The sequence below is a fragment of the Euphorbia lathyris genome, chromosome 3 (genome assembly GCF_963576675.1).
Source record: "Euphorbia lathyris chromosome 3, ddEupLath1.1, whole genome shotgun sequence".
Lineage (NCBI taxonomy): Eukaryota > Viridiplantae > Streptophyta > Magnoliopsida > Malpighiales > Euphorbiaceae > Euphorbia > Euphorbia lathyris.
In genome coordinates, this window is record NC_088912.1 from 38,907,575 (window position 1) to 38,979,663 (window position 72,089).

Consider the following 72,089-nt stretch of genomic DNA (forward strand, 5'->3'; position numbering starts at 1 on the left):
AGTATTTCCCACCAAGGCAAGCTATCAAGTTAAGAAACGAGGTTTCTCATTTTATGAAAGAAGAAGATGAGTCGTTAGCTGAGGCTTGGGAACGTTACAAAGAGCTCTTGAGAAGGGTACCAAACCATGGCATTCCGATGTGGATGCAAGTTCAAAATTTCTACAATGGAGTCACCAATACCTATAAAATTCAAATTGAGTCCATTGCAAATGGTAACCCCGAAGATCTTGAACCACAAGCTCTATATGATCTCATTGAAAGGGTGGTCAGTACAAGTTACAATTGGCACTCGGTGAGGAGTGATGGGAAGAAGATTTCAGATTCTGATGTTGTTTCAAAGCTGACAACTCAGGTGGAACAGCTTGTTAAGCAAATCAACAAGATGAATGTGTCTTCCATTCACAGTGAACCTCCATTTTCTGATGAATGGGACTTTTGTGGTGGTCCCCATTTCAATATCAACTGCCCAGGAGTTAAACCGAGCAAAGCCAACTAAGAACAATGTCATTATGTTGGGTACAATCAAAGAAATCCACCCAATCCGTACTCAAACATATATAATTCTGGTTCCATGAATCATCCCAACTTTGAGTGGACCCAGCAGTAAAATCAGCAAGAACAACCTAGATACCAGCAGCAACAAAGAGGTCAATACCAACAACAACCTCAGCAACAATACAAACAGCCTGTTCAGGCTAAAGAAGATGTTGAGGCAGATTTGAAAACCATGATGATGCAATTCATGAATCAAACTCAGGCTTCCATCAAGAATCTTGAGACTCAAATGCATCAATTGACATCATCATCCTCATCCAAGGGAAATGGTGTCATTCCAAGCAATACCGAGCCTAATCCTAAGGGAGATGTCATGGCTATCACGTTGAGGTCTGGTAAAGAAATCTCTGCCCCTATTAAAACTAAAAAAGTTGTTGATGTTGCAGGTACCTCAAAAGAAGCTGAAACTGTTAAGGAACAAACTATTCCAGAGGCCACCAAGCATGTTGCTAAAGAACATGAGCCTATTCAAGTTCAGGAGGAACCTGGGGAGAAGTATATTCCACCTCCTCCCTATGTACCACCTGTTCCTTATCCAACAAGGCTTGTGAATCAAAAGTTGAAAGAGCAAAACTCCAAGATCCTTGATACATTGAGAAAGTTACACATCAACATTCCATTTGTGGAAGCTCTGGCTCAGATGCCAAAGTATGCCAAGCTCTTGAAGGATATTCTGTCCAATAAGAAAAAGCTTGAGAACATCTCCATGATCCAACTGAATCGAGACTGTTCCTCAATACTGCAGAACAAGCAGCAGCTTCCTAAAAAGCTCAAAGATCCAGGGAGTTTATCAATCCCTTGTTCCATTGGTAAATTGAAGATTGAAAATGCATTGTGTGACCTTGGAGCTAGTATCAATCTCATGCCATATTCTTTTTATGCTAAGCTAGGCTTGGGAGAACCTCAACCTACTAGGATGTCGATTCAATTAGCAGATAGATCTATAAGTTATCCTAGGGGAATTGTGGAGGATGTGCTAGTTAAAATAGGGAAATTCATATTACCCGTAGACTTTATTATCATGGACATAGATGAGGATTTGCATGTGCCCATCATTTTAGGGAGACCATTTTTAGCTACGGGTAGGACCTTGATAGATGTTGAAAAGGGACAATTGTTTTTAAGGATAAATGGTGAAGAAATAATTTTTAGGATGAATGAGGCCATGAGGCGTGCTAACTCAAGTGATGATACATGCTATTTTTTGGATGCATGCCACACCTCGTCTGTTTTCCAGGACTATCACCAAGACACTTTCGAAACACTGCTGGGGGAAGAAGTGAATATTTGTGAAGGAACAGGTTGTTCCCTAGAAACAACAACAAAACCACCACTTCCACCAAACACAATTGGGCCCTCACACAAAGAACCACCTGATATACCCACCCTCAAAAGGTGGCGTGATAAAAAGATTCAAGGGAAGGAATTCCATGAAGGGCAGAAAGTGCTCTTGTATAATTCCAGGTTAAGACTGTTCCCTGGAAAATTGAAGTGCAGATGGTCTGGACCTTACATTGTGAACAAGGTGTTCCTTCATGGGGCTGTAGAAATTGTTAAACCAGGAAATGAATCTTTCAAAGTTAACGACCAGAGGTTGAAACCCTACCTTGCACATGAGGTCCCAGGAGTAGTTGAGACCGTCCACTTCCAGGATCCACCATGATTCAAAGAGAACAGTGTGTTCGCTGCAAACACCAATTGCAGCAAACTAATTGGGTAACCCCCAATTTATCTATCCCTTAGTTAGATTTGTGTTAAATTTCTTTTTAATTTGGTTATTTTTATGCACTAACATGACTAATGTTGAATTTTGTGGTCCTTCGTAAATTTTGTTGGCAAAGGCTTTAAACTTTCATTTCCTAAAATTAGGTTTGAGTTTGAACTTTTACCAAATTATTTTGGGGGTGTTTGCTGTCTTCCTCTTATGGTAACGAATCTAACCCTACTTCTAATTTCCTGCTTACTGCATGCTTGTTGATAATCTGCAATTTCCACTCTCACGACATTTAAGTTTAACATTGAGGACAATGTTATATTTTAATTTGGGGGTGGGGAAAAGAAAATGAATATCTTGATATATTTGTTGTGAGAACGTGATAAAAGTATATTTGTTGTGAGAAATATCTTGATATATTTGTTGTGAGAACGTGATAAAAGTATATTTGTTGTGAGAACGTGATAAAAGCCCTAAAATTTTGATGAAAACTGCGATTAAAATGTGAAATTAGCTTATGAAAATTTGAGGAAACTCAAAATTAAACACTTGCTTGATATGGTTGTTAGTGTGTCATTCGAACCCCAAATTTTGTGTCATTCCCTTTTTTTCTGTCTTGTAAATGTTAGTACATGTTCGTAGTTTTTCGTAATTCCTCGTACTTTGTGTTAAATGTCTAAAAATTCTGTGATGTTCTCTGTTTCTGAACAACATGTTCTGTTTCTAGTTTTTGCTCTATGTTTTCCCTTTCTTTCTGTATATAGCAGTAGAATAATATATATTAAAGAAAAAAAAAGACTTTCAATTGCCAATCAATGATTGCATGCTTGCACCTCAAATTTAGTGTGTGGTGAACCCAGTGATAATTCAATTCTCAAAAGATAGAAGTTCTGAAATTTTTTAGGTTTTAATTCAAAATTCAATTAGAGGACCTTAAGCCCTAGTGCATGTAAAAGCCCTAAATTGTGAGAACTTGAGCCTACATTAGCATGTAAATGCATTGATTCTTTGTGAGAGGGCTAGTACATATTGTCTTTAGGTAGGTTTTGCTTTGGTTGCCTAGTCAAAATGGTAAAATTTTGGAAGAACATAGTGAAAAAGGCATTTAGATCCCAAGTTCACTCCACAAAAAGCTTACCCGTGCATTGCACTCACACTTTTAGGATAACCAACTTGTGCCTTAGCCTATTCTTTCTTAAACACTACTTAAAGGAACCAATTCCCTTCACTTTAATCCCAAAATGCCTTGAATTTGTCTCATGCCTCAGAACAAGCTGCTCTAGTTAAAGAAAAATACATTTTTGAGAAAATCTGAGTGTATAAAGATAAAATTGTTGAAATGATGACATTTGAGGGATGATGATGGAGTGAGGACCACTTTCTGAATAAGGTTAAAAGAAAAAAAATATCCCAAATAGGAATTTTAGAAGATAACAAAAATATCTTTGAATAAAGTCTTTTCATTTTCAGGACATATGTTCATATCTTGAGCCTGAAATGAAATGTTTGGATAGTTGTCTTTTATGTGTTTGAAGAATAGTTTGGCCAATGTTGTGAAACATGCTGTGTAGAGTAATTAGGTTGAGGCAGAATTGCTCAGTGTTGAGAACTGAGTATGGTTGAATTGCATTGCATGTGGACAGAATTCTTACACTTAAATAGCCATTCACTTCCATACCTTAGCCTTAGTCTAACATTACAACCTATGTTTAAGACCTTTTGACTATGTTTGGAGAATTTTTAGTCCATGGAGATAGGGCCAATAAGCAAAATCATAGCCTATTGATGTGTGTACTGAGCTGAGGAGTGAAGTTCCATTCCCTTCCTTGTGGCAACAAAGGCCATTTGAGAGTGAGTGAAAATTCCTTCCTTAGTGAGGCACTTTGGGGCATACAGGTTGTTTGATTGAATTTTGAAGTTCAACCTTAAGCTTTGATGAATTTATTGAATTGGAATGCATGTTTTAGATCTGGTCTAACCACATTTTTATCAAGCTCTTGTGTGCTAATCAAAGGTTGAGTTAGTTGAAAGTTGAATAAAGTTCTGTTGCTGTTACTTTTTTTTTTGTCTATTATCTCTTCTGTTCCAGTCCTTGTTCTTATGTTTTCTCCATTGCCTTGTTTCTATGACATTCCTTTTTGTTTTTTTTATTTTCTTTGCTTTCCCCTTTTTGTTGTTCTTTTCTCTATTTTTCTGTTGTGTTTGCTTGAGGACAAGCAAAAGTTCAATTTGGGGGTATTTGATGGGTTCATAATTGACCCTAATAACCATATCTTATTTCACTCAAAATGAGCTTATGGACTGTTAATTGTTATCAATTTAGGACTAAAGGACCCTTATTGCAGATTTTGTGAAGAAAAATAGAAACAGCTGTCAAACAGCCCGTTGCAGGAAAAAGTAAAGGAAAATCTATGGACCAAAGGGCAATAGCGTGTAAAGAGATGGAAGACAGCCAAGCAAAGAGGTGGGACCAGTGGAGATCTAGCTTGCTGAAGAAGATTTGGGCCTTGAAGTGTTCAAGTGGCCATAATCTGTCAGAATGGTCTGCTTTAGTGTACTTTTTAGTACTATCTAGTATATTTTATGTTTCTTCCCTCCTAGTTAAATAGACTATTGTGAAAGGAGAGAGGGATGACTTTTTGGAGATCTGAAACTTCATCTTCCACGAGAGTTCTCTTTAATTTGGGACCTAACTCCATTAATGGGGAGTTATTGCAATTTCTGTGGTTGTTCACTCATCATTATGAGTGAGTAGTCAACCGAACTGGGTAGGCCAGCAAGGGCTGGTTATGTAAGTCTTTTATTTTCCTTTTTATGAATGAATGATGATATATGATGTTGTGTTTGATAAAGCTTTTACTCCATGGCTATATGCATGTATCTTAGTGTTAGATGAATGATAGGGAACTGCTTTCATCTTCACGAAACTTCTTATCAAACATCCAACACCCGAAACAGGAATGTTAGGGGATTGTATCAAGGGTTTTCTTAAATAGAAATGTTGTTTCGCTCGTAATGCAAGAAAGAACCAACATTAAGGACGCTTAAGGTTGTAGTACATCTTAGAAGAACACACGAAAGTTGACTTAAGTGAGCTTTAAAGCAGAGATCTTGACTTCACTTTATGTCATTCATGAATAAATAGGATGTTTAGAGGCTGAACGTAACATGTTCTGTCATGGCTTAACATGTTCTCTCTTTTATTTATAACAAACACATTTTCTTAAACTGAATCTTTATCATTAGTAGTTCTATTTCACCATATCAAATCATTTCTCAACTAAAGAAAATCACACACCACGAACACCCTGTTCTGCAAGGTTTTTCTAGTAAAATTTGGTCATCAATCCCTGAGGAGATGATACTCTACTTATCATTTTATTACTTGTATCTAGTGCACTTGCTAGAGTCTGTTCAAAGGACAACACATATGTTTCTTAATTCGTGTGGATATTGTTAAAGGCAATCTATGTTTGATTGCTATTTGGTTGATTACTAACTTTTGGTTTTGGTTTTTGTTTGTGTTCGTGATTGACGTGACATCCACATGTGTACTTCGTTTGTAACGGTAGGTAGTTCGTCAACCAATGTACATATATTTAATCCCTCTTTGTATGAAATATCGATTAACGGATCTTGGAAAACAAAAATAGATAAAATTTTATAGTTCCGATGTGTCTAGAGACTTGTCTAATTTCCATTCAGCTAACAGTAGTTGGTTTATTTTTCTTTGGAAATAGCTTCAATTAATTATTTTTTTAATTCTAACCTAATGTTTGTATTCTATCAGTGAGGTTCACTTAGTCAGTTGATCAAATAAATTTGATTAGTCACCGTCAGATCTTGACCTATTAGAATCTTAGAATATAAATTAAAATCATCTTGGATGTTGTTCCATAAGTCTTTTAGGTACCTTGAAGTCTTTTAACTTTTGGTTTTTAACAAGTTAGCCTTTTCGAAAGTCACAAGAATTTTGAGGTGTATTCGTGGACACTTCTATCGCCTAGTGAACATCCCTAATATGAGCTATAAATGTATTATTTATAGTCCGACTGTAGAAATCGCTTTTGAAGCATCACCTTCATCCGAAGCCAATACTAAATCAGCTCCCTTCCCCCTCTTCTTCTTTCCTCTCTCAATTAGTCTTACCATATCGAAGCTCCCCCCTTCAATCGGTAAGCTACTAACACTAGCATAATCATCAACATATGGATTTCTCCCAACAAATTCAACATTCCCATTCTCAAGATAACCAACATGTCCCCCATTTCCCACATTACCATCACTATCACTACCTTCATTAGGCAACAATATAAAATTGGATCTTCTTACCTTGTGAGGACATAGGCTCCTTTGATATGGGTTTAGTGGTGCCAGGTTCCTCCTTGATGGAGGTGAAGGTGGTAGTGTAGGTTGTCTTTGCGGTTGTGGAATCAGAATCTCCTTGTTCCTTATTGAATGGCCTTCTACTTGTTCTTGAAGTGCATTTCTCACCTCTATTTGAAATCTATCCATCAACACCCTCATCTCTTTCAAAAATATCCAATGTTGCTCTCTTAGGGTCTCTCTTATCTCGATTTTGAAATCCTCCATCTTCTTGTCTTGTGCCTCCATAGCTTCTTGTGGTAAACTCGGTTGAACCATTACCAAAAGAAGTCTTGGGTTAGGAAATGATCATCTCTGATACCAACTGATACAGATTCGTGGCGATGATGATGGTTTTGATCTTAAACCAACAAAGAACAATCTCTTCACTAGCTAAACTACTAAGAAATAATTCCAAAGGTTGATAACCTTGCTTCCAAAGAGAAAAAATGTATTTGATTCATAAAAAGTTAATTTGTTCTTACAAAAATTGGGCTTAAATACTTACCAAACCGTAGGATAATAAAGACCAAAGAACCATCCCATCTTACTTTACAATTCCAACTAGTAATAGGGGCAAAAAGGGTTTACAAATAACATGGCAGAATAATGAATAAATACAAATGGCAAGACAATAATTAATAAATGGAAAAACAATAAATAAGTTGTGGTAGACAATGGATAGGCTCCACAGAACTTGGTGGCTAAGGCAGTCCATACAGCGTGTGGTCTGTTTGACACATTGTGTGGCCTGATTCTTGGCCATTCCAACACGAGCACTTGAGCCTTGGATTGTCGTGTGGTGCATCCCTAGGAATTCCAAAGGCTTCCCCTCTTATGTTTCACACGCTGTGTGGCCCTTTCCCTATCATTTTCTCCTTCCTCTCAGCTACTCAAACGGCGTGTTGAATAGGTCAGCCACCGTGTGAGCCCTATTTCAGGCAATTTCTAGATCCCACAAATGTAGAAAATGGCATTTTATATCTGTTGACAAGATATATTGTGTCAAATCCCACAACATTATTAATTTTTTCAAAAACTTCTTTTGAACAAAAATGAATCCACAAAAATAGTCTTCAAATTTCCTTCATCATCCTTTTGAGTTAGATGGAAAAAGTCCCTATCTTTCTACTGGATAGTGAAGAACATTTTGTTTATTGCCTCAACATCACCCTCACTGAGCTTATCCTCCTCCTAATTTTAATGAAATTTCTGTAATCTCTTTGTGAGAAGCCTCTGTTTTGTGGTCCACCATTCTAAACATCCAAAAATCTATGGCTCTTTCTTATTCTTAATCTTGAATCAAACGCTTCTAATTACCTTTTATCTTGAATCATCCTAATCATGTCTAGAATCACCATGTGGTTGTGTTCATCTACTAATTGAGTAACTAGTCAAACACCATTTTGTTTAGCAATTTATCCTTTTATTCTTTTTCTAACCTTGTGATTTCCTTCCTATATCATAATGGAGTGTCCTATATCTAATGAACTAGCCTCAATCTTTGTTGGTAGATGCCTTGAAAATGGAAACACCTTTTACCTTAGCATATTCTTTGTATGCATATACCAAAGACTAAAAAATTGGATATGCCATACCTACATTCAGACATACTATCATGTTTGTGTTGTTATTTTCTTCAGTGTAATCTTCACTTAGAAAATGACCATCTTCGGAGTCAGCATGATTAACATCTTTATCCATGTTCATATCGATATCTACTTTAGTATCATCTTCATGGTATCCTGATTCACCATGATTAACCTCTTCTCAATCACTTGTAAAGTTTTTATTTTAATCTTCTATTGATGCTCCAAACAAGTCATGCATTGAAATCTCCATGGTAGGTTGCTCATATTCATGGTATCCTGAATCATCCATCTCAATTACGAATACAACATAACAACCAATTTGATTTTCCACGAAAACAAATCTTCCAAATAATAAATTGGACATTGGTTGTGTGAATTGCTTGTGATGAATTATGTAGAGGTTTTTCATGGAGGGAGTTCTAAAGAAGCTCATTTTTCAAAGAAGTTAATCACGAATAAACATACATTTTACACTGATTACAATTTTCGAGAAAATGTGTATTTTTTAACGGATTAAAATAAAAAGCACGTTGTAATTTTTGCAATATGAAATGGGCAAAAAAGAAGGGATTGCAAAATACTATTTTTTTTTGTATCACGTACTTTGCAATGCTCATCACATAAACAAGTTATTATAACGAATTTAGTAACTTCTCTATTTGTAATGACACCATCTGTTACTTAAACCCCTATTTTTCACATTATTCCTTTTCTTTGTCCTTTCTCAAGGGGGTAAAGGCTCAAAGAGGTAATGAGATTTGAGATTAACATGTTAGTTTTTAATTCGTTTTCGGCCAATATTAGTTTTTTTTCAAGAATATAGAGCATTACTTGGAAGAGGTTTTTGACGTCTGTAGTTTTTGACCGAATAGGAAGTTGAGGTAAGACGTTAGAGAGAGGAGATGGTATTTTCTGCCACAAAAGAAAAAAAAAAACTCATTTTGAGTCCTAATTTAATCAAAGGTATTGTTGGGACTTCTGTCTAATTGAAAGACTCGCATCAAAATTAGTTGATGGAACTTGTGTCAAATAACAGTACTAAAATATATCGGAGAGATTATTTTTTTTTTGATGAAGTATGCATTGATTATATATTATTCCGTTAGTTCCTTTTTATTTAGCCATCGATTTTAAACGAAATTTATATATCTTTTTTCAAGTTTTTCGTATTTTAGAATTTAAGAAATGTATTAAATCTATCATTTTGCACCAATTAGATGTAAGTTTTTGGATTATAGTTTTTAGTCTTTCTAAAATAAATATAGTATTTTGTTAACCAAGTTATATATTTAAAACTTAATTTTCTAGTCATTAGAGGTTTAATATGATCGAAATTAAAATAAAAAATTTGATGCGTTAAATAAAAGATCAGAAACTCGTTCAATCAAAATTAACGATCATGAATCTCAAGTTCCTTTTGCTTAAAAATAAAATACTGTTAAATCTTGATAACAAACCCTTTGATACATCCATGGGTCATAAAGTTAATATATGATATATTATAATTATTAAATAAAAGTCATCCCTATTTCCTTGAAAATAAATATAAAAAATAGAGTAATAGTTGAATAATTGTAAATGCTTAATTAATGGCCTCACTTTAAGTTCATTTGAAGTAGAAGAATGAATAGGCTTCTGCCGCAATCTGTGGCCAATTTTTTCTTTTTTTTAAACCGTTTGATGCCACCAAAAAAAAAAAAAGTCTATGTATTAAACGAGTTTTTATATTAAGCACTCGGTCTTCTAATGATATGAGAAGGATTTCTAATTCACATTTTGATACGTATATTGTGACTCTACATAATAATTAAAATAATAGGACCTCTTATAATATGTGTAGGTCCATATTGCATGTGTTAAAATACATATAGAAGATCTTCCATTTGACATGAAAAACCGGATACTTCTAATAATTTACCGTATTAAACACCTAATGATGATTATTACATCCTTAATTACTGTATCTTTTTATTCACTTCTTATATAACTTTCATTAAATAATATCCAAAATTATTAATTTCCTGTCCTATACAGAAAGTCCACACCGTCTTTTTTTTTTTTTTTTTTTTTGTATCACGTTGAATTCTACTTTTAAGAGTATAGTTAAACTTCTAATTTTCTCATATCCCTACTACATAATTAATTTAAAATTTCTATAATTGAATTTACAAAATAACTTAGGTACATTTTTAATTTTAAAGACGAGAGATTATGGACTCCGATCCATCCTTTTAAAAAAACTATTTTAATATACTTGGGAGAGGATTCTTTTCTACAAATGAAAATATATTTATTTTGGGTTACCAATGAAAACAGGGGCGGATATAGGAAGGGGTCTGGAGGCCTGGGCCCTTTCCAGCTGCCAGAACCACTATAACTACGAGTAGTTTCAGCTTCCTTGTTTCCATAAAAATTTGAGACTGTGGTGGTTCCGATGCTCCTGTTTTCAAAAAATTAGATCAGGTGTTGAATTAGTATCCCGAAATTGGCTGAGGTCCTATTAGGTCATCCTTCAATTCAAAATTCTAATTTTTTTTACCAGTTAGGTCATCTCTAAATCCAAAATTCTAAATTTATTTGGCCTGTTAGGCCCTCCTTAAATCCAAAATTCTAAATTTTTTAGCCTGCTAAACTTTTTTAAATCCAATTTTCTAAAAAAAATTGGCCTATTATGCCCTCCTTAAAACTAATTTTTTCTATTAGACACAATTTTTTTTATATGTTAAGAATCTTTTTTTTTTTACAGATACATGTTAAGAATCTTAATGTAGTTTGGTTTTGAGAAGTTTTATATTGGAACTTTAAAATTGATTCTTAACCACTCAAATAATAACATGTATATATATGAAAAAAATTTAAACAAGTTCGATTTTACAAAAAAAAAAAAAAATTATTATTATTAGGGGCCATCAGATCGGTAGTGTTAGATACTTTGGGGTGGGGGACAGGGCCGTCTTAAACATTTTTGGGGCCATGTGCTAAATGAAAAAATATTGAATCATATTCATTAAAAACATTAATATTTTCATATAATAATAATGTTTCTACAAAATAAAACACCAAAATACTTTTAACTTGATTTTTAACATAATAAATATAATAAAAATAATTAAATTAGTAATTGTATAATAATAATAATAAAAAAAAAAAAAATTGGATCCCTTAAGACTCTTAGAGCGTTAATTTTCGGGATAAGTTAATATTCACTTAATTTTTCACATAATAATTAATAACAATAATTTATTTAGATGTATAATAAAAAAAATTAGACCCTCTAAAATTTGAGGTTCTGTGCGGAAGAACTCATTGTACACCCTTCTCCTACTCTTCTAGTGGGGAATTACATTAATTAAGAATAATTTTTTTTTGAAAAAACATTAATTAAGAATAATAATATGTAAGTTTGAAACACAGACTTGAAAAAGTAGCAAGTGCCTATTTGAGGTATAAAATCTTTGAATGGAGATTACACAAAAATCCATTGCATTGCACATGGAATCACCTGCTTAGAATATTTATATTGCCTTACGCAATTAATTTTAGTAAATTGCCAATTCCTATGTGCTTTTATTTATATATAATTTATTAGTATTTGCAAGCTTGCTTAAATAAGAGAAGAGAGCAAAAATTACTTTAATAAAATATTAGGTTTGAGTGCAATTTTATTAATTTTTAACTTATCAATAATAAATATTATATATTAAAATATTAATTTGTTCATATAAATTAAAAGTGATATCAATTATAAAAAGATTGTATGATAAAATGCATTTAAAAGGATGAAATGTCAATCTCACTTTCGAATACATTTTAAAATGTCATCTATTATTATTATTATTATTTTGAAGCTAGAAAGCTTTGCAGTTGTATTGAAACATTATATGTCGATACAAAATACAAAGATTGTAGATCTGAGATCCGGGTGATTGAAGATTTTTATTTGTTGGAGATTGACAATAGAATATTACGACTATTGAAGCATAGAGATTGCAATTTCTAATATAAATAAAAGATTTGATTTTTTATTTTCACTTTTTATCTATTTTATATAGTTGATAGTTTAAGGATAATAATAACCTGTATTTTAGGAATTATTATTTTTATTATCTGTTATTTTAGAAACTATAGGCATGTTAATATTATGGACATGATTTTCTATTTTATGGGCGTTTATTTAACAATAATAAATTCTATAGCACTTGTTTTTTTTTTTTTTTTTTTTTTGAGAAATTATATAGCACTTGTTTGTATCCAAATAGAATGGGGCTTTTCGAAGTGCGGACTAGATCCAGCCAAACTAGATAGATTTGGCAACACAATAACCCATAATTAATAGCTCAATTAAATAAAATTTGCCACAACTTTTCATACTTTACAATTGCGGGTAAATTACATCCATGGCGATTCAATATTGTGGCTGAAGATTCTTAATATTATGGTCATTCAACATTACACCTTTTAATACTGGTGGCCACCCAACATATCAAAACGACTATTGACGGTTTCAAAATAAAAAATTTCAAAAGTTAATTATATTCTAAGAAACTTTAATTCTTAAAAATTTTCACTTTGAGGTTATTTATGTGTTTTTTGGTTAGGAGAGAGTGTGAATTTATAGAGAGAGAAAGCTCCAAAAAAGATGATTTTGGCAAATAAAAGATACGGTTTCTTGGTAAATGTCGTTCTGAACAACTTTAATTTTTGAATATTTTCATTTTGAGGTCGTTACCGGTCATTTTGAGAAATTAGTTAAAGTTCAATGACCACCGATGTCAAAAATAATAAAGTTTAGTAGTCATACCGTTAAGAATTGAAGTTCAGTAGCCACAATGTTAAAATGAGTAAAGTTCAGTGGCCATAGGTGTAATTTACCCTTACAATTGCCGTACGAATTTCTCTCCATTAATTACAACTTTTTTGTTCCTATATTAATAATAAGAGATCAATTTGAACCGGGTAAATTATACCCATGGTCACTGAACTTCAATTTTTAATGGTATGTCCATTGAATTTTACACTTTTTAATATTGGTGACGTAATTTTAACTAACTCCTCATAATGACCGTTAACAACCTCAAAATGAAAATATTCAAAAATTAAAGTTGTTCAAAACGACATTTACAATGAAACCACATTTTTTATTTTCCAAAATCACATTTTTTGGAGCTTTCTCTCTCTAAAAATTTACTTTCTCTCTCCTAACCAAATAACACATAAATGACCTCAAAACGAAAATTTTCAAGAATTAAAGTTCCTTAGAATATCATTAACTCTTCGAATTTTTATTTTGAGGCCGTCAACAGTCGTTTTAAGGTGTTGAGTGGCCACCGGTGTTAAAAAGTGTAAAATTCGGTGGCCATACTGTTAAGAATTGAAATTCAATGACCACAATGTTAAAATGGTAAAGTTCAGTGGCCATGGATGTAATTTACCCAATTTGAACCGGATTTCATTTTCTTTTCTCTAATATTGTTTGTCATTCTTATTTACATTTTATAAGAATTATCGCATTCAATGAATCAACTTGCGAATTAAAAATTCATGTTTGAAATAACAGCTTAAACTTCACTAATTGCTCATTTCCAATTTAGGAGCTAAACACACTACAGGAATACCTCCGTATTCAAACTCAGCTCGTTTATAAATCAAATCAAACACAGTCAAATTTTCATCAAACCAAACAACGAACCGTTCATAAACAACTAGGCTCATTTACATCCCTACTAAAAAAAGTCCCTTCTTGGGGGTTTAACCCCATTTTGAACTAGCTTTACTAATTGCTACAAGCCAAAAAAGTAAAATTATCCCCCAATATCCTACAAAGCAACAAAAATCTTTGACATGCACAACCGTACAAATGGGAGAGTTGAGGAGGAAAGGTTTTTATTAGAACTCACTGAGAAAAATATTCTTAATAATAAAAGAGTAACAAAATTTAAATTTAGTACACAACTTTTCTACTTTCCTGGAGGACTTTCCCTTCACTTTTGGGTGGGGTGTAAAGGCTCATGATCTCTAGCTGGTTTTGGATTGTATTTTTCTCCCTCTCTGCTCTTACTATTTCATCTGATACTATTTGTTTTTTAGCCTAGTTGATGACACAAAAGTTACATAAATTAGCTTAAGTACACAAAAAACTTCTTTGTTCCTCACAATTCATCCTTCACATCCTCACTACTACTCTTGTCACTCTCTTTAGACTCAGAGCTCTCAGGTTTTGAAGGGATAGCTGGTTTCTGAAGCTTGAAGGGGATGGATGCATGCTTTTTTATGAACTTATAAAATGCTACCACGGTCCGATCAGTGTCTACGGTAATCTGCCCAAAACACACAAGAAAAGAATATATTTATGGTACCAACTTTATATTTTAAATATAAGCTACAATCTACAAATACCATAAGAAAACAAAAAGAAAAGTTGCATTCTTTTGAAGTTACTTACTGGATCGAAGCTCTTGTTTCCAGCAGGGAAGAAGAGAATGGTCGGGAATCCATCACTCTGCAACGGAAAAAAAAAATGATGTTTTTGTGCTTTTGAATAGAAGTAAATGAGGTTGCAATAGAAGTAATATGGCATTCAGGTGACAAAAACCATTTGAAGAGAAGCATAATTCGTCCCTGAAAATGTGTATTTGTGGGGTGATTTTATCTGAAAGGATTTTTTTGGCCAATCTGCACCCTAGACATGTGTAGTTGATTGATTGATTGGTTGGGTGGGCCTGAACATTTGTCGTTGTTTGAATGACCACACATGTTTCAATTGGGTCAAATTGCTCAAAAGTACAACTTTAGGATTTAAATTAGCTAGAAAACAGCTAATCTGAGTAAGTTTTTTCCTCCCATATAAGGTTAGGGAGCAAATGGTACTTGTCCAAAACTATCTGTTTTCTGTGCATTGAACAGTTTAATCCTAAGCCATAAAATCTCATAACTATTCTACACAAATGTCTGCACGCACTCCAGCATGAACTGATAAATCAGAGTGAAGACACAAAAATGCAGTGGAATTAAACATCTAGACAAAAAACCTGACTATTGAGTTGAATCATCTATCAATTTTGCAAGTACCTTTGCTCTAGGATGCTCATTTGTTGTTCCATCCATCTTGGCAATAACTAGGGAATCAATGCTCCGCAAATGTTTGGCAAGCTTGTCATATGTTGCCTCTAAAGCTTGGCAATGTCCACACCATGGTGCATAGATCTGGCGCAAATTAGGTAGAATGGTAGATTACGATGAGCACCATGTGATGATAAATTAGGAAAAATGAACAGTTTATTTCTTACCTCAAGTAGAACATCCTTAGACTCATCCAAAACAATTTCATCGAAGTTATTCCCAACAACGATTTTGACATCCCCATCATTCTATGCCAATGAAATTCCGATACTAGGTTAGAATCGAGATTAAATGAAGTACTATAAATTATCTGGCAAAACAATATTTAGCAACCCACAGTTTCAGGAATTGGGTCTGATTTGAAAAAAGGCTTAAGCTTGTCCTCGATGAAATCATCTCCAAAAACCTGCAGGGTGACGCAATAAAATTTGTGATTGGTATTATTAGCTTTGCTATTGGCACGTGAAGATTAATAAAAAAAAGGTAAGAAAACTTTGACTCGACCAACATTAACACTACATATTGAGATATAGACAGAGAGAGATGGTCACCTTTAGCTTATCAAAGTTGAATTCCCCATCAAGCACAAATTTCTTACCATCATCATTTCCTGTGTAAGCAATCACCTATATAGGAAAGGATATCACCAAGTTTTAATTGCACTGAGCATATAAAACCACAGAAACTAAAATAACGGCATCTGCAAATATAGAAGATGGAATAAATTACTTTGGGAGCATCTCCACTGATACCAAAATAATCCGCAACAGGCTTCCCGACTTCTTCATTATCCAATTCAACATAGACAAAGATAAGCTGCATTAACCAATAAAAAAAGTGTAAATGTCCCCTCAAATATTCTTGTATCTCTCCTTTCCAAGTAGCAAAAGAATTTATAATCCAATTAATTAATACAATTTGACAAAATTCTCAGTTTCAACGGAAGATTGCTTAGCCTGAGTGCTCAATCAGTGAGCTATAGTACACTCTTTCAAGGGTGGCTGCTCTAGAATCATGCAGGAATTCATTTTCACTAGTAAGCCATAAGTATTATTAATATATAAGTTTTCCACTGTATGATCTTGAATTACCTTTCCCTTGAAAAGTTTAGCTCCTTCTTGAAATATGGGGAGAACTCTCTCTGAATCATTTGAAGTTGCAAACAGCAACAGCTGAGAATGAGCATTAGAGACACGTCAACATCAGCCCGTTGATATTGTTCACATGAGCATTACTTGTATTTAAAAAAAAATAATACCTGTTTCTTGATTGGACTCTCAAAAACTGAAGAGGCACTTTCTCTAGTAAAAAAGGTCACCAAAGGAAGCTTGTTGGCAAACACAAACTCAACTATCTCAGACTTGGAAAAGTTACCAACTGCACAATAATAAATTGGTCATGAAAACAATCTATAACAAATTCAAATTTGAGCTCAAGCAAAACACTATGAGGAAAAACCAACCAAAGAAATTCAGTTTCTCAGCCTCTTTCTTAATCATGACTAAAGCAGGGCGTTTAACTTTGGGATCCAGGTGGAAAAGTTCTGCCACATCAGAATTAACAGTTTGGTAGAAGTTGACATCATCTTCTAGTCTTGATGCAGCAGCAAGCTCCTCACTTTCAGGACCCTGTTGTTCATTGACAGATTAAAACGAAGTCCAGTAGATACAGGAAGAGAGATAAAATCAGCTAAAAGAATTAAAACATTAGGATATTGCAACCCTTGTATTCTAAATATCTACTAATTAATCAGCACGAAGAACTAGGCTTCACATAGAGACCACAAGGCAAGTGCAAGAATGAGAGCATCTCCAACAGCCTCTTAAATTGGCTTTTAAATAAAAATTTGAGGAGGGAGAATAAAAAATCAGCTCCAACAGCCTCTTAGTGGCTCCTCAAATCACTAAGAGTCTCTTCATCCTCTCTATTAATAGAGAGCCTCTCTCCACCTCTTAGTACCTTTTAACTTTATTTTTTATTAATAATTTATTACTGATGAGTCTCTCCTCAGACTATTGGTAAATATAACAATAAATAATAATCTTAATAATAAAATAATAAATAAGGAGTGAATATAAAGAGTATTGTTAAAGATGATATATCTTAGTCACTCTTAAATCACTAAGAGTCAATTATTTATATTATTTTTAGAGATAGTACTAAGAGTCTCTTGGAGATGCTCAGATAGTGCTGCAAGTGTAAAACCAACTCCTATTTTATATCATGGTTGTACCCTCTAAATGTTCAACAATTCAGGTATGTTTTCATAGAAATAAAAAACAACCCAACATTTTTTTTTCCTTCCTAATCAAATTCAAACAATTTTCACATTACGATAACAAGTGACTAATTGCAATTCAACATTCCATGTATTTAGAGCAAGCATCAATATTACATAATTGTACAATCATAGTTTAACATGCATAATCAATTACAAAGCACCAAGAGACAACATACCACCAAAGAATTGAGGTAACCTAGAACAACTTTACTCTCAGAAGTCAAAATGCGTTCAGCATCATCCAGGGTAGTAATATTGTGTATACCAGGTCCAGTTTTCTTCTTGATCCAGGTGACAATTGCATCCCTGAAGTTAACATAAATGAAAAAATCACAATTATCTACGGAATAAGCTTTTATAATGCAATAAACTTAATAGCAATTTCCAGATCCCTCGCAAGACAAATCTAAATACCAAAAACTAAAACACACTTACTTGGTTCTCTGTCCAGGATACGGCTTGTGGACTCCATCAACAAAGAATAATACAGTAGGAAACCCTTGAACATCATATTCCTGTGCCAATTCACTCTCTTCAGTAGCATCAACTTTCGCCAACACCACATCCTCCGCCTTCAGCTCCGTAGCTGCCGCCGCATATTCCGGAGCAAGAGATTGGCAATGACCACACCAGGGAGCATAAAATTCCACCATGACGAACTTATGATTATCAATAAAATCACTGAAATTCCCTTCCTTCAAAACGACAACGTCTTTATCGTCGATTTCAGGCTCCTTATATGGATCGGACTCAGAATCGTCGAAATCAGAGTAGTTTTCGAAGTCGTCGGTATCCATTTCATCTTCATCGAATTGGTCAGAATCAGGGTAGTGATGGTCCTGAGGGATGGGGGTGGCTTTATCGGTTTCGTCTTCGAGGAAGCTGAGATCTTCGTCGTCATCGGAGTCTGGTACTTTGGCATCTGGAGTTTTGGAAAGAGAAGGAGAGAGTACGGAAAAGAGGATGAGAGCAGAGAGGGAGAGAAGAAGAATGAAGCGAGTCGACATTGTTGAAACTGCGAAAAATGGCAACCAAGGAAGTGTTCAGTGAAGTGAGATCTGATTTTAAAGAAGAAGAGAAACTAGTCAAGAAGCTCAAAGTCAGCTCTGTAACGACGCCGTTAGGAGAGAAATTTCCCAAGGCGTTGCTTAAGCTGTGGGTTTAAGCTATGATCTTACTTAGTGCCATTTTTAATGGAAATTTTAAATTGGTTTATAACAACTCCATTCTCTCTTCTTATTTTTCATTTCATTCAATCTATATTTTATTCTAGAAATGCTGCCATATTTTAGAGAGACTCTTTTTGTGTCACTTTGATTTTTTTTGTTTTTTTAATAACTAAAGAGTAAGATACAAAGTATCATCAATATTGATAGCTAACAATAATTTTACTATTTTTTCATAAAACTCACCTCGATGTTTATCATATTGAAAAGAATACATTATCAACCGAAAGGGGAAAAGTTCGCGTGAGTTTACGTTTAAGTCTATTTTAATCATCATTTACTTTCTAAATTCAAACTTCGTAATGAGATATGAATATAAAAGCCTTCATACTATTCCACTACATTAAAATATGTAAGTCCATAGAATCATCTTGCAATTCCTCATTCAAGTACAATTCAAGCTCAGATTTTCTAACATTGGTACCACCACCCTCAATTCTTTGTTTCTTATATATGCTCTTGTAAAAGCTCATTGCCACTTTCTTCTCACGACTAGGCATCTCATTTACTTGTTGAGTTTGATTGACATTTGGATGTTCACTTGTTGGTGGGTTGAGAAATTTTTTATAATTTTTTTATACAAATTGAACATTGAAGACTTAATTTTTTGAAATAGAACTTTATCTTTCTCCATACCATAAATATAAGAAAAAAACAATTTCCATTACCTCAAATTTCTCTTTAAGATCTAGAACAACAACAAAACATATCAATTTATTCATCCTATCAGGATCCCCCCAATACTTATCAAATTTTTCCTTCATCCTATCTCTCATGAGACTCAAATCAACATCATCACTTCTAATCCATTCCAACAATGCATCATGCAAATCACTAATTTAAGTCCAAAGAGTATTAAATGTAACATAACAAGAACTAGAAATGTGCAAATGTACTATGATAAAAGAATTGCAAAATGAGAGCTAATTTCCAAACAACATCTTGATCAACACAAGATGGAACACAATTCTCACACCTCAAATTAATCTTGAAACCACGATCAAGGTATTTATACCTAACAAATGCCCTTTCAAACTGTTCAGCAGTAAATAACATTAGATAGGTGGAGTTCCACCAAGTAGGAACATCCAAATAGATTGTTTTTTACATTCTATTTTTGTAGATTGAACACACTCCCTAACCTCTTCATTCTAGTAGGAGAGGCCCTAATATATCTAGCTGCATCTCTCACTCTCTTCACGGAAAAATTCACTTCTTTTAATCCTTCAACAACAATAATATTAGTGATATGTGCAAATAATTCCCACCAGCAATAGTAGCCCCCCAATTCAGAATTTTTCCTTTCAAATAAGCAACAACCACATCATTAGAACTAGCATTATCCATAGTAATTGTAAACACCTTATTAACACCCCCATTCAATCAAACATTCTTCAATTTGCCTCCCAATTGACTCATCCCTATGACATGAAATTGGACAAAAATTCAGAATTTTCTAATGTAATTTCCAATCATTATCAATATAATGAGCAGTTATGCGCATGTAAATAATTATTTGCAAAAATGTCCATGTGTTAGTGGTAATGCTGATTTTTTCATCAATGTACCTACTGAAGTAAGCTTTCAATTTCATTTTTTCATCAATGTACATTTGATAACAATCCCTACTAAATATCCAACAAGATGGAACCTTATACTTAGGACAAATAGTGACCGTAAACTTTTTAAATCCTTCACATCCTCAATAAATCTAAATGGCAATTCACCAATCATAAGCATTTTTGCAAGGGATATTCCTTAATCAATTAGGGATCAAGCTTCCAAAAAGTTAAATTCCCAAGATTGTTATCATTATCCGCAGCCCAGATGTCATAATAAATTGTAAAGGCAATTGTTTTTTACGAGCCTCTATACTAGATGGATTTTTCAAGCATGAGTTTGCATTATTACGCAATAAAGTTGTCCCATTGATTTTAGTATCACATGCAAGCACTTTTTCAAAGTAAATGCACCTACCTTACCTCTAACATGCCCTTTTTCATCTTCAAACTTTGTAAAGTGCTTCCACACTATTGACCTGGACTTTACTTGATTCCTTTTAGGTTTAGCCTTAGAATTTGTATCAATTTGCGTAGACTCAGATGGTTGTTTCTCATTTCCAGCATCGTTTTCAGTTGCAACAACATTTGCTACAATATTTTCGGGAGCCGTCGCAGCATCACATAACATATTAAGAGAGGGTTGCTGTTGATTTTGATTCCTAACAACTTCATTAGATGTACATACACGTGTACATACAAGAATATTTTTTGAGCATTTAAAAAATAAAATCATGTGTGTAGATATGTCTGTGATTGGTTACTTATTAGTGATAACATGACACACATGTAAAGTGGCAATAACGAGATTCATGAACATGTAGAGTATAACCGCAGTTAGGAGTAAAATTGGTCCAACTTGCAAACAATAAGGGTATAATTGTACCATTTATGATGTTAGAGACTAGGACTGGGTACAGTCTAGTTTAATCCGGGGATTTAGAAATCTCCAGTATTTGATTGAAAGTTAGGGATTTATAACATTAAATCTCTAGAATTAAATTGTCCAAAAAATTCAATCCAATCCAATTAGGGGATGCAGGGATTAGGTTCGAGTCCAATCCAATACGAGATTCGGGGATTCAAATAAATACTTATTTTCTTTTACTTCTAAACATAAATTAAAAGTATTATTTATAAAATAATAAAAATACATATATCTTACATCAACTTCAATTAAATAATATACATTAATATAATATCAAAATGTATACTAAAATGTGCTTGCTTCTAATGGAAAAATATACATATATCTTACATTTAACATTTATAAAATAATAAAAAATACATATATGTTTACCAAAATGTGTTTGCTTCTTGTTGAATTATTAAGAGATTAATGCACAAGTAATCAAACACAAGATAAAACATGAATCAAACATCATAATCACATCAACTAATGTACTATGAAGATTAGTTTTACAGTATAAATACATCTTCTAGGATTTCCAAGTGGAAACTCTGATTTGCAATCATAAAAAAGAAATACGAGAGATGAGAGAAATGTTTTTATGTTTCTTAGTTTTACAGTAACTAACCATAAAAAGAACATTTTTTTTATATAAAGAATCATTTTTTTACACTAAGAGGTATTTTTAACATCCTAAGAGGTATTTTCAATCCACAAACAATTCTATTAAAAATTATCAACATCTTAAGAGGTATTTTTACACTTTATACCATTAATTAATTAATAATAAAAACCTAATGAGCAAAGGTGATAAAATTAGGGGTTTGCTATTCACCGCCCCCAACTTACTTATCACCACCCTTCTTGGACATTTTCGCCCCAACTTACTTATCACCACCCTTCTTGGACATTTTCGCCGTTTTCATTTTCCTATTTAAAAACTTTATATCCTCTCTCCCCCACTGTTCAAAACGAAGGCCGCCCCGACCGTCTAGACGCTTGAAATCGAGAATTCGCCCCGATTTTCTTCAATTAGTCCCTCTAGGCAGATGTTTCAGATGTTCAAGAGGGGTTCGACAAAGCGATCCACTGTCTCCTATATTGTTTGATATTGCCGATGACTTTTTTAGTCGTTGGCTGCTTCACCTCGTGGACATTGGGCGACTTGCTCCATTGCAATATACGTCTGCAAAGGTGTTTCCGACTCATTTATTTTATGCTGATGACATTCTTCTCTTCCGCATGGCCTCTTCGGGTAATCTAGTTGTTATTAAGGGTATATTTGAGATGTATGGATCTATCTCGGGTCATTGTGTTAGTTGGAACAAATCTGAATTATTTCTGGGCTCATTTGTTTATTCTGGACGTGGCAATCGTCTTGCTGATATTATTGGTATTCGTCAAGGTTCTGTTCCATTTCGCTATCTTGGAGTCCCTTTGTTTTTTGGTTTACCAAAGACACGACATCTGACTAGTTTGATGGACAGGGTGCTTGCTCACTTTGCTAAATGGAAGGGCATTGTTTGTCTATGGCTGGGAGAGTGGCTCTGGTAAATTCTGTAATTACTAGTAGCTTCATTCACTCTTTTATCATTATAAGTGGCCCTCTGCATTGCTTACACGTATGACTAGGCATATGAGGAATTTTATTTGGTCTCTGACCATTAATTGCAAGAAGCTTGTCATTGTCCCTTGGAAAATTTATTGTCAAAACTTCAAGGATGGAGGTCTTGGAATCAAGAATCTGTCTATTCTAAACAAAGCGTTGAATGGAAAGATGGCTTGGGGTCTTCTTCAGGAAAAAGTCTCTCTACTTTAACTTACTTAGAACTCATTTTCTCAATAAAGTGGGACAGTCACGATATTATATCATGAATTCTTCTATTTGGGGCTCGATAAAAGCCATTTATTCTAAAGTTGGGCATCACTATTTTTGGTAGATTGGTCAGCACTCTGAACTTAATTTTTGGAATGGGGCTTGGATGTGTCCTTTGCTGGCTGCATAGGTTGGCCTATCTGCTAGTCAACAGCGCCGTTGTTTTGATTTGGTGGAGGATTATTTGGATGGTAATAATTGGCATAATCTGCATGTGTTACCTGCGGATGTGGAGAATAGATTGTGGAATATTAGGCGGGGGTAGGGACGATGTTGATATATGTGTTTGGAAGCCTGCTACGAGTGGGGTTCTAACTGTTAAGCTCATATACGCTTGGCTTAGATCTCCTCCTACTCAACAGCCTTGGAGTCGTTTTTTAAGGTGTCAGAGTGTTCCTCCTACACACTCGCTTATTGGATGGCGGGCTTATCTTGGGTATTTGCCAATACATGATCAGCTTCAGTTGCACGCCTGTCAAGTTGTTTCTCGTTGCAGTTTGTGCTCGTTAGATACTGAAACGTTGGACCACCTTTTGTTTTTGTCTCCTGTCGGTTTTCCAAATTTATTGTGCATGGTGTTAGCTCATTGTTTGGAAGACGAATTAACACGGACTCGACTCTTAGGAATCTGGTTGATCATGCTGTTATTCAACGTTTCAGTACTCAAATCGCTGATTTGTGGGCGACAGCAATTGTTAATATGATTTGGGCTTTATGGCTTGCTCGTAATACGTCCATTTTTTAGGATGAGAGGGTTGTACTTCCGTCACGCTGAGACGGATTTGGGGAGCTGTACATGAATCTGCTCACATTGGACGGGGTTCCGTTTGGAATTCGCTAGTTGAACTTCAAATCTTAGGTGAGCTCGGGATTGAAAAACGTCTTGCTAAGGCTCCGCACATTACTCCGATTTTTGGCCAACCACCTCCGAGGGATTGGATTAAGATTAATACTGATGCGGGTTGCAGAGGTATTTATCGCTCGCATACTGGCATGTGCTTTGGTGCATTTGCCTTTCCAATTGAAAGTTCCTTTGCTTATCTTGCTGAACTATCTGCTGCTGTTTACGCCATTGACATGACTATCAGCAAAGGTTGGTAGAAAATTTGGCTTGAAAGTGACTCAATGTATGTTGTGCAGATGTTCAAATCTAAATCTTGTTCGGTTCCTTGGTTGCTTAGACAAAAATGGTTCAATTGTTTAAATCAGATCGATTTTGTGGATTTTGTGGTGTCTCATATTTTTCGTGAAGGAAATCATGTTGCGGACTCGCTTGCAAATTATGGACGGACGGCAACAACATCGACTTGGTGGGATGTTGTCCCAGATTTTTGTGGATCGATCTTTTTTCATGATCGTGTAGGACGTTGCGTTTGTCGTTTTTCCTAATTCTTTGGCTTCATTTTATTCTTTATTCTTTTTGTATTATGACATTTATTTACTCTTTACTAAATTTGGTTCAAGGCTTTTTTGGATCTGTGGTGGGGTGCCAGCATAGCTGGGATGTTCGCCGCTTACCCTTTCTCGCTAACCAATCTTTAATAATAGTAAAATAGTATAATACATATTTTAATTGAATTTATATAATAATTTGTTGATTTATAAATAAAAATATAAAAATACAAATCCGATTAATCCCGATTAATCTTAGAGGACTCTTTCCGCCCGACTAACGCCTAGCGTTTTTTACAACCTTGCTCTCTCTCGAGCCAAAAATTGGATTTATGAAAAATGGACCCGAGAACGTCGAGGAAATCGAATAACTACAATTTCTATTTACACCAATTGAAATTCATCTCCAAAAAGTAACCGATCAAATCAGTATATATATAAAAAAAATTCATCCAAATTGGCTTAAACGGGTGATTCACACCACCTGGCCTAGGCAGAAACAGATGAACTACCTGTTTCTGCCTAGGTAGAAACGGGTCTGTTTCTACCTAGGCAGAAACATGTAGTTCATTTGTTTCTGCCTAGGCCAGAAGGTGTGAATCACCCGTTTAGCTCATATTCAACGAGTTTTGTCTCCGAATCTGGAGACAGAACTCGTGTTTTCGATTCAATTTTCAAATAAAAATACTTATCCGAGGAATCATTAGTCTTTTTCCTCTACCGTGTTTAAGTCTCGTGAATGTTTTTGAATTTTGAAAAAATTTGAGAGAATTTCAGTTTTTGAGTTTAAAAAATGAAAAGGATAAAAGTATACCAGAAGAAACGGTGATAAGTAATTTGGGAGCAGAAAAAAAAAAAAAAGTATTCCAAAATCCACTAAAATTAATAATAGTAAAAAAAAAAGTGTCACTGGAGACAGAGGAACGGTTACGACCGGCAAAATCCAGTCCGAGAAGCTGTTGGGCCTGCAATTACATCTCCAGATTTGATTTCCTTTTTTTTATTATTATTGTGATTCCCAGATTTGGTTTCCTAATTCGACTGAGTGTCATCAATATTTTTCTGTTTTTAGATTTCAAATATTATTTTTATCTATTTGCAACATAATTTGGAAGCAATAGATTATAAATTACATGTTGAAGTTTATATGTACTTTTCCACAAGCTGGAAAGGAGAAAAGTTAGGAGTAATTGATGAAATAGGCTACTAAGTTAAGTTAGCAAAATGTCCTTTAATTCCAAAATTATTTTATTATATTTATTATAGGAAGCATTAATATATTTATCACAAAGTTAACTATTAAAAAAGAAAAATCAACCCAAACATGCAGATTAGTAAAAAAAACGCTTTCTTAAAAAAAAATTTAATTCAAAGAAAAACTTTAAGATGAATCAACACAAAGAACATCAATAAAGAAATAAAGAAACTCAAAGAGGTATTCCAAAAAGTAACATCATACCTAGGATAAGAATAGGGCTGTAAATGTAGATTAATAAAAAGAAAACTTTTTTTTTTTTAATTTAAAGAAAAGCAAAGATCCATTAATAAAAAACCTCTTTTTTTTTAACTTAAAGAAAAACAAACAACAGAAATTCAAAGAAATATTTAAAAAAGTATTCTAAAAAATCACGTTGGACCTAGAATAAAAATAGAGTTGCAAATGAACCGAAAAATATTCATTCCTACCAAGAATTCGTCTTTACGGAAACGAAGAATTCCCATTTATTTTCCATAGGATGAGGATAAGGAAAAATCCTCAAGATGTTTGGGATGAGGCTAGGATGGAGACCTTTCTTTCCCTATCAGGATCCTCCTTTCTATGTAGTTTTTAAGAATTTTAGTTATTTATTTTTATATATGAACAATTTTTGTTTATTTATACATTTGTGTTTACCCATAAAATAAAATTTTAATTTTTAATTTTATGTAAATAAAAAAGCATATAGTAAATTTAGAATAAAGTTCAAATAAATTAAAGCTTATACACCGTGTGGCATAGTCACACGTTGTGTGAGTTATGTGAGTCTTACATGTAATAGGTAAAGTCTTTTCAGGTGACGTGTTGAACAGCCACACGCTATGTAGAAAGATTGGAAAGCTTTTACCCAAAAAAACTTAATTCGCACGACGGATGGTCTAATCCACATGTTGTGTGAAACACAAAACAACAAATTAAGAATGCGTGTAAAAGAGGCACACGACATGTGGCACGTATAATCTGCAACACTACTTAGAAATGGTTCAGAGATTTTGGATCACGATACGTCTCAACGAGCTAACAATCGAATCAATGACTCACCACTGAAGTCTGACACATCATTTGCACATGTGCAAAAGCCACACAACTCATGAACCCGAGAATCAAGGAAGAGTGGGATCGAAATGACAAAGAGTGAGCAAATTAAGGAAATGTGGATGAATTCAACGACGAATGCAAGAGTGTGAAGGAGATGAGAGTGAAATTAGGGGAATTGGACTATCCTGGAGAAAAAAAAACTATAAATGAGACCCAAAACTTCCATTCCAAACTTCAACCAACCAAACAAAAATAGATACACTGTGCTAAAATTACTCTAAACTTCTAGTTTTGTTCTTCTTAGTTTCCGGTACTAATTTCACTTCAAAGAGAACAGCTCTCTCACCAATGTCCAAACATTTACAGTGTCTAAGCAAGGAACGCACTTAACTCATTTTTAGCCTCAATTTACTATTTATCAACTCATTTTTCAAGTTCTTATCATTCGATTATCGGTCTCGAGTCCAAAAGTTCATAATTTCGTAGCTCAAAGTTCACTAAAATCACTTTCTGCCCAGTTTTATATGTTCTACCCAGCCAATTCGTTTCCGTATTTCCGACCTCTCACGTCCCATTTCTGTCCTCAATATTTACATAAACTTATTCCTGACCTCCTGGACTTGATTTTAGCCTTTCGCTTCGCCTGATTTCATGTCCGAAAACCAAATTTACAAGCTATTGTTTACCCCTAAATCATTTTACACAATCTGCCCAGTTTAATCCGACAGTCATGTAAGTTTCGACAAAATTTCTAAAAGATTACAAATGTTTATTTTGTCTCAATAAAATCACGTATTTTTTCTCTTGTCCCGATAAAATCACATTGGATTATTACCTTTTGTTGGAAATGCTCACATGATATCTACTCACATAACTCAATGTCATGCTAACACTATGTCATCACCTCAGCCCGACACTAACGACCCTTATTTGTTCAGAAAAAATTGATCAGAACAATACGTGGACTCCAAATAGAGCAAAAAAATACTAATGTTAATTTTTAATGTCACGTGCCGTTGATGTGGCACAGAAATGGTGATGCCATATCATTAAGACATATGAGTAGATGTCATGTCAACATCACCGATAAGAAATTGACCGGAAAATGTCTAACGTGACTTTATTTGGGACAAAAACAAAGATAAGTGATTTTATTAAGAAAAAATGAACATTTATGACCGTTATTGAAATACTATTGAAACTTATATTACCGTAGGTGCTAATTACCCAATTAAAACCCAACAAATAAGAAGCAACCATAAGTAAAATTTGAAAAACTATGATTTGTTCCCCAATTCTAGGACTATAAATGATTCATCACTATTAATAAAATGTCCAAAATCAATAACCAAATAAAAGAATAGAATGATGACAGTAGAAAAAAAATTCACTTGAACAATTCACTTCCAAGTGCTACAGAACCTATCTCCTCACCAAAATCAGCCTGCAAATATCCCATTTCACTACCTTGAATTTGTTCTATCTCCTCAACCACTCTTCTCATAGATGGTCTCTTCCTACTAACATCTATACATTGCAATGCCAACTCCATTATCTTTCTTGCACCTTTCAAATTATGCTCTTCAACTGACTTGTCTACAAAGTTCCTCACATTACATTCCCTAGCCTCTTCTACTATAGTTTTCCCTGAATTTGACTGATACTTCCCATTGGCTTCCCGTCCGCTTATTAGCTCCAACAAGAACACCCCGAAACTGTATACATCACTCCCTTCTGAATGATTCTTTGATGAACTTAACCTTTACAAAAAGGATTAACTAAATCAGAAACGAATCGAAAAAAGTGAAAACACTAAAGTTCTGAGAAGGACATGAAAGAAACTTGAGAAAACTTCTGCATTTTAAGAGCTTCAAATTGAAGTACATACTCTGGATCAAGGAAAGAATCAACAGCTGAAGACGAACTGGCACGATGACCTTCTGTTACCAAATTCAGAACTCCATAGTCAGAGACTTTTGGGAACTTATCACCCAAAAGAACATTGCTTGTTCTGAAATGCATGTGCAGAAGAGGAGGGTCTCTACTGTGAAGATATTCAAGGCCTGAAGTTGAAATTTTAGTGCATGAAATACAAATTTGAAGTGACATTTAATTAACTAGTGCATATATATACCTTTTGCAGCTGCTGAAGCAATTGTTAACCTTTGCTTCATGTCCAGCTTTCCAATAGGTAAACCTTCACTATCTAAGGACAAGGTAAAATATGAGAGAATGTTTTTCGCCTAAAGAAAATAGACGGCAAGGGAAAGGGAAAGGGATAGTTAGATTACCATACAGGTAACTTCCTATGTTTCCGTTCGCGATATAGTCATATACAAGTAATTGTTGATGAATATCTTCACAGTATCCAATAAGTTCAACAAGATGCCTGTGATGAACTGAAGCTATGGGTTTCACCTACATTGTACAGTTTTTTATGCAAAGTGTAAAGGAAACTTGAGATTTCAATTTTAACAGATTTAAGTTATACCTTATGAATGAAATCCGGAAATGGCTTATGTAGGCGTCTCTTGATAGCTACGATTGATCCATCTAGAAGTAGCCCTTTATACACCAACCCGAATGTGCCTTCACCTATGATATTACTCTGACTGAAATTCTTTGTAGCATGCTCAAGCTCCGCTATTGATAATTGCCTTAAATTTTGTGTGCCAAAAGGAGACTGGGCAGTAGCATAGGGCGAAATGTTACCTCTTGCTGACTCAGCTGTTGAGAGAAAGCGAAAGCGAAAGCAAAAGCTTGTTAATAGAACCTTCTAAGTTGGAAGTATAACAATGATGTTTATATAAACTAGGACATGTAAACGACGATAGTTATAAGCTTACGAGGAGATGTTACTGAAGATGATGTATCAGAAGTCTGGCTTAGATGTTTCTTTATACGCATCAAGCATATGTAAACTAGGATCACTATGATAATCACGAGTACGGATGCACCAACTCCACCAACTATTGCAGCAACTTTCTGTTTGCTTGGTTTGTTATCGTCCGTTGATTGGAAGGGTGTTAATGTTGGAACATTGTCTGTACCAACAGCAGCTGCAACTCTCCTGCCACTTGATTCATAGAGCTTTCCTTGTAATTCGGTCGGAGTATTTGTCTCAATAAAATTTAAAGATGACAATATGATAATTCCAATCTTCAGAAATAGACAAGTATTACTAGAAAAGAAACACATCTTAATTCATTTGCAATAGACCAGGAATGTTCAACAAAACCAGTATCTAGAATATACAATTCATTGTTCAACAACACAGTTCTAGATAAAGTACATGTAACGTGTGATAATTAGACGATTTTGCTAAGAAAGTTCGTAAGATAGTAGGATAATGGGAGACAAAGCATTTGTCCATGTCTCTTGTAATGTACATTTCATAACAAGGATGAAAATCTGAGAAAAGGAAATGAGTCTCATTCATATATGATAATGTACTGAATGTTATCATCCAGTCCGGCTCGTGAGCCTGAACTGAACCTTTTTAGCAAGACCAAAATGAGTGACGTGGATCTTAGGATTCCGAGTGACACGTTTTACTCCAATATAGGAGACTGCTATCCTGTTCATAGGATCCTTTCTAAAATAGGAGATAAGAAGGTCGGTTCTATCTTAATTAGGACTGCTCAGACCCTATATAAAGGCCTTGTATGATAGTGTTGGTACTAATTATCTTAAGCAAGTTATTGACTTAAGCATCCGAGAATCAACGGCCAATCAGCAGCACATTCTCTTGTTTTGCAAGTTGAACCGGACCTTCAAGCCAGAAGGGTTGGTCTAACTAACGGCGAAATTCACGACTTTATCAGTATATATTTATCACCCGAAGAATCTTCTTGTTTGTTTCTAACTGGTATTGACTGAATTACACTATACTATGACATCTATTATAAGCACTTCGTATGAAAATACAGTCTCATTAATTAGAATGAAGGATAACTTCAGAGCAAAAGATTGAATGCTAAACATTTTGCAAGGAAGACAAATATATAGGAAGAGGGGGGAGAGAGAGCTTACAAAGAAACACCACCTGCCTCATTCACTTTATATAGACACTTGCCGCTCCTAGGCATAGAAATCTCACAGTCCTACTTGCAGCTAATGCTTCAACTACGCAGAAAATGCCGAAATTCAGTTTCCTCTAACGAAATGATGCAATGGAATATGAATATTAACTACAATTTAACTTCCAGAATACTTTTGAGTTTGAATTTGGCCAGTTGAAATACTTTATCAGTTTATAGAATCAGAAAATTCAATATGGTTATCATAAACTCCATGTTACATGTTACTTCACATTATGCTGACATTGCTCAAATAGATAAAATTTCCTTCAACTTGGCCACTTTATCAAATCAATACTATTACAAAGATTGAAGAGCTATTTATATCTGATTATTTACAAATTTGAATTAGAAATGAAACAGATGCTTACCATATAGACTGTGGCTTGTACTGTTGGATTCTAAGAATTGAAATAGTATTTGTTGGCACCAGAAAAAGGGCATTGTTGATAACCATCAATTCATTGGAGCTTTCTGCTGCAGCCTATTAACACATCAATGGATGCAATTGCAAGTACGAGACTAAACCCACTTTCATGAAATGCACAATCAAGATATGGAAGTATGAGCTTTTTTGAAGGAAAACTCTCAATCATAAAAAGATGTTCATCAATCTATGAGCTTTTGCTAAAAGGGTAAAAAAAAACCCTTTTAAAACATTATAATGTGGGGGTATTTTGGATGATAGAATGAAGAAGATTGGCTAGAAGTAAACAGGAAATTTGCTTATAAAGCCAACAAGTGATTCTTAGAAGCCTGAATAGAATTCAGAACCAGTTGAGAATTTTTCACCCCAAAATCATGAAAGAATCACTTAACAATTTTGAATAGCAGCTAAGCAAGGAGAAAAGAAGAGTTGTAGAAGACAGATAACTTATGTTCTCAATGAAATGGACAAAGGCACTATTATTCTTTGAACAAGGGTTAAAAGTTAAAACAAAACAATCCATCCACAGATATCAAATTGACAGAAAACAACAACACAAATCCCTAAAAGAAACAAAGAAGGAATCTTCTCCAATCCTAGAGAAAATGCTTGCCAGACAACAGACCACTAAAATACAATTAATTACGAATTGAAAACAAGAACACAAAAATAGAACTAGCAGGGAAAAGCTGCAAGGACCATACTTTGCACAACTCGTAGCTGTAATGTAAAACTAACTTTTCAGAAAAGCTCCATTTTCCACAGAAAAAAAAAATTGTATATAGAAAAGGAATAATTCAAACTTTTGAATTGGAATATAAAAAAAACCAGTCAAGAAGTTGCATTTATGTATCAAAAAATTGAACCTTTTTTGGTGGGGTTTTACAGATAAACCAGGAAATTGAAAAAATCCCAGGTTAGAAAGCAAATGCAAGTAAAAAGTAATGGGTTGCAATAACTTTTAACATGTGTTTCCTCAGCAAGTGCAAAGACAAGTCGCCATTTACATGAAGTATATTATAAAGACCATACGAAGATGGAGTTGAAAATGGTCCATAGTAGGAAGAATAGATCATTAAAGATGTGATGTAGAAAAGGCATATCCAGCTGCAAGTAATGAAGGTAAGAACAAAAGAGTGTTTTGTTGATTAGGCAAAAGTACTTTTTGTTACAGTTGGCAAAATGCATTCTTTTATGGGTTTTTGCAATTAAGAAGAAAGACTTCCTAAAAAAGAAGGGAGAGACCAAATGTGGCTTTGGGGGTTCCATAATTGATGATTTTCCTTGTCAAAAATTTCATTAAATGGGGATGAATTACAGAGTCCCCCACATGCCTCAATTAATAAAATTGTAGCATTATGTCGTGAATTGAAGGAAATAGTGAGAGTGAGAGTAGGAAGAATCTGATAAAAATGAGAAGAATGGTAGGGTTGGTTTAGCAAATGGAACAAAGATGGGTTGCTTTTATGTGTCGTTATCAAGGAGTTGTAGAACAAAGATGGGTCATTGTCAAATAAAGCAGGGAAGGAGGACCATTTCAGCAGTCAAGAAACAGTCACATGATAGAGGATGTTGTGGCCCCTCGCTGTGCCTCACATGGAATCACAGTTTTCCACTATTACAAAAAATTTGTTCGAGTTAATTTTTTTCTAATTTCGAAAATGAAAATGTATGGCTAAAATTGATTTTCTTTCAAAATATTAGAGTTAACAATTTCATAAGTTAAGGTTTAATTTGTAATGTTAGAGTTAAATTTCCTTTTTATCCAAATAAAATAATAGTTGAACCTTTGTTTAAAAGTTGAGAGGTTCATGAAGGCAGGAGTTAGAGGTAATGAAAGGAGAACTTATAAAAATAAAAATTAAAAATTAACAGAGTTTATAAAATAAGAATGAGAGTTTATATGGATTATTGAATTCAATCGGACAATAATTGAGAACTATTTAAAACTTTTGAGCCAAGTATATGAGGCAATAGATATATTAAACTATGGTAAGGTGTCTAATTCAATCGGTAGTTACGCAGTTGATAAAACTTCCGAGCCGTGTAAAGCAACTATGGATGATAATGTTATTTGGAAAGACGGGTAGCACAAACCACGTAAAGGAAGAAATTCAAAAGGAGTTATTAAAGGGATGGAGTATTAGCCATAGTACTAGATGATTTAAAAAGATAATTTTGTGGTTTCTCGTTGTCAATAAATTCACTAGAAAAAAGAAAAAAATCTTTGATGGTTTTAATGAAACTACAAATATGCGACATGTGTTATTTTGATGACTTTGCTTGCGAATTTCAGATATGTTATTATAATCTATATATGACATCCCAAAATTATATGTTACAAAGATTTTTGCAAAACTTTCATAGTCCTTTTCTGAAGTAGCTAATGATGGAAAATAGGCTAATGTATGGCAGCGGAAATATAAAAATTTTAACCTTTTTCCATTAATCCAAGATCCGTTAATCGTTATTTCATATAAAGAGGGATAGAAGGAAATACCTTTTGAAGTTCTATCTACCGTTGCAATCGAAGTGCCCACAACTCTTACTCCGAGTTCCCGAGCACAAGACAAAAACACAATCCAAAATCAAGTTAGATATCAACCGTGTAAAAGCAATCAAGAATAGATTGCCTCTAATAAATCAACACAAGATCAAGGTGTTGGTCCCTTATAACGTTACAAGTATAGTTCCAAAGGGGGGGTTAGGAACTATTTTAAAAATTTTAAGCTAGGACAGACTTCTTTTTCGTGAGAAAAAGGTTTGGACAGCGGCGCTGAGTGAATAGCAAGATACTGGCTTAGTCAACTAGTGAATAGGTCAGTTTCTTTACTTGAGTCAGGAGATAACACTTAGAGTCTATTCCTGAGCTCAGATATTCAATGCGCACAATTCAGCTTGACCTCTTTACTTGGTCAGTTTTCGTTTAAGCAAGCAATAAATATATAAAGGAGTTAAAGGTTAGAAATATGTTACTCAGCAGATTTATCCAGGTTCGGCCTCTAAGCCTACGTCCTGTCCCCGGAACACGTTCCGAGATGTCGAATTCTCTACTGAGCTCTTTAACGGTAGAGCATCAAACCTTTTACAATCTTAGCAACTGAGTATAACAAGAGTACCTTCCTCTATACCTCTACTCAATCCTAATCTCTTGCTGAGTATTATAACCGAGTACTCAGCCTCTTCTTTCTAATCTCTAGAAATGATAAGTGTTTGTCCTAAACAATGATTGCTAAGACACCTTAGATGATTGAATAATCACTCTAGCCTTTTACACAAAAGATATGAAATTTAGTGTAAGATTGCTTTGCTTTTGCTTGCAGAACTTTGCGTAGAAATTTGGTCAGCGTAATGGCTTGATCAAGTTCTGTGTTGAATGAAGCAACTGAAGGGCTCTATTTATAGAGACGTCTGAGGTGTCGGTCATTTCGAATTTCGAAATAACCGTTGGAGGGAAACGGCTTCCTGTCGTTGTCATCCTGACTTGCTCAGAGCTCTCGGCCAATCAGATTTGAGTATCTTCTGTCCTCGGTCAGCTTTTGGTCAGCTCGGCAGAATGTCTCTCCATTTATGGTAATGTCAACTAGACAGCATACTGTGTCTTCTGAACTTTACCCAAAGTGGAAACACTTTGTCTGGAAGTTGTTCTTAGCCAGCTGATGTCTTGTACTGTTTGTCGAATCAACTCGGCAGCTTCGTCCCAAAGTTGTTCCTCGAAGGTCTTCTAGATCCTTCTTCCGCTGAGCTGCGTTTTGTACATAACGACAGCGTTTTGACATACGCAGGCCGAGTTGCTTTAAACTGTTTGACTTGGGCTTTGACTTCCGTATTGGGCTTTGGGCCTTTTAATCTTTGTGTCTTATAAACAATTTAACTCAACATTGAACAAACACATTAGTAGAATAAATCAAAGCATTTAAACTTAGTGTGTTTTAGAATATGTTTTTAATTATACTTAAACAATTTTGTCAAATCAAAATTATGTGGAAAGGTGTTTCAACAAACTCCCCTATTTTGATGTTGGCAAAACTATTCAGCGAAGAACTCAGTATTGAGCTCCCCCATGATAGTTGACCTAATATAGCTTAGCAAACTCCCCCGTCAGGGTTGAGCTACTGACTTAGTTTTACTCTAAACATTTGAGGGTTTAATCGAGTAAGTCTAAGGTCAGTTTTCAGATATAGGTCAGCTCATGGAACATATTCTATTTTACTCAGTGTTTAAGCGGAAGTTATAGCATTCAGAGGGCACTGAGTAATTTTTTGTTCAATGAGCTTTATAAGACAATGTTATATAAACATACAAGTCAATGTCAAACATGTTATCAGCATTGGATGTGATTGAAGATACATAATAACTTAATACTCAGCATCATAGATAATAACATAACTCAGTGTTTGGATAAAAAAAATGCACGTATTGATATTACTAGAAGTAGTCAGCGTATATAACAAAAGATAAACATAAGCATAAACATAGAGACTACAAACTAAGCATAACTGAGCTAGCCTAATTTCTATTTCTTTTTCTTTTGCTTGGACTGACTAAGCTCATGCTGTGTTCTAGCTTGTTCTTTCTCCCCCGTTTTGTCAGCATCGGGAGGAGGAATCCTAAAGGCGTCGGTTAAGACGGCTCTGGTCAATTCCATGGACAGCATCTTAAGTCTGTCAGCGCTTTCATTGACACCATAAAAAATAGCAACTCCATCATCTGATACCTCGGCGGGTATATTGAGTTCAGCAGCGCTGATCATGCTTACTATGAAAGCTTGAGATTTACCTATCCAGGTAAGTGCATCGGTCAGACCAGCAACGACTTGATGAAAAGTCTTTAGTAAGGATGTGTCGTAGTATTGATGCTGAATATTTGTGTGACGTATGTGGTTGAAGGTTTGTCTGGTGATAGATAGCATTTCATTTTGCTTCATAGCGTCAGTATCCATCTCTTGCTTGTTCAAGTTCAGCAATCGAACGGCCTCACCAATTTGCTCCACTGAGCACTGAGAATAGGAGACCATTTGCTCGTTGGTTTTAATTTGCTCATTGTGAAGCTGAGCAAAAAGCATTTTGACTTCATCAGAAGTTGCATAGCACGTGTTCGCAGCTGACAAAGTCTGAACTTGTTCTTGAAGAGCGTTGAGATGTTGAACTATTGTCAGCTGGATCTTAGCCAGCTTTGCGATGGAATCCTGCTTAGCTTGCTGTGCTTGAAAGGTAATGATGACACTCAACAAGTCCTTGAATCCCTTAACTTCATTAAGAAGCTGAGTTACATGGGAGAGCTGAGTTGTCTCAGCAGTAGAAGACCTAGCAGTAGGTGGAGTGGTTTGATGAAGGTCTTTGATTAAAGTTTGCACCGAGTCAATGATTCTTTTACCAGACTCGGTGGCATGCAAATAGCTAATAGAGCCTTCATGAACTTGCATGGTTTCCTCAGTTTGACCAGTTGGAAGAGGAGTCAGTGGAATCACATGGTCAGTGACTGGAAGTGTGTTTCCAATCTACACTTGAGTCTCAGGTAAAGCTGATTGATCGGCAGAAGTGTTGATTGGAGAAGAAGTAATCTGAATGCTATCTGTGCTGACTGGAGCAGGGATGTTTTGAGTCAGCACTATGCTTATTGTAACAGCATTGACGGGTATTGGCTCTACTTGGCTTGTAGAGTTTGCAGAAGCATTTAAGTCGGCGTGTTCCTTTGGTGAAGAAACAGAGGCTTGCTTTTCAAGGGAAGCCGATGGAGTAGAAGATGGTTGTTTTCTGAAAAATTTCAGCTTGAGTTTAGAAGGGTCTTGGGTCGACTTCTGGATAACAAAATCAGGGACAGTTGGAGGAGGAGTGTCAATGACAGACTTCTGACTTGCCTTGATTAATCTTCTTCTTGGTGGAGGAGTGTCAGCTTGTATAGATTCTCCTGAGTGAGAGGGAGAAGTTTCCTCTTGATCAGCATTAAGCTGGTCAGCTTGTTCTTGTTCATTTCCGGCAGCCAACCTAATATTGGTTGGCACAGCTCCAATCTCACTATTTGTCTCCTCAGTGTCCTCAACGTCATCCTGACCGCTTGCTTCTTCTTGTTCTTCATCTTATTCACTATCACCATCTAACTCTTCCTCAACTTCTGCAATGAACTGATCGTCCAAATGCACCTCATCTTCTTGATGCTCAGCTACAGTTCCTAGACACTGTGTATAGTGAGAATCACCAGGAACAACGACGTCAGTAGGAATAGCATCAATGGGAGTCAGTGTAGAAGACTTCTGCTTCTTTTAAGGTTGCTCATCAGCATTTGTTCTTTCCTCAATTTCAGGCTCATCTTGCCTGCTCCTTTTCTCAGCTGACTTAGGTCTCTCCTGACCTGGTTCAGCAGCTGACTTCGGCTTCTTGGCCTGAGGCTCAGCTTTCTTTGAAGGAGTCACAACAGCTTTCCTCTTGTGGGTAGCTGGAGCCTTTGTCCTTTGGCTTTGCTTTGGAGCTGTTTCCTCAGCTTGTTGTTCAGCAGCAGCTTTTCCTTTCTTTAGTGGCTGATTGAACTTCAAAGCCCTCAGCGAAGCCGCGGTTATCTCAGATCCTCTAGCCTTAGTTTCCTCAGAAAGATCAATTTGATGATCTAAGAGGATTCTGGTGATGAGTGATCCCAGCCTGAGCGTTCCAGTGCTCCTTATGAACCCAGCAATCAATAATACTGGTATGTTGATCGGCTTGTATGTCAGCATATGCCATATGAAGCATTGCTCAAAGTTCGTTGCTGAGGTGGTGCAGTTGATCTTGGGATAAATGAAGTAGGTCAGCAGATAGTGAGCCATCTTTTGGTGCTGACCTATTGAGGTACTTGAGACTTCTCCTGAGTGGCCAGCGGGCTTACAAAAGGTGGTATCGTACCCAGTACCTTCATAATCTCCAGATCGCCTCAGTTTTGTTCCCTCATTCTTTAACTTCAACAAGTTAGCGAGATAAGTAGGGTTTATGAAAATGGTCTTTTCCTTTACCACAGTTACCAGATAGTCCTGGTTATCATCTGCAACTCGGAGATTGTGATAGAACTCCCTTACTAGATCAGGATAGGTGTGATCCCTAATGGAGAACAGCTCGGACCATCCATTTTGCGATATCCATTCGCAGAAGGGTTGCTCGGATGTCACGAAGGTCTCAGAAACCCATCGTGAAAAGTCTACTTTCCATTCGCTAATGTCTTCAAATACCTTGGTATAGGTTCTGGCCTTGGTCGGCTTACCCTTAGTTGAGGTAGCTTGGCCAGCTTTGCCTTTGCTCGGCGTAGTGACCTTGGTGGTTTCAGGCACAATGGTTTGCCTGGAGGGCTCAGCGGAGCTGGTCTTAGGGTGACCGGCACCAGAGATGTTGACGGAAACTCTAGTCATTGTTTCAGAAAGAAGATCGGGAGGCTTTGAGAGTCTTAGAGAGAAAATGCTTTGCCAGAAAATTCGGTAAGTGTAAAGAAGATAAAAAATGGGGATTTACCCATTATTTATAGCGGTGAAGTGTGGATCTTATCGAATCCATGTGTCAGTTTTGCCTTGGGATTGTCAACCGACAAAGATCCTGGCTTTTATGACACATTCGGCGCATACGTCATCCTAGGTGGCTATTCGCGTGCTTTTGCATTTAATGCAACGGATCTAACACTCAGCGTTTAGAATACTAAGCGTTTTATATTCTGAGTGGTCAGTAGTATATGAAAAAATGATTTCTCAGTTTGAGATTACTACTCGGTGTGCATATTTACTCAGTATTGATATGTTAAGTACTCAGCATAACAATCACTCAGCATGCATTTGCATAACTCATTCAGCATAGTAATTCACTCAGCATATATTTACATTTTAGAACAGGAATTTACTGAAGAGGATTAAACATACTAATGGCTTCTCTCAGTATGCTGAACTGTTCACGAGCCAGTGGCTTTGTGAAGATATCCGCAAGCTGCTCATCCGTTGGGACATAGGTCAGCTTTATCTCACCCTTGAGTACATGGTCTCTAATGAAGTGATGTCTTATGCTGACATGCTTCATCCTGCTGTGTTGAATTGGGTTCTTTGATAGATCAATTGCACTTTTGTTGTCGCATTTGACCTCAATTGTCTTTGTTTGAACACCATAGTCTTCAAGCTGTTGCTTAATCCATAGGACTTGAGCAACACAGTGACCAGCAGCAATGTACTCAGCTTCAGTGGTAGACAAGGCTACTGACGCATGCTTCTTGCTGAACCAGGATACAAGACAGCTTCCTAAGAAATGACATCCTCCAGAGGTGCTTTTCCGTTCTAGCTTGTCTCGACCATAGTCAGCGTCAGTGTATCCAACGAGTGTAAATCCATGAGTGTTGGGATACCATAAACCTGCGTTCACTGAGCTTTGCAAATATCTAAGGATTCTTTTTACAGCTATGTAATGAGATTCCTTAGGGTTAGATTGATATCTAGCACAGTAGCATACTGAGAACTGAATGTCCGGTCTACTTGCTGTTAAGTAAAGTATGTTGGGGTTTTGTGTCCTATAGTCAATTGTTGCAGGATACAAACTTATTGTAAATGAATTATTCTTTATATCATTTGTTTTAATGAGATATATGTTTTATAACTATATAAAGGCAATCCCTTTTAAGCACTAAATAAAGTCTAATAAAAGGAAATCCGTAAGTTTGTTTAAAGTGATTATAAAGTGTTCATACAAGCATGAAGTGAGACAAAACTTTATAATAAACTAATAAACTTAAAACCACCCCAAGTCGAGTGATATGTTTAGGATTGATATATCACTGTTGAGACTTGTATGTAACAATGTCTTCTGTCCGACAGAAAGCTGATCTCACAAGCTTCATATATACAGATATCTGGACAGTTACATAGATCCGATGAAACGTTGTTCATTAGGATTGGGGATCCGATTTGAGATAACAGGATGGGTAGATTCATCCTTGTCAACTGTTCATCTCATTGGTATTAATAGGTATAACTAATCCTCAGACTCAAAGGCATGTTAATTGGTCATCCTGAATTACTAAATGTGAGACTTTGATCCTGTGGTCCCACGATCCTTAACAGAGATGACGCTGGGGTGTGAACTGCAAAGGTTGGGTGTCACAGGAAGTAATTTCAGGGTAGTTATACATTGGATTGAGCATTTATCACTCCCGATTAATGGGAGATACATCCAAGGATCGCTTGTGGAAGACTTGACTCTAAACCCTTGCAAGGTGATAGCTTAAGAGTAGAAATACAGATTTCACTTAACCTATCTTTTTGAGTTGACTCGGCCAATAACAAGTAAAACGAACGTCTCGCTATATGTGACTTGACATTACCCATAGTCATAAGATTCAGTTCAAGGATGTAGTTGATAAAGGATCGTATTATACCGTAACTAATACGGAAGGGTTAACGACAGAATCAACCTGTCTTCTTAACGGACTCTGGGAGAATGATTACAGACTTGCCAATAACATACTCTGTACATCATTCCGTTATGCAAGGGATTAAATATAATTCTTGAAGAAATTAATTTAATAGGTTGCATACGGCCAGAAGTAGTAAGGACCTAATGGATCACACATAAGACTTGGAACCAAAAGAGAGATGGATGTGATTAATAGATGGAAGCCCAATTGAGCCCAGTAAGGCCCAAATACAAGGAGGGGGCCGAAATTTGTATGTATTAGTAAGGGATTGATTTTATTCCATTAATCCTAATTTGATTAGGATTATGAATTAAATTAATTAAGAGATAATTTAATTAGGAGTTTTAATTAGATTAATATTCTCCTATTATTATCCAATTAGGTTATTTATTATTATCCTAAATATATTAGATATATAGTGAGATAATAATTAGGAATCCTTTTCCGAATTGGATTCCTATTAAGTAACCTATTCCTATCTAACTAGGGTTTAGATACAAGCTAATATATATACCCCTCCCTATAGTGAATTTTGACCAAGCCCTAAGCCTCCCCACTTGTGATTTTCGAAATTGCTTAGAGAGAGAGAGAAAAGAATTCTATTCCCCAAGTTCGTGGACAAGAATTCATACGGCATTCCATCGATTGATTAATCTTATTCATCCCTCTTTCTCCTTTATCTTGTGTTGGTTAATTAGAGGCAATCTATTTTGGTTGCATCTCATAAGGATTGATTTCATCTTAGCCTCACCGTATTAAACTTTGTGGTTGGAACCTCGGAGAAGAATTGTGGGCGCTTCTTTAACAACGGTAGATTGTTCATCGAAAGATATTCCTTCTTATCCCTCTTTATATGAAATAATGATTAACGGATCCTATGGTTAAAAGGAAATAGGCTAAAATTTTTATATTTCCGCTGCTATACCTTAGCCCTAATTTCCTTCAGTGGTATCAGAGCCATCGTTAAATCCGTTATTTCATATATGAAAATATAGAAGTTTTCAATAGGATTGAATAAATATTTATGGTTAGGATTAATTAACAAATTGTTTGGTTAATTAATTCTAAAGATAAATAAAGTTTTGATTAATTGTTAATTAAAACTGATTATGCTTATGTTCCTAATTATTTCGGTTGATAATTATTATAACAAAATCTATTAGTTTTATAGTTAGGTTGATAAAATTATTTTTATTAATTCTAAATGATAAAACGGAAATCTATTGTAGATTATCCTATTTCTGAAAACCGTTTTAAAATTATTTTAGAATTGATATATATATATATATATATAAAATATGACAGCAGCCCAAGTTGCGCCTCACGGCGCGACTGGCCGCTGTCACGCGGCTGCTGCCTTGCGGCAGCAGCCGCGTGCGGCGCAGGGGCGCCGCTGCCGCAAGGCGGCAGCGCCCCACGTGCCCTAAGGGCTGCTGCCAATCGGCAGCAGCCCGCCCTCGGGCCCGGCCCGATACCAATTTGATTTTAAAATAGGTTTAAAATCGTTTTATGTTAAATGTATATATATATTTCAGAAATTAATAGTTTTCTGTTTTGATTATCGAATGAATAATTCGTTTAAATGTTTGTTTTTACCAATATGTAAATCAAAGTGTTAAATGAATTAAAATCAAAATAAATGGGACGAGCATAATCAACGTTTTATATGGTTATATTAATCTAAGGATTAATATAAAGATACAAAACGATTAGAAGTAAAATTGGATGAAAGTTAATTTGACGAGTTAATGTGATTAACCTAAATATTACATAAGCCGATTATGTAATCAACCAATTAAATTTATTTAATTGAGTCTATGCATGTTTGGAGTTATGGACATATTTGGACCCTCTTTTAGTCTTTTGGTATTTTTGAAATAGGGTCTGCGCGTCCTGCCTTTCTACTATCTATTGTAATTTCTCCTCTCATCTGATTCCCTTCAATTCAATTGAAGTTTTCTTATAGTAGTATAGAAATTAATATGTAATTTCAAGGCGCCATGGAGAAGACGGAGGACCTAAAGAGAAATATGTAATAGTTAGTATTTCCTTAGGTTTGGCCTTTTATTCCGTCTCTGGCTCGACGGAATAATTTAGATAATGTGTCCATAACGCCAATGTATGTGAATGTATGTATGTCTGATGTATGCTAAAGCAAATCAAGACTAAGTTAGATTATGAGACTTAAATAAAATCCCTCATTAAAAAGTTAAGTAAATAAGTAAGTTATTAAAATCGGTTGCCCCTCCCTAATATTATAATTCAGCCGGCAGTACTGGGGGCCTTTGGGTTGTTGAGTAAACTCAAGCTCGGGGTCTTATGGTAACACCTGAATTATCGAAAATCATTTTTCATGAATATGGGGTAATACTTAAATTAGATTATGATAATTGGATGAGTAAACTCATGTTGTCATAAACTAATGGGCAAAACGGTTGGGATTAATATGAATAGCATATTAGTTACTAATGTGGTTAGTAACCCAATAACCTAGGAATCACATTAGAGATGTGATTGATTATATGAATCTACCTAATGAATGAGACTAGCTTGTTGAGTAAACTCAAGGCGAAATCTCAAGAGTTAGGATCCTAGCTCACTAAAGGATTTGTGAAATTCTTCGAATTAATATGGAGGGTTATTAATTTGGCAAAATAGTGGGAGCAATCTGAAATAAATTAAAAGGCCTATAATTTTAGATTGTTAAACTTTAAAGCAAATGAATGACATACGCTTACTCTTTCTCACTCTCAGGTTTTGTTTAAACACACACTCTTAAAATCATGACTAACACCGATCTGCGTTACATCCTTACCGATAACAAATTGAATGGTTCAAACTTCACCGACTGGTTTCGTAACCTCAAAATTGTTTTGAAGTTCGAAAGGAAAGGGTATGTACTTGATACACCGATACCCCCTTACCCAATGGATGATGCTCCCTACCAAGAGGTTTATGCTTACTTGAAGCATAAAGCTGATGATGATCAAGTGGGGGACATCATACTTGCATCATTGACACCGGAAGTTAAAAGGCAACTATATTCAGATATTGATGCCTCTTCCATGGTCAAGCACCTTAAAGAGCTATTTGTGATAGAAACTCGGTACGAGCGCTTCGAAATAACCAAAGAGTTATATAAAAGCAAGATGCAGGAGGGCACATCTGTGATGGTACATTGTGCCAAGATGATCAGCCTCATAACCAATTTTTCTAGTATTGGAGATGCGATGGACCATGAACTAAGTGAAAACTTACTTCTATAGTCCCTCCCTGAGAGCTACTCACAGTTCATCATGAACTATCAGATGAGTGGCTTGCAAACCTCTCTTGTAGAGCTTGCACATATGCTCGAGTCAGTCGAGCCCATTATAAAAGAAAACGAGGAAATGTTGGCCCTTGCTATTGAAGGATCGAGAAAAAGGAAAGGGGTCGCTCCCGATCCAAACCATCTTGATAAATGCATGGGGGCTGTGCTCACCGAAACAAAGGGAAAGGAACCAAAGAAGCCCAAAGGAAAGTGCTACTATTGTGGTGACTTAGGGCATTGGAAGAGAAACTGCATGGAGTACCTAACCTTCCACGAGAAGGAAAATAACGGTGCTTCAGCATCTGGTATGTTCTATATTGAAATAAATACGGTTTCATTGTCTGAATCTTGGGTAATTGATACCGGATGTGGATCTCATATTTGTACAAATATGCAGGAGCTAAAACAGACTAAGGAACTAAAGAAAGGAAGCATAAACTTGCGAGTGGGAAATGGAGCAAGAGTTGCCGCCCTCGCAATTGGAGATTATGTTTTACTTTTGCCCTCTGGGCTTGTAATAGAATTAAGGAATTGTTTATACGTTCCTGAGATGTCTCGTAACATTATTTCTATTAGCCGTCTCGTTGACGACGGTTTTCATATTTCAATAAAGAACAATAGTTGCAATTTTTATAAAGATTCAATCTTTTATTTTTCAGGAATATCACAAAATGGGATTTATGTGTTAGATGATAAAACTCCTGTTTTTGCAATTGATACCAAAAGACATAAGCTAGATAATTCAACTTACTTGTGGCATTGTCGTTTAGGCCATATAAACAAGAGACGCATGCTAAAGCTACATTCAGATGGGCTTATAGATCCAATCGATTCCGAATCATTGGAAACATGCGAATCATGTTTAAAAGGTAAAATGACAAAGACACCCTTTAGCAATAAAGGTGAGCGTGTATCAGACACTCTAGGACTCATTCATTCAGATGTATGTGGTCCTATGTCAGTCCAAGCAAGAGGAGGATTCAGATGCTTCATTAGCTTCATAGATGACCATACTCGCTATGGTTATATCTACTTGATGAGGCACAAATCAGAAGCTTTTGACAAGTTCAAATGCTTCAAGAATGAAGTGGAAAATCAATTAGGAAAGAAAATAAAAACACTTCGATCTGATCGAGGTGGCGAATATCTTTCTGATGATTTTCTGAATTATCTAACTGAATGTGGGATATGCTCACAATGGACACCTCCCTATACGCCACAACACAATGGTGTATCCGAGAGGAGAAACCGTACCCTATTAGATATGGTACGATCCATGATGAGCATGGCCTTACTTCCAAAGACGTTCTGGGGCTATGCCTTAGAAACTGCCCTCTTCACCCTAAATCGAGTACCAACTAAATCCGCTAGTTCCATGCCATATGAATTGTTCGTTGGTAGGAAACCCGTGTTCTCTTTTATGAGAGTATAGGGTTGTTCAGCATATGTCAAACGCGTTGCGTCCGACAAATTAGATTCTAAATCTGATAAATGTTTCTTCATTGGATACCCTAAGGAAACTATGGGATATTACTTCTATCATCCAGATGATCAGAAAGTGATCGTATCCAAACACGCAACCTTCTTAGAGAAAGAGTTTCTCGAAGAAACACAAAAGGGAAGCATGGTTGAACTCGATGAAGTTCAAGAGGAAGAAACACCGACTGAAACAACGGAGGCAGTCGAGGTACCCGAAGAAGTCCCATTAGATGAGACTCCAGTGGCACCTATTCGTAGATCACGAAGAGTTCGTGAACTCCCAGTTAGATATGGTTTTCTAGTGGGAGATGATGACGAGGTTCCCGTATTAGATGACGAACCCGAAAACTACGAAGAGGCTCTTATTAGTCCAGATTCTAAAGCATGGCTTGAAGCCATGGATTCTGAAATGGATTCCATGTATACTAACCAAGTTTGGACTTTGGTTGATCCACCCGAAGGGATAAAACCCATTGGGTGCAGATGGATCTTCAAAAAGAAGACTGACATGGATGGAAAGGTTAGCACCTACAAGGCTAGGTTGGTAGCGAAAGGATATCGTCAAAAACAAGGTGTTGATTATGACGAAACCTTCTCTCCCGTTGCTATGTCCAAATCAATCAGAATCATGCTTGCAATTGCAGCTCATTTTGATTATGAGATTTGGCAAATGGATGTGAAAACAGCTTTCCTAAACGGAAACCTGCTTGAGGATGTATACATGATGCAACCTGAAGGTTTTATATCAAAGGATGCAAATAAAGTTTGCAAACTTCAGAGATCCATTTATGGACTCAAGCAAGCATCTAGAAGCTGGAACAAGCGTTTTGACAAAACCATAAAACAATTTGATTTCGAACAAAATTGCGAAGAAGCTTGCATTTACAAAAAAGCAAGTGGGAGCTCTATAGCATTTCTCATACTATATGTGGACGATATACTGTTAATAGGAAATGACATTGCTCTATTACAGTCAGTGAAAATATGGTTATCCGGTAACTTATCAATGAAAGACCTTGGTGAAGCATCCTATATACTTGGTATAAAGATCTACAGAGATAGATCGCGTAGACTGCTTGGTCTTTCACAGGCTACATACATTGAAAAGGTGCTAAATCGGTTTAGCATGCTTGAATCGAAACGAGGTAACTTACCCATGGTACATGGAGTAAAGTTAAACAATCATCAATGTCCTAAAACTGATGATGACAAATGACGCATGGCTGTAGTCCCGTACGCCAGCGCGATCGTTTCGATTATGTATGCTATGCTATGCACTAGACCCGACGTAGCGTTCGCGTTATCTGTAACGAGTCGTTACCAAGGGAATCCGGGAGACGAGCATTGGATTACCGTCAAAAACATTCTTAAGTACTTGAGAAGAACTAAAGATATGTTTCTAGTGTACGGAGAAGGAGATATGAAAATACAAGGATTTTCAGACGCTAGTCATCTCACAGATGAGAATGATTTTAAATCCCAATCAGGATACCTGTTTATCCTAAATGGGGGCGCGGTCAGTTGGAAAAGTTCCAAGCAGGGAAGCGTAGCTTTCTCTACAACCGAGTCAGAGTACATCGCTGCTGCGGAAGCAGCAAAGGAAGCTGTTTGGATTAGAAAGTTCATTACAGAACTAGGTGTGGTGCCTGACATTGTCAATCTCATTACTCTGTACTGTGATAACAATGGAGCCATTGCGCAAGCAAAGGAACTACGGTCTCATAATGCATCCAAGCACTACCTAAAGCGATACCACATCATAAGAGAGATTGTGGCTAGAGGAGATGTGAGAATAGAAAGAGTACCTACAGAGGACAACGTTGCAGATCCGTTGACAAAGCCTTTAACCCAGAAAGTACATGATCGTCATTTAACTTCTACTTGGATAAGTTTTAGAAACAATTGGCTTTAGTCCAAGTGGGAGTATGTTGGGGTTTTGTGTCCTATAGTCAATTGTTGCAGGATACAAACTTATTGTAAATGAATTGTTCTTTATATCATTTGTTTTAATGAGATATATGTTTTATAACTATATAAAGGCAATCCCTTTTAAGCACTAAATAAAGTCTAATAAAAGGAAATCCGTAAGTTTGTTTAAAGTGATTATAAAGTGTTCATACAAGCATGAAGTGAGACAAAACTTTATAATAAACTAATAAACTTAAAACCACCCCAAGTCGAGTGATATGTTTAGGATTGATATATCACTGTTGAGACTTGTATGTAACAATGTCTTCTGTCCGACAGAAAGCTGATCTGACAAGCTTCATATATACAGATATCTGGACAGTTACATAGATCCGATGAAACGTTGTTCATTAGGATTGGGGATCCGATTTGAGATAATAGGATGGGTAGATTCATCCTTGTCAACTGTTCATCTCATTGGTATTAATAGGTATAACTAATCCTCAGACTCAAAGGAATATTAATTGGTCATCCTGAATTACTAAATGTGAGACTTTGATCCTGTGGTCCCACGATCCTTAACAGAGATGACTCTGGGGTGTGAACTGCAAAGGTTGGGTGTCACAGGAAGTAATTTCAGGGTAGTTATACATTGGATTGAGCATTTATCGCTCCCGATTAATGGGAGATACATCCAAGGATCGCTTGTGGAAGACTTGACTCTAAACCCTTGCAAGGTGATAGCTTAAGAGTAGAAATACAGATTTCACTTAACCTATCTTTTTGAGTTGACTCGGCCAATAACAAGTAAAACGAACGTCTCGCTATATGTGACTTGACATTACCCATAGTCATAAGATTCAGTTCAAGGATGTAGTTGATAAAGGATCGTATTATACCGTAACTAATACGGAAGGGTTAACGACAGAATCAACATGTCTTCTTAACGGACTCTGGGGGAATGATTACAGACTTGCCAATAACATACTCTGTACATCATTCCGTTATGTAAGGGATTAAATATAATTCTTGAAGAAATTAATTTAATAGGTTGCATACGGCCAGAAGTAGTAAGGACCTAATGGATCACACATAAGACTTGGAACCAAAAGAGAGATGGATGTGATTAATAGATGGAAGCCCAATTGAGCCCAGTAAGGCCCAAATACAAGGAGGGGGCCGAAATTTGTATGTATTAGTAAGGGATTGATTTTATTCCATTAATCCTAATTTGATTAGGATTATGAATTAAATTAATTAAGAGATAATTTAATTAGGAGTTTTAATTAGATTAATATTCTCCTATTATTATCCAATTAGGTTATTTATTATTATCCTAAATATATTAGATATATAGTGAGATAATAATTAGGAATCCTTTTCCGAATTGGATTCCTATTAAGTAACCTATTCCTATCTAACTAGGGTTTAGATACAAGCTAATATATATACCCCTCCCTATAGTGAATTTTGACCAAGCCCTAAGCCTCCCCACTTGTGATTTTCGAAATTGCTTAGAGAGAGAGAGAAAAGAATTCTATTCCCCAAGTTCGTGGACAAGAATTCATACGGCATTCCATCGATTGATTAATCTTATTCATCCCTCTTTCTCCTTTATCTTGTGTTGGTTAATTAGAGGCAATCTATTTTGGTTGCATCTCATAAGGGTTGATTTCATCTTAGCCTCACCGTATTAAACTTTGTGGTTGGAACCTCGGAGAAGAATTGTGGGCGCTTCTTTAACAACGGTAGATTGTTCATCGAAAGGTATTCCTTCTTATCCCTCTTTATATGAAATAACGATTAACGGATCCTATGGTTAAAAGGAAATAGGCTAAAATTTTTATATTTCCGCTGCTATACCTTAGCCCTAATTTCCTTCAAAGTAGAGAGCCTATCATACCTCGATACAGTTTGCTGTCTACCGACTTACCATTCTCGTCACCGCAGAGGACAGTATCAGTGCCCATAGGAGTGGATATTGGCTTGCAATTTTCAAGATCATATTTCTTCAATATCTCCTTGGCATATTTAGCTTGACTGATGAAGATGCCATTTTTCCCTTGTTTGATTTGAAGTCCAAGGAAGAAGTTGAGTTCTCCCATCATCGACATTTCAAACTCAGTCTGCATTTGCTTGCTAAATTCCTTGCACATTGACTCATTAGTAGCACCGAAAATAATATCATCAACATATATTTGAGCCAGCAGGGTATCTTTACCCTTTCTCTTAATGAATAAGGTTGTATCAGCTTTCCCCCTGACATAGTTTCTAGTCAGCAGGAAACTGGTCAGCCTCTCATACCAAGCACGTGGTGCTTGCTTGAGGCCGTACAAAGCCTTTTTGAGTTTATAAACGTGGTTTGGGAATTTAAGATCCTCAAACCCTGGAGGTTGATTAACATAAACTTCCTCGTTTATAACTCCATTAAGAAATGCACTCTTAACATCCATTTGAAACAGTTTAAAGTTCATGTAAGATGCATATGCATATAAAATCCTAATAGCCTCTAGCCTTGCCACTGGGGCAAAGGTCTCACTGTAGTCAATACCTTCTTGCTGACTGTAGCCCTGAGCTACAAGCCTTGCGTTGTTCCTGACTACGTTTCCTTGCTCATCCAGCTTGTTGCAGAAGACCCATCTTGTTCCAATGGTCTTCTGACTCCTTGGATGTGGCACTAGCTCCCATACATCGTTTCTTCTGAATTGGTCAAGTTCCTCTTGCATTGCGCTCATCCAGAATTCATCTTCCTCAGCATCAGCGAAGTTCTTCGGTTCCTGAACTGAGACGAAGACTACATTGCTGAGGTACCTCCTGAGTTGGTTTCTTGTCATCAGGGTATTCTCAGCGGCATCAAGGATTGCACTCTCTGAGTGCCCTCTTGGAATTCTTATCTCTTTGGGTAGATTGATGTCTTGTGTTGTCTGTGTTTCAACAATCTCTGCAGGTGAAGACTGGTCAGTGAAAACAATATTTGGTTCACTTTTACCTTTGGTCAGCCCTTGAGGGAATGACTCATCGGCTGTATCTTGATCAGCGGGTGCTGAGTGTGGATCATCCTCGGTCAGCGACAGATATCTTCCTGCAGGGTTAGTTTCGTCGAACTCAATATGTACTGACTCTTCTAAAACTTGAGTTCGTTTATTGAAAACTCTGTATGCTTTGCTGTTTGTTGAGTAGCCTAAAAAGATAGCTTCATTAGCTTTTGAGTCAAATTTAGCTAGGCTATCTTTAGTGTTTAAAATAAAACATTTACAGCCAAAGGCACGAAAGTATCCAATGTTGGGCTTTCGTCCTTTCCAAAGCTCGTAGGGGGTTTTCTTTAGTATAGGTCTAACAAGAGCCCTATTAAGAATATAGCACGCTGTGTTAACAGCTTCTCCCCAAAAATACTTTGGAAGCCTATGCTCACTCAGCATTGTCCTGGCTATTTCAACCAGTGTTCTGTTCTTCCTTTCAACAACCCCATTTTGTTGAGGCGTTCTATGAGCAGAAAAGTTATGGTCAATGCCGCTGGCTTCACAGAATTCAACAAACTGTTGGTTTTTGAATTCTCCACCATTATCACTTCGGATGTGAGCTAGTTTTAGGTCTTTATCATTTTCAAGTTTTCTAACCAAATTTGAAAATGTCTCAAAGGTCTCATCCTTGCTACTCAGCAAGATGACCCAAGTGTACCGAGAGAAGTCATCTACAATGACCAAGGAAAATCTTCTTCCACCCAGACTCAGCGGCTGGACTGGACCGAAGAGATCCAAGTGTAGTAATTCTAACGGACGCTTAGTTGAGACAATGTTTTTGCTATGAAAAGATTGTTTGGTTTGTTTTCCAGCTTGGCAAGCGTGGCATAATTGATCTTTTTCAAATCTAAGTTCAGGCAGTCCCTCAACCAATTGCTTTCTTGCTAATTTGGCCAGGAGGTCCATGCTTACATGACCAAGTCTCCTGTGCCATAGCCAGGAATTTTCTTCCTTTGAGACTAAGCATGCAGTTTTTAAAAACTTTTTCTCTAAGTCTAGCATAAAGACATTATCAATCTGAGGGGCAGTTAAAATTAACTCATTTGTTTTTCCCTCGTATATTTTACATCCAGTAGCATCAAATATAACTTTTCTCCCATTGTCACATAGCTGAGCTACGCTGAGTAAGTTATATTTGAGTCCGCTGACTAGGGAGACTGACTCAATGTTAGGATTACCTCCGATGGTTCCTGACCCTACTATCTTGCCCTTTTTGTTGTCTCCAAAACTTACACTTCCTCCTCGTTTACGCTCAAATGTGATGAACTGAGTTTCATCACCAGTCATGTGCCTCGAGCATGCGCTGTCAATATACCACATCTTTGACTTCTCAGCACACCTCATGCTTACCTGCATTGTAACTAGTTACTTTTAGGTACCCAATTCTTTTTGGGTCCTTGCTTGTTAGGTTCAACAGGTAAAGCATCATATTTTATTTTATGGCGGCATACTTGAACAGTATGGCCATTCTTTCCACAGAAGTCACAGCTGACCTTCCGTTTAGGATTTTTCACTGACTGGTCAGCACCCTAGTGCTGAGCGTGCCAGCACACCTTTGTGGTGTGTCCTTTCTTCCCACAGAAGTCACACTGGACATTCCGCTGGGGATTCCATCTCTGCTGACCAGTACTTCGGTACTGAGCATTCAGAGGAATATTTCTTTTGTTTTGAACCTTTAGTTGGTTCTGGATATTTGTGACGTCCTTTCTCAGTTTCTTTGAATCTGATTGGACTTCAGTGACAGACTTATGTATGATTTCCATGTTATCATGCAAAGTTGAGTTGTCCTGAAGAAGTAATCTGAGGTCACTTAGTTTGACCTCTTCAACCTCGTCACAGCGCCTGCTGAGTGCTCTAATCTTCTTATTACACTTTTTGACAAGTGTATAGAGGTCACTCAGGGCATTACCCATTTCGTTTCTGAGCTGGGAAGTGATATTACCTCATTTGATTGCTCCTCATCATCAGATGCAATGGAGGGGTCAGCATGCTTAGAGACGCACGGCTCAGCAAGTTCGTCAGCCATGAAGCATATCTTCGCTGACTCGGTGGCCTCAGCTTCTGTTGATGAAGACTCATCACTGTCGCTCCATGTTGCCACCATTGCCTTTTTGCCGTTCTTCTTTTCTTTCCTCAGCATAGGGCAGCTTGACTTGATATGGCCAGTTTGATGACATTCAAAGCATGTAATGGGCTTTGAGTTGTCCTTCTTGTATTTGTTGTCGCTGGACTCAGCTTTATACTTATCACACTTTCTGTAAGGCTTCTTAGAATATTTGTCATTCTTTCTGAATAGCCTTTTCATCTTCCTTGTGAACATAGCCATCTCCTCATCTTCTGTTGAGCTCCCATCAGTGGAGTCAGCTTTCATGACACGAGATTTTTGCTTCTTGTCTTCAGACTTTTCCTTCACCTCGAAATTCTTCATCGAGATTTCATGAGTCAGCAGCGAGCCGATGAGCTCATCATATTTGTAGGTGGTTAAGTCCTGAGCTTCCTCAACAGCGGTCTTCTTTGCTTGCCAGTCTTTAGGAAGACTCCTGAGTATCTTTTTGACTTGTTCTTCCTCAGTGAAGATCTTCCCAAGTCTCTTGAGCTCATTGATGATGTTGGTAAACCTTGCATTCATGTCAGATATACCCTCATCATTGTTCGTTTCGAACAGCTCGTACAGTCTCATCTGCTGGTTCACCTTGGACTCCTTTACTTTATTGGTTCCTTCGTAGGTGACCTCCAGCTTCTTCTAGATCTCTTACGCCGACTCACAACCTGAGATTTTATTATATTCTGTAGCATCGAGCGCACAGTGAAGCATATTTATAGCCGAAGCATGATTTTGTAGCTTCTTGAGATCATCCTCGGTCCATTTGGCCTCAGCTTTAACAACTGTTTGGCCAGCCACAACTTCGATAGGTACAAATGGACCTTGGACTATGGATAGCAAGGCACTCATATTTGTAGCCTGAATGAAATTTTTCATCCTATTCTTCCAGAAGGTGTAGTTAGACCCGAAGAATAGGGGAGGCCGAGTAATGGACAGCCCCTCAGGTAAGATCTGAGTTGTTTGGTTTCCTGGGAGAAACCGAGTGCTGTTTTCGCCCATAGTGGGGATCAGCTCAAGGTGGTTAAACCTTTTACAGTGAGCTTTTAAGCTCTGATACCACTTGTTGGTCCCTTATAACGTTACAAGTATAGTTCCAAGGGGGGGTTAGGAACTATTTTAAAAAATTTAAGCTAGGGCAGACTTCTTTTTCGTGAGAAAAAAGTTTGGACAGCGGCGCTGAGTGAATAGCAAGATACTGGCTTAGTCAACTAGTGACTAGGTCAGTTTCTTTACTTGAGTCAGGAGATAGCACTTAGAGTCTATTCCTGAGCTCAGATATTCAATGCGCACAACTCAGCTTGACCTCTTTACTTGGTTAGTTTTCGTTTAAGCAAGCAATAAATATATAAAGGAGTTAAAGGTTAGAAATATGTTACTCAGCAGATTTATCCAGGTTCGGCCTCCAAGCCTACGTCCTATCCCCGGAACACGTTCCGAGATTTCGAATTCTCTACTGAGCTCTTTAACGGTAGAGCATCAAACCTTTTACAATCTTAGCAACTGAGTATAACAAGAGTACCTTCCTCTATACCTCTACTCAATCCTAATCTCTTGCTGAGTACTATAACCGAGTACTCATCCTCTCCTTTCTAATCTCTAGAAATGATAAGTGTTTGTCCTAAACAATGATTGCTAAGACACCTTAGATGATTGAATAATCACTCTAGACTTTTACACAAAAGATATGAAATTTAGTGTAAGATTGCTTTGCTTTTGCTTGCAGAACTTTGCGTAGAAATTTGGTCAGCGTAATGGCTTGATCAAGTTCTGTGTTGAATGAAGCAACTGAAGGGCTCTATTTATAGAGACGTCTGAGGTGTCGGTCATTTCGAATTTCGAAATAACCGTTGGAGGGAAACGGCTTCCTGTCGTTGTCATCCTGACTTGCTCAAAGCTCTCGGCCAATCAGATTTGAGTATCTTCTGTCCTCGGTCAGCTTTTGGTCAGCTCGGCAGAATGTCTCTCCATTTATGGTAATGTCAACTAGACAGCATACTGTGTCTTCTGAACTTTACCCAAAGTGGAAACACTTTGTCTGGAAGTTGTTCTTAGCCAGCTGCTGTCTTGTACTGTTTGTCGAATCAACTCAGCAGCTTCGTCCCGAAGTTGTTCCTCGAAGGTCTTCTAGATCCTTCTTCCGCTGAGCTGCGTTTTGTACATAATGACAGCGTTTTGACATACGCGGGCCAAGTTGCTTTAAACTGTTTGACTTGGGCTTTGACTTCCGTATTGGGCTTTGGGCCTTTTAATCTTTGTGTCTTATAAACAATTTAACTCAACATTGAACAAACACATTAGTAGAATAAATCAAAGCATTTAAACTTAGTGTGTTTTAGAATATGTTTTTAATAATATCCCCAAATAATGAGAAATTAGCTTTTGACCCCAAAATTACGGGGATAAATGTGTATGGAAAATAACCCTTAATAACCCCAAAATGCCCAAATATGTCTAGTTTAAATGAATAAAAAGGAAAAATCTATATATATACATATACTTTTATTAAATCAAACTAATGAAAAATAATATATAAACACATTAAATACCTATATGTACAAAGTATTTAAAAATAGCTTGAAAGTATGTGTTACATAAATATACATATATATATAAAGGACCAAAGGTCTAAAAGTTGAGAAAGAGGGACCAAAACAGCATTTTCTACATTTCAGCAACTTTACCGACGGAAAATCCGTCGGTAAACAGCCTTTAGTGACAGAAAATGGAAAATTACAGAACTGCTCCAACTGTTTCCAGATTTATTCAAAAGCTTTAAATTAGATCTATTCTATCGTTTTGGACCTCCGAACTACTGAGAGCGGATCATAGTCTATAACGGAGGTTCCTAAACGATGTTTTTTTATTTAAAACGTTATTTAGAAAAATTTTAAAAACTTATAATTACAACGTCTTTATTAATCCCGAACTACCTTTGAATCGGATCACGGTTCGTATTGGGATATTAAAACGAGGTTTTTTATTTCAAAACAAAACCGAACGTTTATCTAATACGAGACGAAAATTAAATAAATACGAAAAATTAAATAAAACGTGATAAATAAATAAATAACTAAATAAATAAAATTATAACATAAAAAATAAATTAATTAATTAAATAAATTAAATAAAATAAAACGAGTCTAGTCCTCGGATAATACCTCAAGATCGGTATCTGACAGTCGAAGTCGGTCAGTTCCACGAGTTGTGATTTTCCGTTTTTTTTTTGTGTTTTTCGTATTTTTAGTAAAAAAAATTTAACTTTTGGGAAATTCGGACTTTTTGAGAAAAAAAAATATTTTTCTCAAAAAAATTCACTTTCTCTCTCTAAAAATGTCTAGAGTGAGAAAGCTCTCCAAAAATTCCTCCCTCTTATTGCATGGGGATCCGTGCCTTAAATAGGCACGGGTCCCGGAAAAAAATGGGCGACGCCCAAATAAAATTGGGCGTCGCCCAAAGCTGGTTGGGGGAACGCCCAACCTAGTTGGGCGGACGCCCAACTTATGTTGGGCGAACGCCCAACTTTCGTTGGGCGGACGCCCAACATGGTTGGGCGCGCGCGCCCAACTGACGTTGGGCGTCCGCCCAACGTCGCCGGGCGCACTCGCCCAGCGGCCGCCGGGCGTGCGTCCCGCGCTGTCGGGCGCGCGCACCCATCGGTCGTCGAGCGCGCGCTCCGCGCTGCCGGGCGCGTGCGCCCAGCGGACGTCGAGCGTGCGCCTAGCGGCAGCCGACGCGTGTTCGAACCACTCACCGAAACCTCCTCCCGACCAAAGACTGCAGCGACAGCCTCCGCCGAAAACACGTCCGCCACAGGGTCCACCTCCATCGCAACCTCAGGGGCATCCCTCGCGGTCAATAGTGTCGATAAATAGAGAGCGCGGCCCCCGGCATGGTCCCAGACATCTCTAGGGGCAAAGCGGCGGGTCAAATCACGACGAATGACCGATAAGGGCATGGTCTGCACAGCAAATATGGACACGGGAATCTCGCCAGGTGTCCAGTGCGAGGCACTAACCCCGGTGATACCCCGATCGCCCAAGTACCACGCCCGCACGTAGGGTCCGGTGAGAACGCGCTGCTGCCCCTGGACGCGGGTGACGTATGCGTAATCAGGACCAAAGTCGAGGTCATCCCACCCGAATCGAATCTGAAAACAAAAAGAAAAAGTCAAGGCTGATCAAACGAAAATATAGTGTAGTTAGAAGACATTTACCTGCCCCAGCGTCCGCGAATCGATCCAATCTAGGAACTGCGTCACTGTCCGCCTCTCCTCGGTGCCTAGACCAAACTCGCTCCACTGAGCCATAAGTGGGGGCCTAACTACCCGCGGCCTGCGCCGACGCTCGCATGGAAGAATCCGCCTCTCATAGGCCCAAACCTGCTTGTAGAAACAAGGGTTACGGACAGAAATCGCGAAAAGGATAAAAAAGCAAGTTAAGGACGAACCACGTACCAGGAGAGCAAAAGTGTAACCGCCAAAGTCCTTACGCTTCCGGCAAGTCAGATCCAAAAATTTGTACAAGTAAGCCAAGCCCGCTCCTGCCCAATCGTAAGACGACACGGCGTCCAAATCGCTGAAGGCCTGAATAAGGCCCGCGTGTATCGTCCCGCTCTTGGTGCGGAAGATCGTCTCGCCTAAAGCATATAAAAGGAAGCTGCGGACAGCCAGATCAGTGTCGTCTGTCCCACAAAAGTCCCTACGACTCAAAAGCCCAGAAGTGGTGATGAACTTCGCCGGGGTGGACTTGACACCCGTTTAGACTCCTGGTCCGATCAGAGCAGCCAACCTAGCACGGTCAACCCGTGGACGCACCATATCAAAGGAGAAGGGAACCGGAGTACCACTCCCCCGCAATCCGGTCAGCAAGGAAAAGTCGCGGGGCGAGATCGTCATCTCCCCGAATGAGAGGTGGAAGGTGTGGGTCGAGTCAACCCATCTCTCGCATAGGGCGCGTAGGCCGAAGCGGTCACACACCCCGTTGGCATGGGGCAACGCTAAAATGAAGGGCTCGAAGCCCAACTCTCGCACACGAGCCTTCGCCGCTGCGCTAAGCATGGAATACCACACATGAATGTCCTCCGTGGTCCCAGAAATGCCGATAATCTGGAAAGGACGGAACAAGTAAGTTTTAGTGTTATTCCTAGGCTTGCGTCTAATAAAAGATCGTTAATCTAGCTATTCTTTCGGTCAAATCCAACCTAGAGACACTTTGTCAATTAGGACCGTCATTTTGTGGAATCTCGTTCTTAGGGTTGTTTGTATACGATTTGATTAATTCATTATTCTTTGATATACTCTCGCCCGCATTGGCAAAAAGATCGATACAATTTTAACATTTAATTCGTGCATTATTCATGTTTTTACTAGTCACGTGCACTATTCACGTGCACTATTCACGTTTTTACTATTCACGTGCGCTATTCATGTTTTACTATTCACGTGCACTATTCATGTTTTTACTATTCACGTGCACTATTCACGTTTTTACTATTCACGTGCGCTATTCACGTTTTCAATATTCACGTGCTATTCACGTTTTTACTGTTGGCATGCATTGTTCGAATGTTTACTATTCACGTGCATGTAATTCACATTCTTTCAAAAGATAAATAAAGTGTTACTTGCGGACAAAGAAATTCATGTTTTCTAGTTAAAGTCTTCTACAACAACCTAGAGTTTAGCATGCAAATCATGTTCAAAGTAGGGTTACTAAAGCCTAGAAATCTAGTCAAAAGATGAGGAAGTAAGAAAGTACTTACCTGGTTAGAGCGGGTCCGGCTCAGATGTGAGGTAGGATCCTGGAAATGGGCCACTGTAGTGAGGTTCACAAAACCCGCATCCATGCCCTTCGTGCCATCATGTTTATCCAAATCCATCCCGAGAATAATCCAAATCAGGAGTTAGAGAGAGAGAGAAGAGAGAGAAGGTGTGGGGTTGAAATGAAACCCCACCACCTTATATAAAGAAAGGGAATGGCATTCCCGTAAATAGTGAAAAAGGTACGATGTGACATAAAGGTAAAAAGTAAATAATTATTTACCAGGTGCACAGACCTCCGATTTGCAGTCCGTTTCAGCCTGCGTTTCTGCCAGGCAGTGACCAGTAATATCAAGATAGGACTCCAGACGACAGCCAAATTTTACAGAACAGTGGCGCCAGTCAAAATACAGACAACAGTCAACAGGAAAATAATCGTTAGTTTGAATCATTCCGGACGAAAAGGACATTCCTATCAAACCGCTCAAAATACCCGAAACGGTAGCTCCAGTGAAAACACAGACAACAGTGTTTTAGAATTCAGAATTGTTAGAAAGAACCTTTCGCTATTAAGCCATTTTACCCACGGTCGTCGACCGGGGTTGCTTTTGAGCCATTTTACCCGCGGTCGTGGACCAGGGTTGCTTTTGAGCCATTTTATCCGCGGTCGTGGGCCAGGGTTGCTTTTGAGCCATTTTACCCGCGGTCGTGGACCAGGGTTGCTTTTGAGCCATTTTACCCCCCGGTCGTAGACCGGGGTTGCTTTTGAGCCATTCTACCCACGGTCGTAGACCAGGGTTGCTTTTGAGCCATTTACCCCCCGGTCGTAGGCCGGGGTTCGCTTTTGAGCCATTTTACTCGCGGTCGTGCACCAGGGTTGATTTTGAGCCATTTTTACCCACAGTCAACTTAGGCTAGGGTCCGTAAGAAGAACATCCGTCGGCGGCCGATTCAAAGGCAAGGACGGAAAGAATCGAGAACGACGCCGGAACGCGCAGCGCAAAGGTCAGGTATTCTTCCTCCTACTCTTTACGTGTCTTTTATTTTTATATGTTTTACATTGCATGTGTTGCGTTAGCAAAAAAAAAACGTTTTCAAAACACACACATCACTGTCAAAATAGGAAAGTAGGGGCAACTGTAGACACCGAGTCGGAGGACCTGTGACGAAAACCTGTAACAAGACGATTGAAGCGATTGGTTCCGGAAGTTTTTAAAAGCAAAAATATATAATAAAAAGGGAAGAAGTTAGTGGGAGTCGCGGTCGTCAAGTGGACGGCTCGCAAGTCCTCAGCGACGCGTGTCCGACGACAGTTGGACGCACGCCCGGCAGCGCGGGGCGCACGCTCGACGTCTGTTGGGTCCGAACGCTCGGCAGCGCGGAGCGCACGCTCCACGTCCGCTGGGCGCACGCGCCCGGCAGCGCGGAGCGCGCTCTCGACGACCGATGGGCGCGCGCGCCCGACAGCACGGGACGCACGCCCGGCGGCCGCTGGGCGAGCGCCCAGCGACGTTGGGCGAACGCCCAACGTTAGTTGGGCGCGCGCGCCCAACGCTGGTTGGGCGCGCGCCCAACCGAGGTTGGGCGTCCGCCCAACGAAAGTTGGGCGTTCGCCCAACATAAGTTGGGCATCCGCCCAACTAGGTTGGGCGTTCGCCCAGCCAGCTTTGGGCGACGCCCAATTTTATTTGGGCGTCGCCCATTTTTTTCCGGGACCCGTGCCTATTTAAGGCACGGATCCCCATGCAATAAGGGGGAGGATTTTTTTGGAGACCTTCTCACTCTAAGACATTTTTTAAAGAGAGAAAGTTATTTTTTTGGGAAAAAACATTTTTTTTCCTAAAAATTCCGAATTTCCTAAAAGTTAAAATTTTACCAAAAATACAAAAAAACACCGGAAAAGCACGATTCGTGGAATCAACCGACTTCGACTGTCAGATACCGATCTTGAGGTATTATCCGAGGACTAGCCTCGTTTTATTTTATTTTATTTATTTCTTTTATTCATTTATTTTTATGTTATAATTTTATTTATTTAGTTATTTATTTATTTATCACGTTTTATTTAATTTTTTGTATTTATTTAATTTTCGTCTCGTATTAGATAAACGTTCGGTTTTGTTTTAAAATAAAAACCTCGTTTTAATATCCCAATACGAACCGTGATCCGATTCAAAGGTAGTTCGGGTATTAAAAACGTTGTAATTATAAGTTTTAAAAATATTTCAAAATAACGTTTTAAAATAAAACATCGTTTTAGGATTCTCCGTCATAGACTATGATCCAATTTTGGTAGTTCGGGGATCCGAAATGATAGAATAGATCCAATCTAAAGCTTTTGAATAAATCTGGAAACTGTTGGAGCAGTTCTGTAATTTTATGTTTTCTGTCACTAAAGGTGTTTACCGACGGATTTTCCGTCGGTAAAGCTGCTGAAATGTAAAAAATGCTGTTTTGGTCCCTCCTTCTCAACTTTTAGGCTTTTGGTCCTTTACATATATATGTATATTTATGTAATATATACTTTCAAGCTATTTTTAAATACTTTGTACATATATTTATTTAATGTGTTTATATATCATTTCTTTTCATCAATTTGATTTGGAGTTTATTCTCTATATGTTATTATGTACAAAACTATTTTGATTTAGAGTTGATTTTCTTATTTATGAATTTTATCCTCTATCTTTACATTTTCTCTTAAATAAAAATCAAAGTGTATCTTAATTAGCCTTATCCTTATTTTCACTTATATATGTATTATTACTTTCCTTACCATATATTTGATCTATATATATTATTACTATTTTACCATTCTTACGTATATGTATAAATATGTATATTTATTCTCCATTTGGATTTCATATAGGTATATATTCTTTAAATATGTTGGGTTGGGTGAATTTGGATTCAATTTGTTAGTTGTTGTAATTATATTCAAGTAAGGATTAATTGAGTGAAAAGGGAAAAATAAATCACAAAAAAGAGAGTTTAATTTGTTGGTTTAAATTAAAGCTTTTCTAGATGTTCCCAAAGTGTAAATAATGTTTTCTTGACATCTTTAAATCGTTTCCAAAATATCATGTTTTAAAACCTTAATTCGTTCCAACGACGGATTAAGCGAACCTTGTAATTAAAACCGTTTCTTAAAATTGCTTTTAATAATAGAATTTTTGAATTGTTTTCCTAACTAAATGGTTTTTGAACAAAATAAATTGACTTGTATGCTTAATCACGTTTTCTTGTTAAAAACTTTTATCCCAACATTTTCGAACGCTCGCGTCGTTCCAACGGCGATTCGAGTGAACGTCATTAAACGGGGTTTTGAAACATACCTAAATCGTTCCAACGGCGATTAAGGTACGAACCATGTAAATAAACTCTTTTTTGGGAAGTGAGTTTAGTTTCGAGTTAGTGTGTAATACGAAGCATAAATCACATTGTAAACAAATCAATTCTTTCTTCTCCCCCCTCTCTCTCTCATATGTATTTTGAACTGATGTAAATGGGTGATTCCTTACCAAAATGGCTTTCAATAATATATGCTCAAAACGGTTTTCAAAACGAGAAAGAAAAGGTTTCAAATGAATTTTAAACTTAAAGAAATATGCGATTAGTCCGTTATCGCCTAACACGCTGAGTAGGAGGCCGGTGGTTCATAACCGGGCGATGTCGGGGTGCCTAGTAGCCTTTCTCCGGAAAGGAGCTAGCCTTCTCGGCTCGTACCTAAGTTTCCCGAACCCTCACCGGTCTCCCGCAAGGGATCGGTGTTCATTTTCCCATTCATGGGTGGCGACTCTTCCATACTCCGAGCTCCGGTCCTGCCGAGCAGCTTGATTCCACGATTGGTTGCTTTCGGCGCCAATCACCGCTTACGTCGCCATAAGGTGTCCACCCCCCAGTCCGCCCGGGAGATTAGGCCGCGGCACCCCGTCTAACATGGGTCGAAATTCTCTCTCTACGGCAGACTAGATATAAAGGGGGTATATATACTCTCTTGTATCTAAACCCTAGTTAGATAGAATTAGGTTACTGAATAAGAATTTAATTCGGAATATAATTCTTATTTATTATCTATAATTATATCTAAATATAAAGATAATAATAATAACCTTTTAGGATAATAATAGGAGCAATTTAATCTCATTAAACCTCCTAACTTATTTATCTTTTAATTAATTTAATTCACAATCATAATCTAACTAGGATTGCTTAAAATCAAATTAATTTCTTTATGCATTTAATACATAAAAATCGCCCCCCTCTATTTACTGGGCCTTGGTGGACTCAGTTGGGCTTCCATCAATTAATTAACATCTGTTTCTCTTTTGGGCTCCAAGTCTTATGTGTGACCCATTAGGTTCATATTGCTTCTAGCCGTATGCAACTATTAAATTAATTTTCTCAGAATTATATTTAATCTTTGCATAACGGAATTTGTATGCGAAATGTGATTAGCAAATCCGAAACATTCCCCCAGAGCTATAAGAAGACAGGTTGATTCTGTCGTTGACCTTTCCGTATTAGTTATAGTATAATTCGATCCTTTATCAACTACATCCTTGAACTGAATCTTATGACTATGGATAATGTCAAGTCACATATAGCGAGACGTTCGTTTTACTTGTACAGGCCGAGTCAACTCCAATTAGATAGGTTAAGTGAAATCTGTATTTCAAGTCTTAAGCTATCGCCTTGCAAGGATTTAGAGTCGAGTCTTCCACAAGCGATCCTTGGACATATCTCCCATTCATCGGGTGTGACAAATGCTCAATCCAATGTATAATTATCCTGCAATTACTTCCTGTGATACCCAACTTATGCCGTTCACACCCCAGAGTCATCTCTGTTATGGACCGTGTTACAACAGGATCAAAGCATCACATTCCATAATCCAGAATCACCAATTAATATTCCTTTGAGTCTGAGGATTACTTATACCTATTAATACCAATGAGATGAACAGGTGACAAGGATGAATCTACCCATCCTGTTATCTCAAGTCGGGTCCCCAATCCTAATGAACTCCCTTTCATTGGATCCACGTAACTGTCCAAATATCTGCATATCTGAATCTTGTGAGATCAGCTTTCTGTCTCGACAAAAGACATTGTTACATGCAAGTCTCAGCAGTGATATGTCAATCCTAAACATATTACTTGACATGGGGTGGTTTTAAGTTTGTTAGTTTATTATAAAGTTTTGTCTCACTTCATGCTTGTATGAACACTTTATAATCACTTTAAACAAACTTAGGGATTTCCTTTTATTAGACTTTATTTAGTTCTTAAAGGAGGTTGCCTTTATATAGTTATGAAACTATATCTCATTAAAACAAATGATATAAAGAACACTTCATTTACATTAAGTTTATATCCTAGAACAATTGTCTATAGGACACTAAACCCCAACATACTCCCACTTGGACTAAAGCCAATTGTTTCTACAACTTATCCCAGTAGAACTAAGATGACGATCATGTACTTTCTGGGTTAAGGGCTTTGTCAACGGATCTGCAACGTTGTCCTCAGTAGGTACTCTTTCTATTCTCACATCTCCTCTTGCCACAATCTCTCTTACAATGTGGTATCGCTTCAGGTAATGCTTGGATGCATTATGAGACCATGGTTCCTTTGCTTGTGTAATGGCTCCATTGTTATCACAGTACAGTGTAATGGGATTTACAATGTCAGGCACCATACCAAGTTCAGTAATGAACTTCTTAATCCAAACCGCTTCCTTTGCTGCTTCCGCAGTAGCGATGTACTCTGACTCGGTCATAGAGAAAGCTACACTTCCCTACGTGGAACTCTTCCAACTGAACGCGCCCCCATTCACGATAAATAGGTATCCTGATTGGGATCTAAAATCATTCTCATCTATGAGATGACTGGCATCTGAAAATCCTTCTATTTTCAGATCCCCTTCTCCATACACTAGGAACATGTCTTTAGTCCTTCTCAAGTACTTAAGAATGTTTTTGACGGCATTCCAGTGCTCGTCTCCCGGATTACCTTGATAACGACTCGTTATACTTAACACGAACACTACGTCAAGTCTAGTGCAAAGCATAGCATACATAATCGATCCGATTGCGCTGGCATACGAGATTACAGCCATGCGCTTCTTATCATCTTCGGTTTTAGGACATTGATGATTGCTTAACTTTACTCCATGTACCATGGGTAAGTTACCTCGTTTCGATTCAAGCATGCTAAACCGCTTTAGCACCTTTTCAATGTATGTAGCCTGTGAAAGACCAAGCAGTCTTCTTGATCTATCTCTGTAGATCTTTATACCAAGTATATAAGCTGCTTCACCAAGGTCTTTTATGGGGAAGTTACCTGATAACCATACTTTCACCGACTATAGTAGAGCTATGACATTTCCCATTAATAATATATCGTCCACATATAATATCAGAAATGCTTGTTCCAGCTTCTCGATGCTTGCTTGAGTCCATAAATGGATCTCTGAAGTTTGCAAACCTTGTTTGCATCCTTTGATATGAAACCTTCAGGTTGCATCATATATACATCCTCAAGCAGGTTTCCGTTTAGGAAAGCTGTTTTCACATCCATTTGCCAAATCTCGTAATCGTAGTGAACGGCAATAGCGAGCATTATTCTGATTGATTTGGACATAGCCACAGGAGAGAAAGTTTCGTCATAATCAATTCCTTGTTTCTGACGATATCCTTTCGCTACTAACCTAGCTTTGTACGTGCTAACCTTTCCATCCATGTCAGTCTTCTTCTTGAAGATCCACCTGCACCCAATGGGTTTTATCCCTTCGGGTCGATCAACCAAAGTCCACACTTGGTTGGTGTACATGGAATCCATCTCAAAATCCATGGCCTCGAGCCATGCTTTAGAATCTAGACTGGTAAGAGTCTCTTCATAGTTTTCGGGTTCGTCGTCTAACACGGGAACCTCGTCATCATCTCCCACTAGAAAACCATATCTAACTAGGAGTTCACGAACTCTTTGTGATCTACGAGTAGGTGGAACTTGAGTCTCATCCAATGGGACTGCTTCGGGTTCCTCAACCGCCTCTGTTGTTTCAGTCGGTGTTTCTTCTTCTTGAACTTCATCAAGTTCAATCATGCTTCCCTTTTCTATTTCTTCGAGAAACTCTTTCTCCAAGAAGGTTGCGTGCTTGGATACTATTACTTTCTGATCATATGGATGATAGAAGTAATACCCTACAGTTTCCCTAGGATATCCAATGAAGAAACATTTATCAGATTTAGAATCTAGTTTGTCTGACGCTACGCGTTTGACAAATGTTGAACAACCTCATACTCTCATGAATGAGAATGTGGGTTTCCTACCAACGAACAATTCATATGGTGTGGAACTAGCGGATTTAGTTGGTACTCGATTTAGGGTGAAGAGGGCAGTTTCTAAGGCATAACCCTAGAATGTCTTTGGAAGTAATGTTATGCTCATCATGGATCGTACCATATCTAGTAAGGTACGGTTCCTCCTCTCGGATACACCATTGTGTTGTGGTGTATAGGGAGGTGTCCATTGTGAGCATATCCCACATTCAGTTAGATTATTCAGAAAATCATCTGAAAGATATTCGCCACCTCGATCGGATCGAAGTATCTTTATTTTCTTTCCTAATTGATTTTCTACTTCATTCTTGAAGCATTTGAATTTCTCAAAAGCTTCCGACTTGTGCTTCATCAAGTAGATATAACCATATCGGGTATGGTCGTCTATGAAGCTTATGAAGTATCTGAATCCTCCTCTTGCTTGGACTGACATAGGACCGCATACATCGGAATGTATTAATCCTAGAGTGTCTGATACACGCTCACCTTTATTGCTAAAGGGTGTCTTTGTCATTTTACCTTTTAAACATGCTTCGTATGTTTCCAATGATTCAGGATCAATTGAATTTGTAAGCCCATCTTGATGTAGCTTAAGCATGCGTCTTTTGTTTATATGGCCTAAACGACAATGCCACAAGTAAGTTGAATTATCTAGCTTATGTCTTTTGGTATCAATTGCGAAAACAGAAATTTTGTCATCTAGCACATAAATCCCATTTTGTGATATTCCTGAAAAATAGAAAATCCCATCTCTATAAAAATCGCAATGTTTGTCTTTTATTGAAATATGAAAACTGTCGTCAACAAGACGGCTAATAGAAACAATGTTACGAGACATTTCTGGAACATACAAACAGTTCCCTAATTCTATTACAAGCCCAGAGGGCAAACTCAAAGCATAATCTCCAATGGCGAGGGCGACAACTCTTGCTCCATTTCCTACTCGCAAGTTTATGCTTCCTTTCTTCAATTCCTTAGTCCGTCTAAGTCCCTGAATGTTTATATAAATATGAGATCCACATCCGGTATCTAATACCCAAGATTCAGACTGTGAAATTGTATTTATTTCAATATAAAATATACCAGATGTTGAAGTCCCGGCTTTACCCTTCTTGAGGGTAGCTAGGTACACCAAACAGTTTCTTTTCCAATGCCCGTCTTCACCACAAAAGTGGCACTCTCCTTTGGGCTTCTTCACTTCCTTTCCCTTTGTTTCGGTGAGCATGGCCCCCTTGCCCTTCTTAGGATGGTTTGGATTGGGGAAGTTCCCTTTCCTCTTCTTTGATCCTTCAATAGCAAGGGCCGGTATTCCCTCGTTTTCTTTCATATTGGGCTCGACTGTCTCGAGCATATTTGCTAGCTCTTCAAGAGAGGTTTGCAAGCCATTCACCTGGTAGTTCATAATGAACTGTGAATAACTCTCAGGGAGGGATTGAAGAAGTAAGTTTACACTTAGTTCATGATCCATCGCATCTCCAATACTAGAAAACTTGGTAATAAGGCCAATCATCTTGACACAATGTTTCATTACAGATGTGCCCTCCTGCATCTTGCATCTATATAACTGTTTTGTTATCTCGTAGCGTTTGCACCGAGTTTGATTCGCAAACAACTCTTTCAGGTGCGTGACTATGGAATATGCATCCAGATCCTCATGTTGCCTTTTCAATTCCGGTGTCATTGATGCAAGTATGATGCATCCCGTGTGATCGTCATCAGCCTTATGCTTCAGGTAAGCATAAAATTCTTGGTAGGGAGCATCATCTGTCGGGTAAGGGGGTATCGGTGTATCAAGTACATACCCTTTCTTATCGAACTTCAAAACGATTTTGAGGTTGCGATACCAGTCGGTGAAGTTTAAACCGTTCAACTTGTTATCGGTAAGTATATTTTGCAGATTGCTGTTAGTCATGATTTTAAGAGTGTTTTAATTTAACCTGAGAGTGAGAAAGAGTAAACGTATGTTATTCATTTGCTTTAAAGTACATCAATCTAAAATTATAGGTCTTTTAGTTCATTTTAGATTGCTCCCACTATTTTGCCAAATTAATAGCCCTCTATATTAATTCGAAGAATTTCACAAATCCTTTAGTGAGCTAGGATCCTAACTCCTGAGATTTCACCTTGAGTTTGCTCAACAAGCTAGTCTCATTTGTTAGGTAGATTCGTGTAATCAATCACATCTTTAATGTGATTCCTAGGTTATTGGGTTACTAACCACATTAGTAACTAATATGCTATTCATATTAATCCCAACCATATTGCCCATTAGTCTATGATAACATGAGTTTGCTCATCCAATTATCATAATCTAATTTAAGTATTACCCCGTATTCATGAAAGAACGATTTTCGATAATTCAGGTGTTACCATAAGACCCCGAGCTTGAGTTTGCTCAACAACCCAAAGGCCCCCAGTACTGCCGGCTGAATTATAATATTAGGGAGGGGCAACCGATTTTAATAACTTGCTTATTAACTTAACTTTTAATTAGTGAGGGATTTTTATTTTAAGTCTCATAATCTAACTTAGTCTTAATTTGCTTTAGCATACATCAGACACATACATTGGTGTTATGGACATATTATCTAAATTATTCCATCGAGCCAGAGACAGAATAAAAGGCCAAACCTAGGGAAATACTAACTATTACATATTTCTCTTTAGGTCCGCCGTCTTCTCCATGGCGCCTCGAAATTACATATTAATTTCTATACTACTAAAGAAAACTTCAATTAACTTGAAGGGAATTAGATGAGAGGAGAAATTACAATTATATATATATATATATATGAGTAGAAAGACAGGACTCGCAGGCCCTATTTCAAAAATACCAAAAGACTAAAGAGAGGGTCCAAATATGTCCATAACTCCAAACATGCACAGACTCAATTGAATAAATTTAATTGGTTGATTACATAAAATACTTATGTAATATTTAGGTTAATCACATTAACTCATCAAATTAACTTTCATCCAATTTTAATTCTAACAGTTTCATATCTTCTATATTAACCTTTTAGATTAATACAACTATACAAAGCTTTATTTATGCATGTCCCAATTATTTTGATTTCAATTCATTTAATACTTTTGATTTACAAATAGGTAAAACAAACTTTTAAATAAATTCATTCATTCGATAATCAAAACAGAAAACTATTAATTTCTGAAACACACATATATATATATATATATATATTTAAAACTATTTTAAAACGATTTTAAAATATGTGGGTTTCGGGACGGACCCGAAGACGCGGCTGCTGCCATTTGCCAGCAGCCCTTTTGCGCTTGGCCCGCCGCTACCTCGCGGCAACGGCGGCCAGTCGCTGCGCGGTTGCTGCCACGAGGCAGCAACCGTAGGACAGCGGCCGGGTTGCTCCGTGAGGCGCAACCCGAGCTGCTGTCCATTTATTTTTTTATTCTTTTTTAAATAATTATATATATATATATATATATCAGTTTTAGAACAGTTTTAAAACGATTTTCAGAAAATAAGAAAACCTATTATAGATTTTCCGTTTTATCTTTATAATCAATAAAACTAACTTTTACCAATCTAACTATAAAACTAATAGATTTTGTTATAATGATTATCAACCAAAATAATTAGGAACATACGCATAATCTATTTTAATTAACAATTAATTAAAACTTATTTATCTTTAGAACTAATTAATCAAAACAGTTTTATTAATTAACCTAACTATAAATATTTATTCAATCTGATTGAAAAACCTTTGAATTTTCATATATGAAATAACGGATTTAACGCATGCTCTGATACCACTGATGGAAAATAGGCTAACGTATGGCAGCGGAAATATAAAATTTTTACCCTTTTTCCATTAACCCAAGATCCGTTAATCGTTATTTCATATAAATAGGGATAGAAGGAAATACCTTTTGAAGTTCTATCTACCGTTACAATCGAAGTGCCCATAACTCTTACTCCGAGTTCCCGAGCACAAGACAAAAACACAATCCAAAATCAAGTTAGATATCAACCGTGTAAAAGCAATCAAGAATAGATTGCCTCTAATAAATCAACACAAGATTAAGGAATAAGAGAAAGAGATGAAAATCAATTGAATCGGGAGGAAGCGGTGAATGATCTCGTCCTCAACTATGGGGGTCGAAATTCTCTCTCTACGGCAGACTAGGGTTGGCCGAAATTTACATATAGAGGGGTATATATACTCTCTTGTATCTAAACCCTAGTTAGATAGAATTAGGTTACTGAATAAGAATTTAATTCGGAATATAATTCTTATTTATTATCTATAATTATATCTAAATATAAAGATAATAATAATAACCTTTTAGGATAATAATAGGAGCAATTTAATCTCATTAAACCTCCTAACTTATTTATCTTTTAATTAATTTAATTCACAATCATAATCTAACTAGGATTGCTTAAAATCAAATTAATTTCTTTATGCATTTAATACATAAAAATTGCCCCCATCTATTTACTGGGCATTGGTGGACTCAGTTGGGCTTCCATCAATTAATTAACATCTGTTTCTCTTTTGGGCTCCAAGTCTTATGTGTGACCCATTAGGTTCTTATTGCTTCTAGCCGTATGCAACTATTAAATTAATTTTCTCAGAATTATATTTAATCTTTGCATAACGGAATGAGTATGCGAAATGTGATTAGCAAATCCGAAACATTCCCCCAAAGCTATAAGAATACAGGTTGATTCTGCCGTTGACCTTTCCGTATTAGTTACAGTATAATTCGATACTTTATCAACTACATCCTTGAACTGAATCTTATGACTATGGATAATGTCAAGTCACATATAGCGAGACATTCGTTTTACTTGTACAGGCTGAGTTAACTCCAATTAGATAGGTTAAGTGAAATCTGCATTTCAAGTCTTAAGCTATCACCTTGCAAGGATTTAGAGTCAAGTCTTCCACAAGCGATCCTTGGACGTATCTCCCATTCATCGGGAGTGACAAATGCTCAATCCAATGTATAATTATCCTGCAATTACTTCCTGTGATACCCAACGTCTGCCGTGATGGAATTTAAGGCTAACGTATGGCAGCGGAAATATAAAAATTTTAACCTTTTTCCATTAACCCAAGACCAGTTAATCGTTATTTCATATAAAGAGGGATAGAAGGAAATACCTTTTGATGAACTATCTACCGTTGCAAGCGAAGTGCCCTCAACTCTTACTACGAGTTCACGAGCACAAAACAAACACAACCCAAAATCAAGTTAGATATCAACCGTATAAAAGCAATCAAGAATAGATTGCCACTAATCAATCAACACAAGATCAAGGAATAAAAGAAAGAGATGAAAATCAATTGAACGGAAGGAAGCGGTAGACAATCTCGTCCTCAAACTTGTGGGTCGAAATTCTCACTCTCTCGCTGGCTAGGGTTGGCCGAAATTTACATAGGAGGGGGGTATAAATACTCTCTTGTATCTAAACCCTAGTTAGATAGAATTAGGTTACTGAATAAGAATTTAATTCGGAATATAATTCTTATTTATTATCTATTAATATATCTAAATATAAAGATAATAATAATAACCTTATACGATAATAATAGGAGTAATTTTAATCTCATTAAACCTCCTAACTTATTTATCCTTTTATTAATTTAATTCACAATCATAATCTAATTAGAATTGTTAAAATCAAATTAAATTATTTATGTATTTTCATACATAAAATCGCCCCCCTCTCTCTACTGGGCCTTTGTGGACTCAGTTGGGCTTCCATCAATTAATTAACATTTGTTTCTCTTTTGGGCTCCAAGTCTTATGTGTGACCCGTTAGGTTCTTATTGCTTCTAGCTGTATGCAACTATTAAATTAATTTTCACAGAATTATATTTAATCTTTGCATAACGGAATGAGTACGCGAAATGTGATTTGCAAATCCGAAACATTCTCCCAGAGCTATAAGAAGACATGTTGATTCTGTCGTTGACCTTTCCGTATTAGTTACAGTATAATTCCATCCTTTATCAACTACATCCTTGAACTGAATCTTATGACTATGGATAATGTTAAGTCACATATAGCGAGACGTTCGTTTTACTTGTACAGGCCGAGTAGACTCCAATTAGATAGGTTAAGTGAAATCTGTATTTCAAGTCTTAAGCTATCGCCTTGCAAGGATTTAGAGTCGAGTCTTCCACAAGCGATCCTTGGACGTATCTCCCATTCATCGGGAGTGACAAATGCTCAATCCAATGTATAATTATCCTGCAATTACTTCCTGTGATACCCAACGTCTGCCGTTCACACCCCAGAGTCATCTCTATTATGGATCGTGTCTCAACAGGATCAAAGCATCACATTCCGTAATCCAGAATCACTAATTAACATCC

General features: G+C 37.0%; 2 protein-coding genes across 6 annotated transcripts; both read right to left on the reverse strand.

Moving 5' to 3' along the window:
* Positions 1–14,093: 14,093 nt before the first annotated feature.
* On the reverse strand, positions 14,094–18,812 carry LOC136223094 (protein disulfide isomerase-like 1-4). Its single transcript, XM_066010896.1, has 12 exons — positions 18,063–18,812; positions 17,804–17,933; positions 16,809–16,974; positions 16,605–16,723; positions 16,438–16,518; positions 16,076–16,162; positions 15,898–15,972; positions 15,684–15,752; positions 15,514–15,594; positions 15,296–15,430; positions 14,670–14,726; positions 14,094–14,544 (listed from the first exon to the last, which is right to left on the reverse strand). Exons 1-12 carry the CDS (start codon positions 18,632–18,634, stop codon positions 14,377–14,379), a joined length of 1,740 nt encoding a protein of 579 aa, XP_065866968.1. The 5' UTR covers positions 18,635–18,812; the 3' UTR covers positions 14,094–14,376.
* Positions 18,813–28,231: 9,419 nt separating this feature from the next.
* On the reverse strand, positions 28,232–32,516 carry LOC136221904 (leucine-rich repeat receptor protein kinase HPCA1-like). Of its 5 annotated transcripts, none has more exons than XM_066009380.1 (8): positions 31,337–32,516; positions 30,919–31,011; positions 29,733–29,956; positions 29,378–29,613; positions 29,178–29,304; positions 29,021–29,092; positions 28,775–28,949; positions 28,232–28,646 (listed from the first exon to the last, which is right to left on the reverse strand). In XM_066009380.1, exons 2-8 carry the CDS (start codon positions 30,972–30,974, stop codon positions 28,274–28,276), a joined length of 1,263 nt encoding a protein of 420 aa, XP_065865452.1. In that variant the 5' UTR covers positions 30,975–31,011; positions 31,337–32,516; the 3' UTR covers positions 28,232–28,273. The 5 variants fall into 5 exon arrangements, with proteins under 5 accessions (XP_065865452.1, XP_065865453.1, XP_065865451.1 ...); XM_066009381.1 differs by having other exon boundaries at positions 29,733–29,976; positions 30,932–31,011; positions 31,337–32,513; XM_066009379.1 differs by having other exon boundaries at positions 29,733–29,962; positions 31,337–32,510.
* Positions 32,517–72,089: the final 39,573 nt, after the last annotated feature.

Excerpts from the sequence above, each read along its gene's own strand:
- LOC136221904 (XM_066009379.1), bottom strand. The coding sequence starts at position 30,974 with ATGCCTAGGAGCGGCAAGTGTCTATATAAAGTGAATGAGGCAGGTGGT. Across the intron at positions 29,614-29,732 it reads ATCTTCAGTAACATCTCCTC|CTGAGTCAGCAAGAGGTAAC; the intron begins GTAAGCTTATAA and ends TTCTCTCAACAG. Across the intron at positions 29,093-29,177 it reads CATAGGAAGTTACCTGTATG|ATAGTGAAGGTTTACCTATT; the intron begins GTAATCTAACTA and ends CCTTGTCCTTAG.
- LOC136223094 (XM_066010896.1), bottom strand. The coding sequence starts at position 18,634 with ATGTCGACTCGCTTCATTCTTCTTCTCTCCCTCTCTGCTCTCATCCTC. Across the intron at positions 16,724-16,808 it reads TGAGAAACTGAATTTCTTTG|TTGGTAACTTTTCCAAGTCT; the intron begins GTTGGTTTTTCC and ends ATTATTGTGCAG. Across the intron at positions 15,973-16,075 it reads TCAGTGGAGATGCTCCCAAA|GTGATTGCTTACACAGGAAA; the intron begins GTAATTTATTCC and ends TTTCCTATATAG.